The sequence below is a fragment of the Procambarus clarkii genome, chromosome 75 (assembly GCF_040958095.1).
Source record: "Procambarus clarkii isolate CNS0578487 chromosome 75, FALCON_Pclarkii_2.0, whole genome shotgun sequence".
In the NCBI taxonomy this organism is placed as follows: Eukaryota; Metazoa; Arthropoda; class Malacostraca; order Decapoda; family Cambaridae; genus Procambarus; species Procambarus clarkii.
Genome location: NC_091224.1, coordinates 25,945,153 through 26,017,241, shown reverse-complemented (window position 1 = coordinate 26,017,241; position 72,089 = coordinate 25,945,153). Strand labels below are relative to the sequence as shown.

General features: G+C 45.2%; 1 protein-coding gene across 2 annotated transcripts; it reads left to right on the top strand.

The window, feature by feature from the left end:
• Positions 1–13,535: 13,535 nt before the first annotated feature.
• Positions 13,536–47,104, top strand: Utx (Utx histone demethylase). 2 transcript variants are annotated; one of them, XM_045764261.2, is made up of 10 exons: positions 13,536–14,145; positions 31,357–31,532; positions 32,173–32,527; positions 33,071–35,237; positions 37,548–37,684; positions 38,825–38,943; positions 39,264–39,474; positions 40,606–40,738; positions 42,192–42,353; positions 44,377–47,104. In XM_045764261.2, the coding sequence occupies exons 2-10, from the start codon at positions 31,439–31,441 to the stop codon at positions 44,449–44,451; spliced, it is 3,453 nt and encodes a 1,150-aa protein (XP_045620217.2). In that variant the 5' UTR covers positions 13,536–14,145; positions 31,357–31,438; the 3' UTR covers positions 44,452–47,104. The 2 variants fall into 2 exon arrangements, with proteins under 2 accessions (XP_045620217.2, XP_045620219.2); XM_045764263.2 differs by lacking the exon at positions 13,536–14,145 and adding an exon at positions 17,364–17,502.
• Positions 47,105–72,089: the final 24,985 nt, after the last annotated feature.

Sequence of the window (72,089 nt, the reverse complement as noted above, 5' to 3'; positions counted from 1 at the left end):
GGGCCGCTCCAAGTAACAGCCTGGTGGACCAAACTCCCACAAGTCAAGCCTGGCCTCGGGCCGGGCTTGGGGAGTAGAAGAACTCCCAGAACCCCATCAACCAGGTATCAACTAGGATATCCAAACCCCTGATAATATAACCGACACTTAACACGAACACAGAAGATTTTGAAGTAAAAGTTGACAGCATGCACTCAACCCTGGATCCCGACTCCTAGAATTGATTATTCATAAAGAAATGTAAAAAAATAATAGCACAAGCAAGGTAAGGTAAGGTAAGCACTCAATATAAAACGAATAAAAAGCTTGGATACAGGTTAGATACCAGAACTTAAATCCGCACATACAGCTCCAGAACACAAGGGAGGTAGTAAAGCTTTGGCTAAAAACTGTTGACCAGTCGTACTAATGTCACGCATGGTTTAAGTTTTAAAAGAGTGATTACGCTGACCACAACTCAGGTCAGTATGGATTCCCAGCGGGAAGATCCTGGTTGTCACTGTTACTCAACCACTATGACAAAATCACGGATGCATCGTTAGAAAAACAAAATGTAGACGTTGTATACACAGACTTTGCGAAGGCATTTAATAAATGTGACTATAGACCATGGTGGCCTGACGGCCGAGTGGACAGCGCTTCGGATTCGTTGTCCTGAGGTTCCTGGTTCGATCCCCGGTGGAGGCGATAACAAATGAGCAGAGTTTCTTTCACCCTGATGCTCCAGTTACCTAGCAGTAAATAGGTACCTGGGAGTTAGACAGCTGCTACGGGCTGCTTCCTGTGTAAAAAAGAGGAGGCCTGGTCAAGGACCGGGCCGCGGGGACACTAAAGCCCCGAAATCATCTCAAGATAACCTCAAGAATCTCAAGATAACCTCAAGGTAGAAACCTGTAGCTGGAGAAAGTCTCAAAATGCACCTGAGACTAAGACTAGAGGTGAGTCGTGTGAGCTACAAGGAGAGACTAAACGACTTAAACATCACGTCTGAGAGATAGAGAGGAAACAAGGAAGAAATGATAATGGGAACAGACAGACAGGGGCAGACAATGATAGATTGCCTATTACGGGTAGGAAGCAAACAAGAGGACACAGGTAGAAACGCAAGTTCCCCTAAAAATACGGGCTCACCATAGCCCGTGCTACTTGGAACTTTTTGTGCCAGGTAGCGAATCTTAAACAACAACAACAACAACAAGCAAAGTTCCCGAACACGACAGAGATGTATATAATTTTGTTAGTGTGGTAGTGGGGGGGGGGACCGCACTGAGAAACCTTGCGATGATTTCGGGGCTTAGCGTCTCCGCGGCCCGGTCCTCGACCAGGGCTCCTTGGAAACAAGCACCACACACATCTTGAGAAGCAAGCAGGTTGAGGAGGAAGGAGTACGAGGGACAGGAGTCGCCCCATTCAAGTTCAAGTATGTTTATTGAGATAAGAAAGAAATACATCTCAAAGGGATAGAGTAGCTTAGGCTATTTCTATTTCGCCTCATTAACACACGATACCTGGACATGGGCGGAGGAACACAAGAGTGATTGATTGATAAAGATTAAGCCACCCAAGAGGTGGCACGGGCATGAATAGCCCGTAAGTGGTGGCCCTTTTGAGCCATTACCAGTATCAAGAGCTGATACTGGAGATCTGTGGAGGTGCGACTGCACCCTGCGTGACGGGAGATGGTGGTGTGGCGTGGCGTGGTGTGGTGGTGGGTGTGGTGTGGCGTGGTGTGGTGTGGTGTGGTGTGGTGTGGTGGTGGGTGGTGTGGCGTGGTGTGGCGTGGTGTGGTGGTGGGTGGTGTGGTGTGGTGGTGGGCGTGGTGTGGTGGTGGGTGTGGCGTGGTGTGGTGGTGGTGGTAATATTGGTGATGATATCTTGATAAACAAGATATCATCCGCAGCATAACGGGAAACTGACAAACAATTGAGCCCAAATGAGCACACTTGCAAGACACACTATAGAGCTCATTTGAGCCCTGTACAAGAATACGCAGCACCGGCATGGAATCCGCACCACGTGAAGCACAAAGCCAAACTTGTAGAGGTTTGCAATAAAACTTGTGCCTGAATTAAGGGACTTGACCAACGAGAAGTTAAACAAACCCAATATCACAACCTCAGAGAAGAAAAGGAACAAAGGGAGATGTGATCACCACATACAAGATAATGAGTAAAATAGACAATGTGGACAACGGCAGCCTCTTTAAGATAAAATATGACAAAAGGGCGTCATGAAATTGAAATTGAAATAAGTTTATTGAGGTAAAATACACACAAAGGGATGAGGTAGCTCAAGCTATTCTCACCCCGTTCAGTACATCGTGTTAATACATACATAGACACACATCACAAACAATAAACATATTACCAAACATTCTGAGAGATAAACATCTACATTTCCTAAGGACGTTATTGGAAGTTGGAAATTACAATACGTCGAAGAACTGTAAGGCAATACTGGTACCCTGTACCGGTGGTCAACAAGTGGAGTGCACTTAAAGACCAAGTTATAGAAGCCACCTCCATCCACAACTTGAGAGAGTAGATGCTACATAGAACCCGAACGTTACTCAAGTTAGAAAACTATTAGGGGAGAAGAGGTAGGTAAACACCTGTTGACATCTCGCTCGCAATATATGATGTCTTCCCCACCCCCTCCTCCTCCTCTCCCACTTGCTCTATCCCCCTCTCCTCTGTCCCATCCCCTCCCTCTCCCTCCCCTCCCTCTCCCTCCTCCCCCTCCCTCCCAACCCTATCTCATAATTTTTTGTAGCGTGGATATTTTTGGAGGGTGTGAGTGTTTTGGCCAGGCGGCCTCCAAGGATGATGGCCTCCAAGGCTGATGGCCTCCAAGGCTGATGGCCTCCGACACGTTTGACAGACACCGGGGACATCGTGTGTGTGTGTGTGTGTGTGTGTGTGTGTGTGTGTGTGTGTGTGTGTGTGTGTGTGTGTGTGTGTGTGTGTGTGTGTGTGTGTGTGTACACACCTAGCTGTGTTTGCGGGGGTTGAGCTCTGGCTCTTTGGTCCCGCCTCTCAACCGTCAATCAACTGATGTGTGTGTGCGTGTGTGTGCACGTTGCAGATGCAAGCTTGTGTGGATGATTCATGTGGAATGTATACATGAAGTGACAGGCTGACAGAGACATGCAGTGGCTGGTAGGTTCATCGAGAAGCCTTGGGAGATTTATACGTCAAAATACGATGTACTATTCGAGAGGACGGGTTGATCAGGTAGTGGGAGTCAGAGGTGGCATCAGGCAGTGGTGTAGTGGCAGGGTAGGAGGCAGACGGTGACAGACAGCTTGGGGTGGGGGGGAGGGAGGATCATGAGTTACATATGGCAGGCAGCTCCTCCCAGAGGGCACCCAGCTGGCGTGGAACTACATGTTATGTCTGGAGACAGCTGTTTTTGTCACCGTGGCTGGGCGCTGGCACTCTGATACACCTTACCCGCAGCCGCTCTGAGGGGCCAGATTCACGAAAGCACTTAGGCAAGCACTTACGAACGTGTACATCTTTCCTCAATCTTTGACGGCTTTGGTTACATTTATTAAACAGTTTACAAGCATGAAAACTTGCCATTAAACTGTTTTTATTGTTATAAACAGCCTCCTGGTGCTTCGGAGCTCATTAACTGTTTAATAATTGGAAACAAAGCCCCGAAAGATTGAGAAAAGTTGTACAGGTTCGTAAGTGCTTGCGTAAGTGCTTTCATGAATCTGGTCCCCTGGCCCTCAATGATCTCCACCTAATATTACTAGCTAGTCTCTCGTTCCTCTCAGTGTTTGCTGATGATGCTAAAATTATGAGAAAGATAAAGACAGGAAGATAGAGAGGGACTACAAGTCGACCTGGACAAACTGGAGGAATTGTCCGGGATATGCCAAAAGCAGTTGAGCCTGAGAGGATCTCACCGTGGATACTAAAAGAGGGTGCAGAAACACTGTGTGTGTCACGTTACACACTATGGTGTACCATTTGGGCTGGATGGTAGAGTGACGGTCTCACTTCATGCAGGCCGGCGTTCAATCCCCGACCGTCTAAGTGGTTGAGCACCGTTCCTTTCGCCTGTCCCATCCCAAATCTTTATCCTCACCCCTTCCAAGTGCTATATAGTCGTAATGGCTTCGCGTTTTCCCCTGATATTCCCTCCCCCTCTCTGGTGTATAACAGGTCACAGGAAACAGGAGACCTACTGGAAATTTGGAAGACGGCTAATGTAGTTAAACACAAGACAAGGTTAGAGAAGATTCAGAGGTATGCCACCAGACTAGTCCCAGAGCTGAGAACTATGAGTTACGAGGAAATGCTACGGGAACTAAACCTCACGTCCATGGAAAACACAAGAGTTAGGGGAGACATGAACACCACCTACAAAGTTCTCAGAGCAATTGACAGGGTGGATAATTGACTCATCTCCTGTTTCCTATGTATGTCGAGCTTGCTTTTAAAGGTGGCTACATCATTTGCCTCAATGATGCTGCTCGAGCGCCTCTTCCATATATCTACCACCCTCTTCCCAAACCAGAATTTGCCCAAACCCTTCCTGAATCTGAAATTCTCCAGCAAACGTCTCTTGAAAATAATAACCCACTATTTTGAAAACACGAGGAAAAATATAGACTGCATATTTCCTCATAGGGAGCCGGTCGGCCAAGCGGACAGCACGCTGGACTTGTGATCCTGTGGTCCTGGGTTCGATCCCAGGCGCCGGCGAGAAACAATGGGCAGAGTTTCTTTCACCCTATGTCCCTGTTACCTAGCAGTAAAATAGGTACCTGGGTGTTAGTCAGCTGTCACGGGCTGCTTCCTGGGGGACAGTAAAAACAAAAAAAAACAAAAAAACAAAAAAACGAAATCATCTCAAGATAACCTCAAGAATGTTTTCAAAATAGTGGGTTATTATTGTCATTGATTAGTGCGCTATTGCACTTCATTCTCCCCTCATATGTTGTTGATACCGTTCATCCACACGAAGACCACGATCATGTCTCCCCTCATCCTCCGCCTCTCCAGGGGAATGCAGGGAATGTCCCCTTGACGTCTCGTATGGCAAGTCCACAACACAAGGAATCAAACAGGTTATCCTGCGTTGGGTTTTTTATTTCGAGGGAATCGATGTCCACTCTGTAGACGGTGGCCAGACTAGAACAGTGTGGTCGTAAGTGGGTATCTCAGGTTAGGTTAGGTTATATTAAGTTAGGTTAGATTAGGTGTGTTTAAAGAGTTGCGACGAACTAAAAGGGTGCATACTTCTGCCATACCAATGATAATATTTTGTAAGACACTGTTACTCTCTAGTGGGGAATAGTGTTGCACACTAACAGCTCCATTCAAAGATGGAGAAATTGATGACTTCGAAAACTTGCAGAGATCTTTTTCTGTCCGAATTCAATAAAACACATTAAACATTTGGACTGTTTAACATTCTCTCTAGAGCACAGGTCAGAGAGACAGATAATAATTTACACGGGGAAAATATTAAGAGGGGACTAGTTCCAAATCTCCACCCAGAAATAATGCCTCAGGGGACTAGGAGACATAGCAGGAAGTACAGAATAGCCCCCGTTGAAAACATAGGTGCAACAGGTACGCTGAGAGAGAATTATATCAATATTAAGGGCCCAGGACTGTTCAACATTCTCCCTCTGAACATTTTGGGCGTAACTGGCCGACCTCTCATGATGTTCAGAAAAAAAATAAAAGAACTTGATAAACACCTCTAAAGGATACCTGATTAACCAGGCTGTTGAAGGGAAGGGAACTATCAGGGGAAAGCGCCAAGCTGTTGAGCAGCTGCGTCTATCAGACTGGTGGAGCAGCTGCGTCTATCAGACTGGTGGAGCAGCTGCGTCTATCAGACTGGTGGAGCAGCTGCGTCTATCAGACTGGTGGAGCAGCTGCGTCTATCAGACTGGTGGAGCAGCTGCGTCTATCAGACTGGTGGAGCAGCTGCATCTATTAGACTGGTGGAGCAGCTGCGTCTATCAGACTGGTGGAGCAGCTGCGTCTATCAGACTGGTGGAACAGACTACCAACTAGAAGGCCTGGTCAGAGACCGGGACGTTGATCCCCGGAACCACCACGAGGTATTGTTAAGAAGTGCAAAGATACGGCGACGAAGACATCCCCGCTAGCATCGGTGACACATGTACCGGACCCGTCCATGCTGGTGTGTAAGCAGATATGTGAGGACAGCATATACTGCTTGGTAGAGCAGTATATGCTGCTTCGTGACCATTTACAATGTCGCATGTTGATGGTGGCAGATGGTACCAGTGTAGCTGATAATGGTGTTGCAGATGGTGCTGCTTGTGGTGGTGTGTTGGTGGTTATCAGTGTTGGTGGTGGCGAAGCTGTGCATGTGTGTGCTGTGGTTGCAAGCGTGGAGAGGGGGATGGCGTGTGTGTGTTGTGACTGATGGAGAGGCAGGCAGGGAGGGAGGTGGTGGCCACAATACCCACCGACGACTGAGCGCTACTGCGCCACAAAGGAACCAACGCCAACAAAGGTGAGAAGTACGGAGCGGACTGCGGTGTTGTGCTTGTGTATAGTGGAGGTCGCGTGCCATCTGGGGGTTACTATTGTGAGGGGATGCACCATCACCAGCAACCCCTCGCTTTGTTGGTGATGCCGGTGGGAGGGGTTGACGACGGCTTCTGGATGGGTTGCACATATGGGGACGGGGAGGGGTGGGGTGGGGTGGGGGGGGGAAGTGGGCATTATGCATAGGGCGCATTGTATGGTATCTGCGACGGTGGGTGCATTAACTCTTGAGTGATGAGGCTTGCTGGGCTGACTTTACCTTCCTCCTCCCCTCCCTCCCTCCCTCCCTCCCTCCCTTACAGATTCCCGCCTTTTTGTCTACCTGTCTTTTCTCCTGGCCTCTCCTCAGGCCCGCCTGTCTCAGTTCCACTAGGGCCCACTCCTCAGGCCCGCCTGTCTCAGTACCACTGGGGCCCACTCCTCAGGCCCGTCTGCCTCAGTCCCACTGGGGCCCACTCCTCAGGCCCGCCTGTCTCAGTACCACTGGGGCCCACTCCTCAGGCCCGCCTGCCTCAGTCCCACTGGGGCCCACTCCTCAGGCCCGCCTGCCTCAGTACCACTGGGGCCCACTCCTCAGGCCCGCCTGTCTCAGTCCCACTGGGGCCCACTCCTCAGGCCCGCCTGTCTCAGTCCCACTGGGGCCCACTCCTCAGGCCCGCCTGTCTCAGTCCCACTGTGGCCCACTCCTCAGGCCCGCCTGTCTCAGTCCCACTGGGGCCCACTCCTCAGGCCCGCCTGCCTCAGTCCCACTCCTCAGGCCCGCCTGCCTCAGTCCCACTGGGGCCCACTCCTCAGGCCCGCCTGTCTCAGTCCCACTGGGGCCCACTCCTCAGGCCCGCCTGCCTCGGTCCCACCCCTTCCTTCCTTTCCCCCGAGAGAGCGCCCACTTGCGTCAAAAGGAAGCGGAGGAAAGGTGGCCAGTCAACTTTACAGTAATGTCGCAATGTTTGCCATTCACGTCACTGGGAAATGGATGCAAAAAAACCGTTGCCACTCATGCCAATGTGGACGTTTAGCATTCTAGCCAATGTTGACCACTAACGGCAGTAATTAATGAGACAACGTTGACCACTCACGACAGTAATGCCCTAGACAATGTTGCCAAATTAGGGGGGCGTTTTAATGATTGTATTGGCCGGTAGATGTTCTTGGGCAAATGATGCTGTCACCTAAACTGCAGGCGAGACGTGTCCATTAATGCTGGAAGGTCAAGCGTGTCTGGTGGCAGGGGGAGGTGTTGGCAGGGTAGGTGTTGGCAGGGGGAGGTGTTGGCAGGGTAGGTGTTGACAGGGAAGGTGTTGACAGGGAGAGAGGTGTTGGCAGGGAAAGTGTTGCAACAGACATGGTGGGAGAAAGCCACACCTCCCGGTCGGTGACATAATTATACTGTAAATTACGCTTGACATTATTAGTAATGATAAAACTATTTGTTGGACTTTGGTTGTTCTTCTACTTGCACCATCGGGGATCGAACTCTCACCTTGTAAGATACAGGGCCGATGCTGCACTCTCCCAAGCCAGGATTGATCAAGCATTTAAATTTTTAAATTTTGCCCCGAGGGGCGAGTTTATTGGGCAGCGCCACTCATCTTGTGAGGGGACACACCGCCATAGCAGCATGTACAACACTCCCCAATAGGAAGAAAACCCGCTGTTAAGCACACACTACTCTAGCCACAGTGTGTCACTACTCTAGCCACAGTGTGTCACTACTCTAGCCACAGTGTGTCACTACTCTAGCCACAGTGTGTCACTAGCCACAGTGTGTCACTACTCTAGCCACAGAGTGTCACTACTCTAGCCACAGTGTGTCACTACTCTAGCCACAGTGTGTCACTACTCTAGCCACAGTGTGTCACTAGCCACAGTGTGTCACTACTCTAGCCACAGAGTGTCACTACTCTAGCCACAGAGTATCACTACTCTAGCCACAGAGTATCACTACTCTAGCCACAGTGTGTCACTACTCTAGCCACAGTGTGTCACTACTCTAGCCACAGTGTGTCACTACTCTAGCCACAGTGTGACACTACTCTAGCCACAGTGTGACACTACTCTAGCCACAGTGTGTCACTAGCCACAGTGTGTCACTACTCTAGCCACAGAGTGTCACTACTCTAGCCACAGAGTATCACTACTCTAGCCACAGTGTGTCACTACTCTAGCCACAGTGTGTCACTAGCCACAGAGTGTCACTACTCTAGCCACAGTATCACTACTCTAGCCACAGAGTGTCACTACTCTAGCCACAGAGTATCACTACTCTAGCCACAGTATCACTACTCTAGCCACAGTATCACTACTCTAGCCACAGAGTGTCACTACTCTAGCCACAGTATCACTATTCTAGCCACAGTATCACTACTCTAGCCACAGAGTGTCACTACTCTAGCCACAGAGTGTCACTACTCTAGCCACAGAGTGTCACTACTCTAGCCACAGAGTGTCACTACTCTAGCCACAGTGTGTCACTACTCTAGCCACAGTGTGTCACTACTCTAGCCACAGTGTGTCACTACTCTAGCCACAGTGTGTCACTACTCTAGCCACAGTGTGTCACTACTCTAGCCACAGTGTGTCACTACTCTAGCCACAGTGTGTCACTACTCTAGCCACAGAGTGTCACTACTCTAGCCACAGAGTATCACTACTCTAGCCAGTGTCACACTACTCTAGCCACAGAGTGTCACTGCTCTAGCCACAGAGTATCACTACTCTAGCCACAGTGTCACACTACTCTAGCCACAGAGTATCACTACTCTAGCCACAGAGTGTCACTACTCTAGCCACACAGTATCACTACTCTAGCCACAGAGTGTCACTACTCTAGCCACACAGTATCACTACTCTAGCCACAGAGTGTCACTACTCTAGCCACAGTGTGTCACTACTCTAGCCACAGTGTATCACTACTCTAGCCACAGTGTGTCACTACTCTAGCCACAGAGTGTCACTACTCTAGCCACAGTGTGTCACTACTCTAGCCACAGTGTATCACTACTCTAGCCACAGAGTGTCACTACTCTAGCCACACAGTATCACTACTCTAGCCACAGAGTGTCACTACTCTAGCCACAGAGTGTCACTACTCTAGCCACATAGTATCACTACTCTAGCCACAGAGTATCACTACTCTAGCCACACAGTATCACTACTCTAGCCGCAGTGTGTCACTACTCTAGCCACAGTGTGTCACTACTCTAGCCACAGAGTGTCACTACTCTAGCCACAGTGTGTCACTACTCTAGCCACAGAGTATCACTACTCTAGCCACAGTGTGTCACTACTCTAGCCACAGTGTGTCACTACTCTAGCCACAGTGTGTCACTACTCTAGCCACAGAGTATCACTACTCTAGCCACAGAGTGTCACACTACTCTAGCCACAGAGTATCACTACTCTAGCCACAGTGTGTCACTACTCTAGCCACAGAGTATCACTACTCTAGCCACAGAGTGTCACACTACTCTAGCCACAGTGTATCACTACTCTAGCCACAGAGTATCACTACTCTAGCCACAGTGTCACACTACTCTAGCCACAGTGTCACACTACTCTAGCCACAGTGTCACACTACTCTAGCCACAGTGTCACACTACTCTAGCCACAGTGTCACACTACTCTAGCCACAGTGTCACACTACTCTAGCGACACAGTATCACTACTCTAGCCACAGTGTCACACTACTCTAGCCACAGTGTCACACTACTCTAGCCACAGTGTCACACTACTCTAGCCACAGTGTCACACTACTCTAGCCAGTGTCAAACTACTCTAGCCACTGTGTCACACTACTCTAGCCACAGTGTCACACTACTCTAGCCACAGTGTCACACTACTCTAGCCACAGTGTATCACTACTCTAGCCACAGTGTCACTACTCTAGCCACACAGTATCACTACTCTAGCCACAGTGTCACACTACTCTAGCCACAGTGTCACACTACTGTAGCCACAGTGTCACACTACTGTAGCCACAGTGTCACACTACTCTAGCCACAGAGTATCACTACTCTAGCCACAGTGTATCACTACTCTAGCCACAGTGTATCACTACTCTAGCCACAGTGTGTCACTACTCTAGCCACAGTGTCACACTACTCTAGCCACAGTGTGTCACTACTCTAGCCACAGTGTATCACTACTCTAGCCACAGTGTCACACTACTCTAGCCACAGTGTCACACTACTCTAGCCACAGTGTCACACTACTCTAGCCACAGTGTCACACTACTCTAGCCACAGTGTCACACTACTCTAGCCACAGTGTCACACTACTCTAGCCACAGTGTCACACTACTCTAGCCACAGAGTGTCACTGCTCTAGCCACACAGTGTCACACTACTCTAGCCACAGTGTCACACTACTCTAGCCACAGTGTCACACTACTCTAGCCACAGTGTCACTGCTCTAGCCACACAGTATCACTACTCTAGCCACAGTGTCACACTACTCTAGCCACAGTGTCACACTACTCTAGCCACAGTGTCACACTACTCTAGCCAATATTGCAGGTTCTTCGCACCTGTACAGAAATGCTGTATCATAAAACACATGATTAAATAAACATGACCAATATGCGGGGTGGAGAGGTTGATCAATAGTCAGTAAACATTGGCATACATTTGTGTCAATCGAGCCTGGCCTCAGGCCGGGCTCGGTGAGTGGAAGAACTCTGGAAACCCTCCCCAGGTATGTTCCAGGTATAGTTATGGTGAAAATGAGATGGGAATGAATGAGAGAAGCGCTGAGTGAGCCCCCTGGAAGTGTAGCAGAGTTCTTATCCCATTAAAGTGCTTGCTGGGGAGAGTGCTTGAACGCTACTCTCATTTTCCCCTGACTTTCTCGCATCTTCTTCTAGAGGTGTAAGACAGTGGATAGTGTGAGAGGTGGAGTGGTTGTATGATGTAGCAGTGTCTGCGGGGCAAGGTGTAGAGGGGTGGGAGTGAGGGAGGTAGATGTAGCGTGGGTAGGGTGAGGGAGGACGAGTGGGGGAGGGGGGGGGTGCAGGTAGTTGTGTGTGTGTGTTCCAGAAATGTTTTTGCTGGCCGGCAACCTCTTGTCTCGCTGCATTCCAGCACTTCCGCTCCTGGGTCGGTCCTCCGCCCTCACTTCCCCTTCCCCCCCATCACATCCCCCTCCCCCAACACCTCCCCCCTCCCCAAACACCCCCTCTCCCCCCAAAACACCCTCTCCCCCCAAAACACCCTCTCCTCAAACACTACCCCTCCCCCAGCACAAACTTCCCCAACACCTCCCTTCCAACAACCTCTCCCCAACCCCCAACTTTTCCTCCTCATCCACCAGGGCTGCAGGTCTTCGTCAACCTCTCCCCTCCTCCCCCCTCCCCCCCCTGTATTCTCCATTGATAGCTTTAGTTTTGCTTTATACAAGGATTGAGCATTGCGCTCTGTGTCTTACGATTGTTTGTGGGTCACCTGTCTTGCAGCTATGTGATTGTTACTCTTGGAGGGCTTGCAGGGGGAGTAGAACTCCCAGAACCCACTGCAGGTATGCTCCAGGTATACGCCAAGTATTATCGCTTTACCCTGCCCGCATCTCCGTTTATATTATGTTCTCTGGATATTTGTTTATGCCTTATGTATACTTTAACATTACTAACAGGCACAGATAACATTATTAAGAGACGAGGGGTCACAATAGCGTAGCAGAAATATGTTGACCAGACCACACACTAGAAAGTGAAGGGACGGACCGAAACGTCGTCGTCCCTTCATTTTCTAGTGTGTGGTCTAGTCAACATTAGCAGAGGTAACATTTATCAAGAGGCAGATACGCGTGTTCTTGTGTACTCGACTAGAAGTCATTCGTTGAGGTGTATTACCTCAGTTTCCTTATCTCAGGTACTGGACTCTGTATGTATGCGTGCGTGCGTGCATGCATGTGCATATTTATGTGTCCGTCCGCCCACGTGCGTGCGCGTGCTTGAATGACAGCGCGTGTTTGTGTCTGCATAAAGAGGAAGGATTCAAACACACAAAAAACGGAGCATCGCCCCAGATCGAGTTGAGTGTTGCTAGGTAATAAGGCACCACGGCGACTATTTACATCACAGGGGCACGTGCCTAACTACCATGTGTGCACACCGCTGGGGTTTGACTAAAGGCTTAAGCATTTCGAACGCACCGGGCGGTAATGAGTGATGAATGGGCGAGTGTGTGTGACGCAACACTGCGTAATATAGGGCAGTAATGACACAAGCTTTTAACCTATATTGCTAGGTGTGGGGGGAGGGGGGGGATGAGCCAGCCAGGGCTGAGCTCCGTCACAAACGTCACTTGTGTGACGTAATGCTGACAACAGCATATTAATGTGTATGGTAACTTGCTTCATGGCGTCAGTCAATCTTGGGAGACGGATGTTGATTGTGTTTACATTCGTGTGGTTGAGTAGTATGTCCCTGATGTATGCTAGTTCGTACTTTGTTTATTGAAGCCTAACATACTTCCTAAATGTGGCCGCAAAGCTTAAGGACGTGAAGCAGTGTAAACAATTCACTGTAGTCGATGTATCTCTTTGTTACTCCCGCTTGTATTCTTCAGGAGAAAGGAGGGGGAGGGGGGTATGTGCTGGTTTGTTATTTTTGAGTCTCTTGGGGATGTTTGTTTGGTAACTTTATTTATGTTCGATGCCCCATGGTACAAAGTTGTGGCGTGGGGCAGGGTGTTGGGGGAGGCGTTCCCCCCTGGGGAGGAAGGGAGAGAGGGCCCAGGGGAGAGCCGCCTCACCTGGGGATCAATACGCCCCACCACCCGCACACGCCTGCCAGACGCACAACCACCATAACCTCTTACTTCTAACTCCTCGTCGCTACCGTCTTTGTTTGTCTTTGTGAGGGAATGCTGGACATGGCGGTGGTCGTGGTCCAAGGCTGGTCAAGTATGCCGAGTGCATGCCGGAATAAAGAATGTGGATGGCCGGGGCGTACGAAATTGTTGTTATTTAAACGGCAGCGTGTGTTGAATATGTTCAGTGTGGCTGGCGGAAGGATAAGAGGAGGATCGGGTCGGTGAGGACCGCGGGGACGGGACAAGGACCCTGTTCTTGCACGTGTGCAGACGCGTGTAATCACTGCCAAACAGCGAGTGCTTAGCCCACCCTCGTGTGTCCTAGAGACTGATAACGGTGGTGTCGGTGATGGTTTAGGGAGAGAAGAGACGACGGAGAGGTTGTTAACGGGGAGTTGAGTGACCGTGTGAGGTGTTGGCCCCTGCCCGTTACAGGACAAAGACCCAATACTGTGTACACTAAACCTGCCACCATTCTCTCCACAACTCTCCCGGCCTATAAGTGTGACGCCGATCCCCCTCTCTCATGTGATCTATCCCAAGAACTGTCCCCAGACTAGCCACAAGCTATCCGAACACTGCCTCTTATAAATGATCTCCTGTTAAATGCTCAAGTCCAAGACTACGTAACTCCTAGTATATTACAAGTGAAACCTAAGTTAATATCACTGCCATTGTGTTAGAAAGTCTTCAGGGAGAAGTGTGAGAAGAGCCGTCAGTAACAGTACTGGACGCAACAGTTCCGCCAGACCAAGTGTTGATGGGTGAAGGAGTCCGCTCTGACGCTGGTAAGTGCAGTGGGTGGGTGAGGGCGGGTGTGTGGGTGCGTGTGTGTGTGTGGGTGTAGATGTGTGTGTGTGTAGCAGGTCACGTTAGCCTGGCGTACTGGGTATATATAAGAGACGCTGAGCGACCCCCGCCTGGCAAGGGTAATCCTGCTGTTGGGAACACGCGGCAACGCCGCCTTATCTCCCTCACTAGTCCCCCCCCTCCCCCTCCTCCTCCCCACCTACGCTTATCTTAAGTCGATATTTTTCTATTTATTTACTTGTGAATAGTTGAAACTCAATGGTGGCAGGGAGCCAAGATGAATGTCACGAGACGTATGACGCACTAAGGGTTAATTTGGAATGATAATAGGAGGCGAGGTGGCTGGAGGTGTCGCACGGTGCATCTGGGGCAGGAGACGTGGCACCGCCGCGCGCCATACACAAGCCCATCTTCTCCCATCGAATTTTGTTAACATGGGAGGAAAAAGAATAGGTTTTTGTTTTGGGGTGTTGTTGTGCGTGTTAGTAATGTTTATGTCTTGAGACTCGCCGGGGGGAGTAGTGCACAGCGGTGCTGCTTGCCTTTGCAGCGTGTTTATTAAGGGATTTTCCCGGGGTGGTATTTAAATGGCAGGATTTTAAGCGCGTAAAGACTGCTGGTGTAAGAAGCGACGCGCGTGGGGGTCTTGGGTACATTATTTCCAGACCTTTTCTCGCCCTAATATTCCTTCTCTCATCATTCCTGGCTGGTATCTTATTTGTTCATATTCCGCCATGGCTGCTTCTTTGTGTTACTTCATAGTCACGAGGAAATGTAGATATATATATTTATATATAGGGAAATAAAGGGATGGTTTGCGCGCGCGGAAATGTCTTAGGGTATGTCTAACGGCCGTTTTGAGCGTTTCCCTAGAGGGTAGGGTAGGCCTATGGGCCGGCTCCTCCTGGCCTCATCCTGGTGCGTGTCGCCACATCCCTCACACCCAGCTGCTAGCCTGCCCCGAGCACACACTGCGACACCCTCTTGTATGACCAGTGAGTCCACTGATTCATTACAGTTATCTTGAATGTTATGATAAGATTATTGTGATAGTTGGCATTGACCTTTTTTTATATTTGAAGGCGATACACGAATTCAAATTTAAAAGTTAAAGCTTCGTTTACAAATTCATAATGCAGGTGTTGTGTGTGGCTGTTGACGAATGATTGGCATGTGTTAGCAATATTAGGCCTAATGCTGCTAATTTATTAGGATATGTCTGATCATATTTATATTGAATTTCAATTTAGGGAGGCCTTTTTGTGTTTTTTTCGACCCGAAATGTAAAGTCTCTTGCTTTTTATTTACGTGATCAGCAAAGGAGAAATCATTCGGTTAAAGGGTTACATGAGGCTTTCTCAGAATGGTATAACGAAACCTGGAATCTGCTTTTTAATTCGTTTTTAATGTTATGTGTTGACCGAGTGATTGTATGCTATTATCTAAATATAAATAATCATCACTGTATACATATTAATGAACAGGAAAATCAGTGCATATTTGTGTTTTTAAACAATATTTATATTAGTAATGATTGTTGCTCAGTTATTTACACGAACGTGTGATCAAAAGTAGCATTATTATACCAGATGATATTATTTTAAGACTAATGAATTTTGATTAGGTTACCTGGAAATTATAAGCGCTCTATTAATCCAAGGCTAAATTTAGTTCCTGTGATCATTTAATTGAAACTAAATTTGTAAATAAGTTTTGAGGTATGAATATTGTCAGAGTATTGTTTATGTATTGTACTGGTTTTCAATTATGACAGTTGACTTGTGACCAGAAGAACTACATAATAGGGAATACAGGTCACTTTGTACTCTGAATAACACGTAATTTGTTATTTTATTGTTATTGCTACCGTGTTAATTTTATTACTTTTGTTAGATGGCATCACTAAATTTAACCTATAAAGGAACGACTCCGTCGTTGCTTTATAGGTTAAAAGTCACAAAATTTCCCCCTTTCGGTAGACCAATACAGGCTACACTTAAAGTATTAATGAATATCATCCAGTATCCAGGGGCCAGATTCACGAAAGCACTTACGCAAACACTTACAAACCTGTTCATCTTTTCTGAATCTTTGGCGGCTTTGTTTACAATTATTAAACAGTTCCGAAGCACCAGGAGGCTGTTTATAACAATACCAACAGTTGAATGGGAAGTTTTCATTCTTGTAAACTGTTTAATAAATGTAAACAAAGCCGTCAAAGATTGAGGAAAGATGTACACGTTCGTAAGTGCTTGCGTAAGTGCTTTCGTGAATCTGGCCCCTGATGTGTTGCTGGTGAACGTGAGAAATGACACATACAGTTCAGAGAGGTTCAGTGATGCACGATTTCCTCTCGTACCTTGAGTTGGATGACATCTATTTAGACCTTACGGTCTCGTCTGCAGGTTATATTACAATCGAGTCACGGTGCTTAATGTCACCACCGTATCCATGTGGTAATTTAAGATTTAGAACCAAGCACTTCGGAATAAAGTATTTGAGTTAGGTTTATGCAATCTTTTTTCATTCTCCGTTAAGTGCCTCCTTTTGTCATGGCTTATATTCAATTGCATGCATGATTAACGAGGATTTATATTTAAACGTTCATTCGTGCTTTTTTTTTTTGTTATACTGTCTGGGGAAATTGCTAGGCTACCATGCAGTGATGAGTGATTTGCTCATCTATCATCGTTTTTGTTCCTGCAGACGCAGTCTATTCATAAATAACGTTCGTGTGTGTGTTAAGTTGGTAAGCAATTGCGTGAGGAGTTAGGTGTTACCACCACCGCCTGCCCAGGGTCACTGACTCTTGGTTCCTGGCTAGACTGGTACACCCGCACGCACAATTGCCCTCGCTGCACTCCTCGGCGCGTCTTGTCACATCTAATGATCTCTCTGCCAGATTTGCATACTTGTTCTTTTTTTGTATCCCACTGCTAGTTTGTATAATATTTTTATTATTTGGTAAATTATAAAAAATACAATATCAGTATAAAGTGACTAATGTTGATGTCGAAGAATGGCGTGTTCTGGCAAGATTGGTTGGAGGGTGATCCACCGGTTTCTATAGTTGGCTCACCAGTGAATCATGCAGGTGGTAGACCGGCTTGTAAGTGGTTCATGAGCTCGGCCTTGTGACAGACGGACCTCGCACCAGAGTAACAACAAATAGAGCTCAAACAGTCCTCACCCGTCGCCTCCCCCCAACCCCACCTCAGACTGGCTACAGCTCCCTCCCACTCATCGATCTCCACGTTTTTATAAACGATAAATAATGCCCAGAGGAATAACACGAACGGACCCGCCGGAGAACTTTACATAATTTACCCCTGAAGGTAGGACAGTGGCACACATTAATATTGTAAAACCATTGCGATTACAATGACTTTACATGTTAAGTAATAAGCATGGCAGGCCCGTGCTAGTTTAAATGTATAGGCAGCAATTTGCTGCCTTGCCTAAACTTTGATGAGGACATTTCAATGATAATCTTGTTAAAAGGCGATGAAATGTGATGGATATTACTCATGAACAGTAATATTGGTTGGGTGTTAATTGCTTTGTGGACAGCGGTGTTGATTTGTCGACTGGACATAGCCTAGTCAAGCTGGTTGTCCAACGATTGGCGGATAGAGTTCAGTGGGAACCATGACGCTGAATAATTTTAATGGACCTAGTACCTAATTGACCTTTAATTGACCTAGTACCTAGCCTAGAGACTTAAATCCCAATCAAACATTTCGGTAATAAAGCATTTTCATGTTCAAATTCAATTAGTCCTCGCGTGTTGAACATAGGAATGCTTTTTATATTTATATTTGAAAACTTTAATGTGTGTTACGTAATAATTTAGGTGGATTATACTGAAGGCATGGGAGTAGCATGGGGGGAAAATGAGAGAAGTGATAGTCGACGGTCGGACAATGGTTCGGGAGGAAGACCTGCTTGGGTTACAAAACAGTGAATTACCCCTAATATGGATTTCCGGCGTATGTTGAAAGCTTAGATAGCGGTTTATTCCAGGCATATTGATTATTTAAGTGTCTAACCCGTTTTCTTTACATTAGGCTACGTTCTCATATTATATGGTCATACTGTCAGTGTACTGAGTTGTGTTACAACCTACAAATAGTTTGCTTGATTTGTATTAAGTCATCTTGAATGTTTGTGTATTTTTATAATCTTTTAAGAAAATCTTAAATGACATCTAGTAGTTTCTGCAGCTTTCAACATTTTTCCCCACTTAATAATTTAGTGTAATGGCTATTGCTCACTGTGAACAGGTCTGTGTTATTAGAAAGCAGAATGATCCCCATAAACTAATGTCAAGTAAAGTTACCGTGAGTGTAAACTGAAGAAGCTTTAAAAGGGCAAACAAACAAGCCCATTAGGTGTTGTACAGCGTGCTGACGCATTCTACCTGGACCACCAGGACCACCCCACAAAAACTAGTAACAAGGTACTCAATGCTAAGGTAAACACATGCGCGCGCAATGGGAGATAAAAAACAGATTTAACTCGGAAATTGCAGTACAGTATATTTTAGTTCACCAGCAAAATGGGAAGTAGGTTAGTAGCCTCAACATTGGCGCGCTAGGAATCGATAAGAATTAGGGAATTCGTTTTCAGGTTACTGGTGTTTGTAGCGCAAATGGGTTTAATTTTTGTATGTGGGTGAGGGAGCACTATCTGCAAAATTTATTCGCTCTCCAGTGTGTAGAAATATTAAACAAATTGTTGAATAATTATGTATAGTTGATGGCTGGCATCTTGCCTTGGCCAAGAAGTGTCATTGGCAATGTTTTATTAATAAAGGATACAGTTGCCAGCTAGAGCAACCTTGTTAGAAAATAATAAGAACAGCCCTAATACTTAAGTTGTTGCTTACCTTGTCCTATACAGGCATTGTATTTACTAAGAGCGTTCATGGTAATGACACTTTATGGACGGCATTACTACCTGTTACAACAACGGGTAAATACCTAGATGAGAACACTGTCAACAGCGGACATAACAGGACTAGTCTATACATTTAAATATCTGCACGTCTAAGTGTAAGCTCACTACAAAGAATACTAATTTTATACAGTGAACATGACCGGTAGGAACGTGGGAAACTCACCTCGGACACGCCAAACGTTTTTCAGTAATGTATTCCATATCCTCGATTATGATCAATATGAGCGGTAAAAGCGGTTTGGGACCCATGTGATGACGGTCCGGATTCCCCCCTCAGTATTATCATATGAAGCGTGGCATGTGGTACGAGGGAGGTCTGGGGGTTAGGTGGGACAGGTAGATTGTGGATCCGGTAGTGAGATAGGTGTCAGGTAAAAACCAGGTGGGTGGGAAGGTCTGTGCTGGCAGGTAGGACCCGGAGGGATGAGGGTGGTGGGGTTAGGAGAGGAGTCAGCTGGGTAGACAAGAGCCCCGTATCGTCGCTGAACCTCTCGGGCTCTTTACAAGGTGATTGTGTGAATACTCTTGGACACCAGTTTTCGCCTGACATTATTCTTAACGTATCCTTATTTTGCCATTACTAGCCGCCTGTCGTAATAGGTATAATTTCTGCGCTAAGAATTGGCATCTTTGGGAGTCTCGTTTCAAAATAAATAACATGCGCAGGTTTTCTTTTATGCGTTGTCTCTAAAACTGCAAAATTTTGATTCTTGGACACTGGTGCGCGGGCCTTAAACCTATGGCTGGCCCGGTCACTGCTAGTCGAGTACATCATTACTGTTATTATGCATGAACATTATTATAAAACACTATAAATGTTAATCTTTTGCATTTGTTGGGACTCTGTCCATTTTTTGACAGTGTCCGAGTATAGTGCACAACAATTGCAGTCTAGTACAAATTGCCTATTTTTAGTACTAATAAGATGAATTTCACAACAGCTATTAAGTAGATGACACTCTGAACAGTGAAGTTTGGTGGGGAAAAGTTATGATGTGCACTTGCCTAGTTTTGCTTGTGAGGATTGAACTTAGCTGACCTGACTCAATTTTTCACTTAACGGGTCTATAGGTATCCAATTATATTGGGTTATCAAATATATTTTAGAAACAATGGATAATGCCTCCAACGCATGTACATTTTAATGCTTTCTGTTTACCTGCCTACGATTAAGTTGAACTCCTGCAGCCTGTGGCAATTGCCTAGTGTCTTCACAGCTAGAAGACATACCCTCACAAACAGGCTGATCAGATAACTAGCGGAAACTTGTCCAGTTCTCTATTGAAATCTTCCATTGTTGTTCCAGCTACATTTCTCATATTTGTTGGCAGAAGATTTAAGTCTCAGGCTTTTGATGTTTACACCGTGTTCTCTAATTATGACTTTTAATTAAGTTTATTTTGCACTTCCTACCATATCTATGACTCAGGTATGTTGTAATTTTAATGCTCAGGTTTAGCACCTGACCTTCCGTTAGTTTCATGTATATTATGAGATATACCTCGTCTTCGTTCCAAGGAATATTCGCTCACTAATAACACACAAAAAAAATCTGGCTCATTTGGGTATTCGGTTTCCACCAGTATTTCCTAATTCACGGTAACCCATTACAAATAAACTCTCATTACTATCAACTTGCCTGAAAATATTGGACGTGGTAATTTTTCAATCCCCCGCCCTAATCTTTCGGTCTTCCAGTGACGTGATATTTAGTTCTCTAATTTCCTCCTCCCACAGTTTCCTAATATAATGACTCCTGAACTATTTTTCAATAATATCTACATTTGAAGTTATGAATAAAGTATGTTTCAATAACTTGTTGATTTAGTTTATTTCATTTTCCTACTAATATTACGATAAAAACTGCCCGAAACGCTGCGCGTACTAGTGGCTTTACAAGAGTGCAATTACTGTACTATGCTATGTGTTCTCACAAACCCAATGTACCTTCTTGTATATAAATAAATAAATAAATAAATAATATAAATAAAAAAATCTCTTAACATACGTTTGGTTTATCCATTTCTCAATGTGCGTGATATTCTTCCTCTCTCTCTCCACTCTGGGAATTCTTCTTAAGGATTTTGTCTACCGTGTCTCCTGTCTGTACTCACCTAGTTGTACTTAGAGAGACGAGCTCAACACTCGGCCCTGCCTTCCAAACGTTCTTAACTTAGTTTTCAGGTTTTAATCAAATTTAGATTTTTTTTATTCAGTTAGCTTCCATTTTTTTTTAGAATATTCCACTAAACTGGTTGGATGTCAGAAAAGGAATTTCAATGTCTCTTCAGCTGCCATAAAAAATGCCTCGTTCTGCTAAGCAATGCTGATTTGTTGGCTACTTGGCCAATTATTCGTAGGAGCTCGTATTTCGTTATGTCCTCCCCTCTCTTGCAGTTTGAGGCAGGGTGCGCAGGCCTTAAAAGGAGAGAGGGGGGAGATAGATAATAACTTTTTCAGTGTAAGTATATACGGAATGCATTAGACAATGATATGGTGGAGACTGACTGCATACAGTTTCAAATGTAGATATGAGCTCACTTAAGCTCAAGAACCTGAACACCAGTAGATTGATCGTTGAGAGGCGGGACCAAAGAGCAGGAGCTCAACCCCCTGCAAGCACAATTAGGCGAATACACACACGTACAATACATACATAATATAAAAGAGAACTGACCCGACTAAGATTAAACCTTCATTAACAGGGCTCGCCCCTCTGACATACACAGTACCGATACCACTTCACCAGTGATTGCCTATAAGGGTTTGTTGGTCATGGAGCTCGTGTATTGAGCTCCATGACCAACCATTCCCCTGCAACACTCGTGGTGCGATTTGAGCACAGTTTTTCATCAAATGTTGGTGCATGTGCTTGTGCCATGTTGAGCCTACAAGTGTGAGAGAAAACTTGAATGATCCCAATTTACTAAGAACTCTATAACCTGACCAGGATTCAATCCTGCATTGTGGGGCGAGTCCTGATAAGGTAGGTTCAAATCCTGGGCGGATCATAGTTCTTAGTGATTTATGGCCTGAGGACCAGTCAAGCTCTCTTGCTCTCTCTTCCTCGCCCAACCACTTGGGCTGGATGATAGAGCGACAGTCTTGCTTCATGCAGGACGTTCAATCCCCGACCGTCTAAGTGATTGCGCACCATTCCCTCCTCCCGTCCCACCCTTAATCCATATCCTGACCCCTTCCAAGTGCTATATAGTCGTAATGGTTTGGAGCTTTCTCCTGATAATTCCCTCTCCTCTCCCTCCTCCCTTGCCCTCGCGCTCCCTATTTCTCGCGTGCATTCAGAAGGTTTAATAAGTAACATGGACATACAAGACTTTTTTCCTTTAAGGAGCAGCAGGCATGTAGATGGCAATACAATAGTAGGGAGCCGGTCGGCCGAGCGGACAGCACACTGGGCTTGTGATCCTGTGGTCCCGGGTTCGATCCCGGGCGCCGGCGAGAAACAATGGGCAGAGTTTCTTTCACCCTATGCCCCTGATACCTAGCAGTAAAATAGGTACCTGGGAGTTAGTCAGCTGTCACGGGCTGCTTCCTGGGGGTGGAGGCCTGGTCGAGGACCGGGCCGCGGGGACACTAAAGCCCCGAAATAATATCAAGATAACACTGGCTGGTGGTGTGTGGAGTTATAAGGGAGGAGCCTAGCCTGACACGGTCAACGGTCAACCTGCTGTGGTCCGGTTTACCCGCGTGGGATATTGTACCCACTCCATTCCTCCCTCTACCACCCGCAGTTTGTGGCTTATATGCCGGAAAGTTAGGAACCACAAGTTTACAGGGTGGTTTCTGAGGCCACCGTTCCCTCATTCCACCCTGGGAAACTGATCCATCGCCCTCTCGCCCTACCTGACCCCCATCACGGTGACCAATTACCATTAGGACACGTAAACAAAGAGAGACCTTAAATCCGGTATAGGATAAAAGAAGTAATCATCTTTTCATATATAGGCCTCGTGAGGCAGCGTGTGTAATAACGGCCCGTTCTCACGAGCGTTCCCAACGTCAAGAAACTGTCGTATTGAAGTGCTCTCTCCTAACCTAACAGAGAATCAACGAACAGAAAACAGGACGCTGTCAGTTTCGCGAGCCACTACCAGTTTCTAGTACGACAGTTTTTGGTGCTAGATAAAGTACACGTCAAAATGCAACCTAGTGTTAGGAGGCCGGGTTGGTAACACTGCACGTGTGGCTTCACCAACATCTAACCCGTGGTTGATGGCTTGGAACACAAAATACCAAGTCATCCACTCCGTAATTTGTATTGTTTTTGTTTTTATCTCTTGGTCATAAATTGCTATGCAATTTGTTAAATATATAGAAGTAATAATATTAGATAACCAGTCATGGGACGCAAATAAATCACGGCTAGAAAATCAAAATCTTTTACTTAAACCCCCCCCCCCCTCTATGCTACGCCTCCACCCCCCCCCCTCCCTCTATGCTACGCCTCCACCCCCCCCCCCCCCCCCCCACCCTTCAACAACCGCGACACCCCTGCCTTCCCCAACGAGATCTCCACCCCTTCTTGGAAACTTGGAATTGTTCTGTTACCATGTACGTGGACCTGGAGAGGGTTCCGGGAGTTCTACTCTTGTGATAACTTGGTCCAACAGGCCAAGAGCTTGGAGTGGCTCGCAGGCCCACATATCCACTGCAGCCCGCTTGGTCCAGCACTTCTTGCAGGAACTAGTCTAACTGCTTCTTGAAGTCCACCTTTATTCGGTAATATTTCTTATGCTTGCTGGGAGAGTATCAAACAGCCGTGGACCTCTGATGTTCATACAGTGTTTCTAGTTGTGCATATGGCACCTCTGCTCCTCACTTGTTCGATTCTGTATTTCCTTCCGTATCTTTCCCGCCAATATGTAATTTTATTGTGCAAATTTACACACCCTTTGCGATGCCTCCACCTCTTTCCACAACCTCTATGACGCCTCACCCCTTCCAGTCTTAACTTTTAACTTTACAATTTCTACAATATCCACCGTTACTATTCTACCTCACTTTCGCGGACCCGGAAAGACATTCTTCACAAATTAATGCCCGTGTACATTCATTCCAGCCAGGCTTTCCCACTAGAGTGATCCAGGTGCTAGGAGAAAACCTCCCTGTGTCGTGGAATACAGAGCATGGGTTGTACCTATAAATTAATTGCTGTTGTTGTTGTTGTTATAGATTCAGCTACTCGGAACAAGCTCCAAGTAGCACGGGCTATGGTGAGCCCGTAATTTACCTGGCACAGGAGCGGGGCAAGTAGAACGGGCTATGGTGGCCCGTAGTGGACTTACCTGGCACGATTAATTGCTTATTGCAGCTGAGTACCGATGACGTACAGCAGCCTCGTCTGGAGCATTGTGCAGTTTTCCATATTCCTTGTGGGTTAACAAGTCAGCTGAACCCCATTGGCGAGGATGTTGAGTGAGCCATCGGGTTGGACGGCGAGGATGATGGATGTGAGACAAAGTTGTGGTGATGGGTGAGAGCCAGCAGGATGTGTGGTCGAGGGTGATGGGCGGGTGAACCGTGGGCTTGTCGAGTGAGAGGACATGCACCTTGCGCCTGACTGGTGGTTGTCTTGAAGATAATGGTGGTGCCCGGAGGGGTTGCTTGGAGGTGATGCAGCCTGCTCATGTGATTAGGCTAGGATAGACAGACCAGGTATTCTCTTGCAAACTAAACTTTTTTGTTCTGAATCATGTCTGTTAGGTTAGAGGATTTTTCGACAAGTTTAGAATAAATTTACACTATTAATCTCTGATGTTTATCTTGGGTAGGCTAGGCTAGGTTATTCAAACCACAAGTTTGCCGCATTTCCCTATACATGCTATGGGAACCCTGTTATGGGTATTTAAACATCTCGTAACCTATTTTTGTGTGCACACCAGTCTTGACAGTGTAATTACTGTGCTAAAGTCACTCTTCCTGCGTGGCTGCTGCTTTTTGAATTGTTGTAAACAACCTTCAACAAATACATCAAACAACAAAATATCATGGGTAATGCTACTTGTAATAGTCTATGTTTTGTCTTGCAGTAGATTTATTTGAGTCTTACAAACTTTTCATTAGTGATCCTCGAGTGTGTGGGCGTCTGTGATGTATAACCTGGCCTTGGTTGCCGCTTACTAAGATGTGAGGCTGCTGTTGCTGGCCAGCATTATTTGCAGGGATGCTTCACTTGTCTCGGAAGTGATAAGTTATGATTACATGCTGTGTTGACTAGTTTTTAACCATGAAGTTATTCCTTGGTACTGAATGGCATATTTACATTTAATTATTGTCCAGTAGCATGGAAGATGTCCGGGATTATTGGTAGTTGGGCTAATAGTGAAATGAGCTTATGCATTCAGATTTGCTCATTTTCAAGTATTTACAGGAAAAAAACAAAAGTCATCCAGGCACCATTGCATGTGTTTTACAGCAGAAAAATTAATGTTTTATTTGGTGTGCGGGAGAGAGAAGGAACATACTTGACCTTACATCCGGTTGCTTTCTCGCAAGACTTGTCCGGTGTCGCAGTTTCCGCTGGCCGCAGCACACTTCCGCCACCCACACCTAACAGTTCTCACATTCCCCATCCTCCTGCTAAATCCTCATCCCCCACGCCAAGCCCTTTCATTTATGCTCTTTTCTTAGCCGCTATGTTAATACGTGTGAAAGTTTCTATCATGCGTATTGTCTACGGCTTAGTGTAGTGGAAGTTTATTGGGTAGTTATAGAATTGTGCAGTGGAAGTTTGGCTGCCAGAATTAAATTTTTGATGTATGAGTTTTAATTAACTAATACCTCGCACACCATTAATTAGGTGACTGAATTAATACCTGTCTTTTGTGTTTCTCTCTCTCCCACCATCGCTCTCCCTAGTACACGCACACATCAAACAACGCACTTACAACGATATTTTAACTATCGTTACTTTAATGCAAGATTGTAACAACATTGTGTCTGATGACCAGATGAAATATCTCTTGAAATATCCGTGGAAAACAAAACCACCATTTCATATGTTAAAGGTGTCTTTGATTGTCGCAGTAGCAGCCAATTCTTATTGAAAGGGAATGGTGAAGGGTCCAACAGACCGCAGAATGGCTCTTCATATGATCACAAATCACAATGGGAAGCAAATAAGTTGACATAAATATGACCTGCTCCATATGGCTGGCTAATTATAGCCTACTGTAGCGTTCCTTTGATTTTAATATTAATTATTTGTTTTCCCGAATGGCACTTTGCTTTGTATCGGTTTGTTAGTTGCTCTATTGTAACTTGTACGACATTCAGAATGGGCCAACGTGTGAAGTTTTGCGTTGTTGTTGTTGTTGTAGATTCGCTACCTGGAACAAAAAGTTCCAAGTAGCACGGGCTATGGTGAGCCCGAGAAGTTTTGCATTAGGTAGCAACATACTTTACCTGGGCCAGCACAGGATATCCTGTGGCCGTGGTGCCACCTGCTGGCAGATAGTGCATCCTGTCTACCCAGAATTTCGGTGAAAACTCGGCCAGCTTTCAAATTTGTCCACATTCTTAACCGTTGCGTGTTCATTGTTTTTATGAATTAGGCAAGTATTGAGTGAATAAACATTTAATTGTGTTGTTAATGATCCCGATGCTTTGATGACGAGACCTTACCCTGAGGTTACTTTGAGGTTACCTTGATTTCGGGGCTCAGTAACGAGGCGGCCCGGTCGTCGACCAGGCCTTCTCGTTGCTGAACTGGTCAACCAGGCTGTTGGACGCGGCTGCTCGCAGCCTATGTATGAGTCACGTGATCATAGGCTAGTAGTTAAATACACAACTGCATAATTTTATTTCGAAAGATGTTCCTAATATTGTATAAATTTTTAATAATTCAGAAAATACGTAAGATGTGTATTTTTATATTTGAATTAACGAAGAGTGCATCTTTAAGTTACCTTGGCAGAAGGGTGCGTATCTGCGCTAAGATCTAATTGAGAACGCGTTCATAATAGGCACGTCGTTATTTGGTGAATATAAAATAATACCGTATAAAACAACGATTAAATGTGCCAACGCGAGTTGAGTAATAAAAATTAGTCTTTTAAACGTTGGTTTAGTTAGAGGTTGACTGTGGTGTAGCGAGCGGCCGCTTACCGGGAAGCGAGGTGGCCTAGTAGGAAGCAGTTTGGGGGTGGGGCAACCCGCCGGAACCACCTGGCAGGTGAATCACCCCCCTCTTCCACAACCAGCATCTCTCTTCTCCCACCACCGCTTACTACTACCATCTCGCCACTCGTGCCTGTTGCTTCGCTCTCCCGCTGCCCCAGTAAGTCCGTAATTTGTTATTGTCTTTAATTCATTCCCGGTGTACGCCCTGTCCATCCTGCGAATAGTAGTACAAAAGTTTAGAGGCGCATAATGGGGTCAAGACCCAAACTACCGTATTCGTTTATCTAAGCAGGTTAGGGAATTGATGAAATAGTTAAGTAGTTTAACATAATAATAGGTCAGTGCACGTAGGCCAGTAGTTGAGCTAAGGAATACTATTTATCTACAGTACAAACCAGAGCGCTGTCCACTCTGCTGTGAGCACCTGTATTGTGTCACTTAGTGTTGAGATTTGTCGACATCAGCAGCGGACCTCCCAAAATGTAATGCCAACAGCATTTGGTGTTCCTAGGCGATCCCCCATCCAAATACTAACCAAACCCAACGTTGCTTAACTTCCCTGATTGGATGAGAAGCTGTGTTCTGATTGGATGAGAAGCTGTGTTCTCAATGTGCTCACCTAGTTATGCTCGCGGGTGTTGAGCTTCGGCTCTTTGGTCCTACCTCTCGACTGTTAGTCAATTGGTGTACAGGTTCCTGATTCTATTGGGCTCTTATCATATCTACATTTGAAACTGGGATTGGAGTCTGTCTCCACCACATCACTTCCTAATCCATTCTATTTGTTTACCCTGACACTGAAAAAAATTCTTTCTGTCTCTGTGGCTCATTTGAGTACTAAGTTTCCACTTCTGTGCCCTTGTTCCTGTTCTAAAATAGTTTGTCTATGTCCATACTGTTAATTCCTCTGAGAATTTTATAAGGGGTGATCATGTCTCCACTAACTCTTCTGTTTTCCAGGGACATGAGGTTTAATTCACGTAGCCTTTCCTTATAACTCGTTCCTCTTGGTTTGGGGACTGTTCAGGTGGCATACATCTAAACCTTCTCCCAAATTGTACCTCTGATTCTTCTTTGAATCTTCCAACTTTGCTGTGTGTTTAACTAGGTATCGACTCCAGACTGGAGCTGCACACTCCAGGATTGGTCTAACATACAGTATGTGGTATACACGGTTCTGAATGATTCCATACACAGGTTTCTAAAGGCAGTTCTTATGTTGGCCAATTTGCATACGCTACTGACAATATCCCATTGATGTGGGCTTCTGGGGACAGGTTTGATGTGTCTAATGTTTGGTGTTTTTCTCTACTTCACTCTTGAAGGATTTCACCTCCCAAATGGTATCCTGTGCTTGTCCTCCCTTCACTTAATTTCATTACTTTACACTTGAGTTAAATTTTAGTAGCCATTTTGTAGACCATTCCTCCAGTTTGTCCAGGTTGTCTAGTAGTCTCTGTATTTTCCTTTGTCTTGATGCTTCTCCTAATTTTCGCATCATCAGCGAACATGAAACTCGTTTACAAATGAGAAGAATGAGTCTGTACCTCTGAAATATCATATAAAAAAAGATATGAAATGGGATGGGTCCAAGTACGGAGTTCTTTGGAATTCCAGTGATGATATTCCATCCCATCATCATCATATCTGCACCCCTGTGGTTATCCATTCTTCCAGTCTCTTTCCGTAGTTGAAGTTGCCCATGATTAAAAAGTCTGGGTCCATTCCTGCAGGCAACTGAAGCTGTTGTCTCATTATATTAATGGTTACCTAATGGTAATGGTTACCTAATGTAACGATGGAACCAAGAATAGAAAATGGGGCATTGTCAATTTTGCTAGCCACTATGATTTTTAGTATGCAAGTTTTTTTTTTGGCCTTAGGGCATTTATACATCATACAATGTATTGTTAAAGAGTACAGGTTGTACAGTGTTTGTTTTTGTGCATGTGTGTTTGTGTGTGTGTGTGTGTGTGTGTATGTGTGGGGGGGGGGGGGTCTGCCATCTGCCTATCCAGGAGGCCTGGTCGACGACCGGGCCGCGGGGACGCTGAGCCCCGGAAGCACCTCAAGGTAGCCATCCATCCAACCATCTCAACCACTTCAAACCAAACCTACTCCTGCACTCACCAATCCTATTCCCTCCATCCAATCATGCCACTAAACCCAACATTGGTCACATATCCCCTCCCCCTTTTCCCCCACACTCATCTAGTGCCCCCCTGCATGACACCTGCCTAATTGGGCATGTAAAAGTTGTATGTATGCTCTTTGGTGTTGCCTTGCTACCATAGTCTTCCTGAATTGGCTCCTTCTTTTGGTAATTACTTTGGTCTTGCCTCGCAACCTATGTTTTAAATACAATATGCTGTTTATATATCTTATGTATGTTGTAATATTTTGTACTATGCAGGGAGGTATTCATTTCTCCTAAAGTGCACACATGGTACTGTTCTAAGTTTTTTCAACCTGAACATGGTTGACATTTTGAGAATGTAAGACATCGTGACCTGAAATACTCTAAAGACTGGGTTGTTGCATAAAATACTTTGATTTTCTTTGTTTTAAGTTGGTGATTTTCTTTAGGGAGTTCATTTATGCTGCTTGGCACAGGCATGGAATCCACACCTTGTGAAGTACACACACAAATTAAAAAGGTGCATAGGTACGCATAAAGGCAAGTTGTAACACCACTATAAAATGTAAACTATATAATACAGTATATGTACTACTTATACTGAGCAACACTTCCTATCGGTTGCACTTGGTAACACTGTTATTGAACACCGTAATATGAGCTGACATATGATGGTTACACCGGAACCAAAAGGTACACTTCCAACAAGGAAATGCTACACAGGATTAAAAACGCTGCCACCATCTGCCTTGTTCATTAACTATAATCAAGCAACGAGGCAAGAAACATTGCTAGACTTGGAGAGTCCTCTTTCTTTAACTGTCAATAATTATGGGACGGTTGTTAGCAAATTATATCAGAAGGTATGGGGATTCAACAATTGATACAGATGGGAAGTTTAACATGAGTTTATTGAGAACAAATTATGCTTTTCACCACTATAAAATCCTACTTTAACACTGGCAAAACTGGCAATTGTTACGGGATCCAGACATGGAAAACGTATCAAAGATCACACACATTACCTTAATTAAGACCACTCTCTGCCTCTCAGTCGGGTGGATTCAATCTGTTTCCTGAGGCTTGCCTGATGACCTGCAGCCTCACACTCCTCCGACTCCTTCAGCACTCTCTCTTTCTCCTAACTATCATACAGGGGTATATATACAACTGAATCAGAAGGGGGGGGCATTTTACACTGTTGTGGGAAAGTCTGGTGTGGACCTGTTCTCAGCTGATTCAGCCAACTCAAAAAATGTTGGTCAGCACATCAGGGCATCAGCTTCCCATGATGTACAAAAAAGCAATCAAGATGTATCATTAAGTTGTTTGCTAAGACTATCAGGATTACTCATAAACAGGAACAAGCTGACTAGGGTGGAGCCAGAAAATATTTCAGTTAACTCTAGCTGAATCTGAGGTCACAGTCTGATCTTACCAGGACGTTCCTATGGTGAGTCATGGGTGTACTCTCCAGGCGTTACAAAGTGCTGCACATGTAATTGAAGTAAAATGACTCTACTATAATGAAAGATTAAAGACATTTAATATAAGATAGGAGTAGAGGGAATATGTTGACAATGTACAGGATATTAAGAGAAATTGAGAGACTAGACAAAGGAACTAATCATACTTTGTATGTACACTTCAATAAGTGGAATGTACTAAAAGATGAGGGTATGGCAGCCATCTTCATCCACAAGTTCAAAAGCAGACAACACACAGAAGTAAAAGTCATTGTCTGCATTTAAAATTGGACTGGGTACAAATAGGTAAGTGGGTTGTAAAATGGTAGAGCTTCACGACAGGTAGTCCTCATGGGTAACCACAACACCTGGACACTTTACATCGGTTCCTTTGCATCCAGAAATATACCACAATGTCTTGTTTTGGTGTAGCATTATGTATTGCCTCAAGTTTCATTACTAAAATTTGTTGTCTTTATTTTCAGGGCTATCAAAGCATTTCAACAAGTATTGTACATTGAACCTGGATTTGGCCGAGCCAATGAAGTTCATCTCCGCTTGGGGTTAATGTTCAAAGTCCAGAGTGACTATGAATCATCACTTAAACACTTCCAGTCAGCATTAATTGATGTTGGTCCAGCATCATTTTCTAAACTTGAAAGTAAGTGTTTAGAAGGCATTTTTAAAATATTTGTCTGTGGTGGAAGTACAGTATATTGCACACACTATGTATATAAATTAGCTCTGTAAATAGTGTAATGTAAAGTTTGTCATCTGTGTTGGGGTTGTTGAGCCTGCAATTTTATAGTTTTGGACATTTTTGCTTATTTCTTTGTAGAGAAAAAAACCATTGTGCTACAGTATTAGTCTATAAGTTCAGTATTCAGGAGAACCAAACTCTGGATAAACAAAATTTTAAACGGTATATATATTTGTAGGCTGCTTAAAAATATAGTATGAAATTGTTCCGAGATATTCTGTTAGTTTTGTAATATTGCATACACACTGTGCAGTACTGTGCATGTACTTTTGCCTAAATTCTAAGTACATATCAAGACTGAATTGCTCATAAAACATGTTTTGGTAAATTTTTTCACATTGATAAGCCTGTGCAAATGGGTACTGCATACACACAACATATGTATTGAAATGTAAAAATGTGTTACATGTAATTACAGTACATAAATTTCATAAGTACTCTTTAAATTAATTTTGCACCAAACATGTTATTTAAACTCCATTCAGTTTGTATCACAATGAAAATTCATTATTGTATTCTCAGTTTTTTTTTTTATTTACAGTCCAGTTCCATGTAGCTCATTTGTACGAGCTTCAAAACAAACACAGAGCTGCTCGAGAAGCATACGAGAACCTGCTAAAAGAGACGGACCTTCCTAACCACCTTCGTGCCGACATTCAGCGCCAGCTGGGATGGATGTACCATACTGTTGAAAGTTTGGGAGAGAAGTCATACCGGGAACTGACCGCTGTACAGTATTTACAAAAGTCTATTGAGGCTGACCCTAAGAGTGGGCAAAGCTTGTACCTGCTTGGTCGCTGTTACTCTGCCCTTGGAAAAGTGCACGATGCATTTATAGCTTATAGAAACTCTGTTGACAAGTGTGAGGGTAATGCTGATACTTGGTGTTCTATAGGGTAAGTTTATTAAATACATTTATAGCCATGCATGGAAAATTTAGCTAATGACTAAAGGCCTTACAAGTCAATATGATGACTAGTAGTTTTGAAGATCCATATCTGGGAGTCCAGTTCCTATCATTGCTCATTTTAATTTAAAATTGTTTTGGTTCACTTGTAACTTTCTGGGGGAGGACTTCCTCAGTGTTAGGTCAATCTTCAATCACTATGCTCCTTACCTCTGTGAAAGGGCTAGTCTGGCCCTGACTCAGAAGGTCTGTGTAAGGGTCAGGCCTGGTATGGGTTGGTAAGCTCCATGGTACTAGTGCTTAAGCTTTGGGTAATTATTGAGGAACCACCCAGAAAGGGGGAATTTAATTACATTCAGTTCTTATAGTATGTGAGTTACAGCAATTTTGGTCAGTAAATTAAAATAGTTTTCCACAAAAATGCTTCTCTTATTTGACAGCAATAATTTTCTGAGTCCACCATGGTTTGATTGATAAAGATTGATATGTTTGAAATGCAGTGAATAAATGTGTGTAATTTTTTTCATTTCAGTGTGTTGTATCAGCAACAGAATCAGCCAATTGATGCACTTCAAGCTTATATTTGTGCAGTGCAATATGACAAAGGGCACACTGCAGCTTGGACTAATCTAGGTATTCTGTATGAAACTTGCAATCAACCTCGTGATGCTCTAGCTTGCTATATGAATGCAACACGTGGTAGTAATAAACCTGTGAACCCCAACCTTGCGCCACGCATAAAATTTCTCCAACAGCAACTAGCAAATGCTCCCATGCCGAGTGCAATTAACAAGCCTCGGCAGCTGCTGAGCATTGAGGAGGCCTGGAATCTTCCTGTTACAACAGACATGTCAAACAGGCAACAGGGCCAGAGCCAGGGCCAGCAAGTGTCTGGTCAGCAAAGGTCATTAGCAGCTGGGACCAGTAATTTCCAAAAGTATGGCCAGCAGTTTGGACCTGCTGGGTCAACAGGACCGCCACCACCTTACCCAGCTCCAGGTAATGATGCCAAACGGTTCAAGCCTGATTTGGCTGGAGACCAGCAGCGACCACACTTCTACCTCAATCAACAACAGATGCAGATTTTGCATTATCAACAGCAGAACCAAGCCAGTTTAACTCCACAGCAGCAGCAACAACTCCAACAGCTGCAACAAAATTATCGACTCATGCAGCAACATCAGATGAAAATGCATCAGCAACAGCAGATACAGCAGCAACAGCAGCAGCAGCAGCAGCAGCAATCTGTGCAAGGTCCACAAGTATCCCCCAACCTTGGCCAACCTCCTAGTTTTGTTCAAGGTGGACAGATAGCTCGTCCAGTGCAATCTGCTGGTGTTGCAACCTATACACAACCAGCAACAAATGGGGTAAACAGAGGATTTATTACCCAGAGACCTCAGACACCAACAACAAATTATAACCAAACTAATCAGGCTTATTCTCAACCTTCTTCAACTGGTGGATATATTACCCAAAATACATCTTACACCAATGGAGGAGTTCCAACAACTTCTGCTAGTTATGGTTTTAATAATGGCTACAATAGCAGCAACATGAATGAGGCATTACCCAAAGACCTAAGTGGCATTACACCAGAAACAACAGTCAGTGATCAAGAACTCCAAGAACTTAAAGAACTCATCAGCCAAAGGGAATTCACCACATCTCTTGCAGAAGATTTGTTAAATCGTTTAGCTCAAGGGGAAGATGTAATTGATGAATTGGCAAAGGCTGGTGATGTTGGACCAGAAGTAGCCTTACCTAATACCCAATTCTCCACATCAGCCACCTCTCCATCGACAACTTCTGTCCCAACTACTGCATCTACTTCTGCCACATTACAGTCAGGAGTCACATATATCAAGCAAGAAGTTCCTGACAGTAAGGTTTCATCTCTGAATATTTTACCTGAAACAAAGCCTCGTTTGACCAATGTGCGACTTTGTGAAATTAAAGTCGAGCCTATAGCTGAACCTGTTTTCTCAATTAACATGAGCAGTGCTGAAATCATATCCGGATGTAAGGGTCGTGGAGCTAGTGCCCGTAATACTAGCATGGTTTCAGATAAGCAGCTACCCCCATCTTTGCCAGAGCCTCCCAAAGTAAAACTAAATAAGGAACAGCTTCTACCTAATACACCTTCAGTACTTTTAGACAATAAAAAACTAGCATTTTCACCACAGTTGCAAGAATTCTGTCTACAACATCCAATAGCTGTTGTGAGAGGTTTAGCTTCTGCACTTAAATTAGATTTGGGGCTCTTCTCTACAAAAACTTTAGTTGAAGTAAATCCTGAGCACACAGTTGAGGTTCGAACTCAAATGAAGCAAGATGCCGATGAAAATATTGACGCAGCAACTGAACTTAAAATATGGCCATGTGCAAGTCATCGTTCCCACACTACGGTTGCCAAATACGCCCAGTACCAAGCATCCAGCTTCCAAGAGAGTTTGAAAGAAGAACAAGATCGGATTGCAGCAGGTGCACCAAAGACTGATGACAGTAAAAAGAAAAAAACTCAAAAGATGATCAAGTTTGGCACAAATGTCGACTTATCCGATGAAAAGAAGTGGCGTACACAACTTACGGAGCTAATGAAGCTGCCGGCGTTTGCAAGAGTTGTGTCTGCAGGGAACATGCTCTCTCATGTTGGGCATGCCATTCTTGGAATGAATACTGTACAGCTTTATATGAAGGTAAATTTGATAATCATAGCAGTATGGGATATTGATACTATGCATAAAGTTTTTGGCAGAATCATGTATACATTTCAAGATTTGGTACATAAAATGTTCAGTTTTATACTGTTAGTATTCTAGTCATAACTAACTTTGACGGAATGACTAACTTGTTAAAACGTGGTTTTAACTTTTGAAACATTGTTATAATAACAAAATAGGTGGTTTAGTGTTCAGCTAGTTTGATTTATGATTAGTAACCTAAAAAATGCAGTCTTTAACATAAGGATTCTTAAGCTGGAATATGAATGTCTTTGGTGCTTGTCTGTGTAATTAAGTGTAGTTACAGGGTAAGAGCTATGCTCGTGGTGTCTCGTTTTCCCAGCAGTCATATAATGCATTGAAACTACATCAATGGCATCCACTGCCTCACTCTTTCCACCCATCCACCACTTTGCAAAAACCATTTTAATATTTTTGTGGCACCTTTGTTTCCTTAGCTTTAATCTGTGACCTTGATCTTGAGGTTGTCAATTTCAGGAATTCCTCTTGTTAATTTTTAAATTCCTGTTATTATTTTATTAGTGGTGATTATATCACCCATCTTCTACCCACTAGTTTAGCCATATTTAATGCCTCCAGGTTCTCTTCGTGACTTATGTTTTTCAGTTCCGGAAGCCATTTTGTAGCATGCCTTTGCACCTTTTTCAGTTTATTAATGTGCTTGAGATATGGTCACCATACAACTACTGCATATTTCAGTTTTGGGCTCACAGAAGTCATGAACAGTTTCTTTAGTATTTCACTATCCATGTACAGGTAATTAAGTGATTCTGAAGTTGGAAAGTGCAGCATGTGCTCGCACAGTATCCTGTGTGTTCCTCTGGTGACAGTCTACTATCCTAGATCGTTTTCTTTTAATTCCTTTCCACATAATTTGTAGGTTGTCTCATTTACCCTGTTGAAGTGGAATCCTTAGCTTGGTTGCACATTCTCCCAGAACCCAAGGTTAAACTCCACCTGATCCAACTGCTTTATTTTTTCTTAGCTCCCCGAGTAATTTTTCTACTTTATTTCATGACACCTCTATATGGTGTTCTCTAGAATTGACATTGTCTGGTTGTCTGAAAACCTCATTTTGCACAAACACCCTTAGGAATCTCTCTTGAAATAGTTTCTCAACTATTTAAATTTCCCCATTCTCTTCTAGATTATATCACATTGCATATTTAATTTCCAACAGGACTTGGTCACCCTTTCCCAAGGGAGGAATGTACTGAATGTCAAATATCTCCTCCTCTTTCCTAGTGAATATTAAATCCAATATTGACAGAACATCCTCTTCCATCATTCTTGTGGCCTGCTTAATGTGTTGATAGGTGAATGTCTCCAGGATGTTTACAAATCTGTCTGTCCCACATGTCCCCTGTTTTTGCTTCGTAGGCCTCTGTAGGCTTCGTAGGTAGCTGAAGTTCCTCAGTACCATCAATTGTGATTTTATGTTTATATGCTCTTACTATAATCTCTTTCATGATCATTATGAGGCCCTGTCATTTGCCATTTAGTTCCTCTTTTTGTCCACATGTTGCTTGCTGGTGGATTGTAGGCATTTACGATTATCATTTTATCATCCTGATTCCAAACCTGCAATGCCATTATGTCAAATAATCATGGGTTGTGGATAATTAACTCTTACCTTAATTGATAATCAATTATGTTGATAACTCTTTCACCAGCACATCCTTACCTCCACCCTTCCTAATTTTTGTCATGTCTCCGAATTGAGTAGCCCCTTGGGAATACGACCTCATTTAAAATATTTTCTTCGTTTTGTCTCTGTTATTGCAACAATATCTGGGATCTTAAGCTGAATTATACATTTTAGCTCCAATATTTTTTTCTCGCTCCATCTGTTGGTATATACAATTTTCAGGTACATGAAAATGTTCCCTCTCCATTTGACCTTTATTCTCCCTTCCTCTAATGATTTTAGTTTGTTTTTATGTACCTTTTCACAGGCTTTCCAGTCCCTATCACCTTGCTAAAAAAAAAATCATTTTCTTTTTCCATTTAGACATTTTGCTTCGAGGTTTAGTTTTAGCTTTGTCTTCCTTTGAGAGGTCTCATCTTAATGACCAAAGTTTTCCATCCTCATCATTCTGCAGTGCGTGTGTGTGTGTGTGTGTGTCCCCGTCTTTTTAAAGGTTCTAGTGGATATGTATACACAAGTTTGAGAACCCCTGCTTAGCAAATGCCTTTGCACAGGTTAACATATAGTGGCAGTAGAGAATATGCATCTTTTGTTAATTCCTTAATTTTAATTTCCAGGTCCCAGGTTCAAGAACACCTGGTCATCAAGAAAATAATAATTTTTGCTCTATCAATATAAATATTGGACCAGGAGACTGCGAATGGTTTGGTGTTCCTGATGCATATTGGGGAGTTATTGCAAACCTTTGTGAGAAGTAAGTTATAAATAAGACATTACATTTTTATGTTTAAGAATTTGTTCTTTCTCAATATTGAGAATACAACTCAAGATTTTCCTTGAATGCTTCCAGTGCCTTGATTGTGAATGATTGTTGAAATGTTGTTTATCCCATGCAATGAATGATCAGGCTTCTGTAGGTTTTTCATGCTGCCAACTTTTGCTGGCATTTCATAATTTCATATTGGTAAGATTTGTGTGATATTAATGCAGTTAATTCCTGAGGATAAGAATATCAATTTTTCTTATGCAAGCTTATGCAGCATCCAAGTCTGTTTGTCTTTCACTAAAATTTATATAAACATTTTGAGGATGTACTGTACATTAAAAGTAATTTTTAAATTGATGACACAGTATTTATTTCTAAAAGGTAGTTAGTAGAAAGGAAGTACAGTACAAGGAACTTTCAATTATTACTCTGTGTTTGGGGGTAGTAGGAAATTTGCTATCAATTTATTATTTTTGCTGCTTATTTACAACTAAAAATAAGGGTATTTACTACTAGGTGTATCTTGGTTCATGAGGAAGCAGTCTCTTCCAGTGAGTTGTGGAGTCTGAGTGTGTGTTGAGTGACTAGAACAGTGGCATGTGCACGTGGCAATCTATTAAACTTGGTTTCTGAGACCTATAAATATGCACAAAGTTTGGTAAGACATTTATTAAAATATATTAAATTAATAAATGTTTACAAATGATTGGTTACTGTTAGTGGCCATTCTGGTTCGGCAATGATAGACAAATTGAACCAATATATAGATACAAGGAAAGTTTTTTTGTTATAAAAAATTAAACTCGATAATGCTATGTATTCCAATCCTTTGAAAGCTTTGAAATAAATTATACTGAAATATTCACCACAGTGGTATTTAGTAGTAATCCAGCCCTCATCCAGGATAGCATATTTTTATTTACCTTATTGATTATGCACCCCATATCCTTTTGTGAATAGCTGTGGAAAAGGTTACACAAGTTCATAATGGGCTCAGGCACTGAACCCCATGACATGCAAGCTGCACTCGACACACATGTGGGAAAATACATTTGATTAGGGTGTTATTACCCATGATAGAGATGGTGAGTGACCGACCATGTGTGATTGTTATTTTTTTCCCGACAGAAATGGAACCAACTATCTACATGGTTCATGGTGGCCAGATTTACAAGAGTTGTACGATGAAAATGTTCCTGTTTATCGTTTTCATCAGAAACCAGGCGACATGGTCTGGGTTAATTCAGGTGAGATCAAGTTTACAATAATTATTGACATTGTAGTTAATTTTATTTCATACAAGACCAATTATTTGAAATTCTAAACAGAGTAATTTTAATGCTAGTTTAAATTACTGTATAGGAGTGTAAATATGTGCACCTGAAGATTTTTGTTTCTCTCATCATTTAAATTTGTAATTTCGTTATTTTTATTGACTTCATTAATTTGTTGCCAATATTTGAAGTAATAATTTCTTAGAGACCAGCAGTAACCTACGGATTACCTGAAAATTATGTTCAACAACTTGTGTCGAATTTTCTTAAAGTAGTTTCATTGTTCTTTGTAGGGTGTGTGCACTGGGTCCAGGCTGTTGGTTGGTGTAATAACATTGCCTGGAATGTGGGACCTCTCACTGCACGTCAGTATATTTTGGCTTTGGAGCGGTATGAGTGGAATAAACTGCAGAGCTTCAAGTCCATTGTGCCTCTCATTCATCTATCATGGAATTTGGCTAGAAATATAAAAGTATCTGACCCCAAGCTCTTTGAAGCTATCAAGTAAGTTGAATTTTCTTTCATTTTTAGCAGTGTTTTTGGCCATTTGATGCCTGTGTTTTATGCAGCTTCACAAAATTGTTGCATGGCAATTCTTAGTGGTAGACAGGCTTTCAAATTGTAAAGATTTATTTAAAATAGGGTTATGTACACAAGTAATTTTTTCTCTCCAATATAACATGGTGTTCAGTAGAGGACAGCATATAATTCCTATGCAAATCTGCCGCAATTTTTTTTTTTTTTTTTTACTTGTACTGTATACTTTGCGTACACCTGGAGAGGACTCTGGGAATTCTACTCCCAAAATCCAGCCTGAGGCCAGGCATGACATGTGATGACTTGGTCCAGTGGAATTGCTTAGAGCGATATGAAGATAAGGAATAGAAAAATCACCCAGTATTGTTCCTTGATACTTCTTTCTGACTGCCACTGTAATAATTACTGTTTTCATCCTATCAGGTAGTTTCAAATGCAATCTAGTGCTTTTGTCATGCCAGATTTTTTCCTTCATATAGATGCAGTTCACCCATGCTCCTCTATTTGATTTTAGGCTTCAGTATTCATTGTGCTTCCTTTAGTAGCCAAGGGTAAATTTTATCTGGACCTTTAAATTATCATTGTGAAACAAATGGCCCTTATACACATACAAATGTGTACAAATATATACTTGTATACAAATGACCCTCCCTTATGGGGAGCCGGTCGGCCGAGCGGACAGCACACTGGACTTGTGATCCTGTGGTCCTGGGTTCGATCCCAGGCGCCGGCGAGAAACAATGGGCAGAGTTTCTTTCACTCTATGCCCCTGTTACCTAGCAGTAAAATAGGTACCTGGGTGTTAGTCAGCTGTCACGGGCTGCTTCCTGGGGGTGGAGGCCTGGTCGAGGACCGGGCCGCGGGGACACTAAAAAAAAAAAAAAAAAAGCCCCGAAATCATCTCGAGATAACCTCAAGATATACAGTGATAATTTATTAAAAGAATGCTTATATTTTAATATACATTGGTATTTTTCCGAAGCTGTGTATTATGTACTGCACACTCCGGATATAGATAAACAGTATCTGGCGCAGTCCACTAATAACATGTTCTTTATCATCATGTTATAAATTTTGTAATATATTTCATCTTTTCAGGGGCTGTCTTATGCGATCGCTTCGTCAAGTTTACTTATCTTTAGATTACGTTAAAATGTGTGGCATGGATACCAAATTTCATGGTCGAACTCGAAATGATGCATCCCACTACTGTGGAGTTTGTGAGATTGAGGTCAGTAAACATAACATTTGTATATTGTATATTCCCATAGCATAAAATATTATATACATAAATTTTCCATAATTTAATATTTTAATTGAAAAAATTCTTTATTCAATGTCTATATGGTGTATGTGTAACAAAAACAAACTAGCACTGTACAAGGGCCAGTGCTAGTTTGGCCCTTGTACAGTGCCAAAGGTTAGGCACTGTACAAGGGATAGTTTAGTCCAACTATCTACCACTCTGCAAAAGAAAACTTTCTAATATTTTTTGGGCACTTTTGTTTCCTTAGTTTGAATCTGTCCTGTGTGTGAAGTTGCTGGTTTCAGGAATTCCTCTTTGTCAATTTGATAAATTCCTGTTAGTATTTTGTAAGTGGTGATCATATCAAGTCTTTTTCTTCTATCTTCTAGTTTTGGCGTGTTTAATGCCAAATTTATTTAATATTGGAGGTCTCTCCTCGTAACTCTTCTTTTTCAGTTCTGGAAGCCATTTTGTAGTATGCCATTGCACCTTTTCCAGTTTATTTATGTTCTTGAGATTTGAGCACCATACAACTGCTGCATATTCCAGTTTTGGTCTCACAAAAGTCATGAACAGTTTCTTTAGTATTTCACCATCCACATAATTAAAAGCAAGTTTGAAGTTGGAAAGCAACGTACATGCTCCTATCACAATGTTCTTTGTGTTCCTCTGGCGACAGCTTGCTATCTGAAACCACCTCTAGGTCTCATTCTTTATTGGAGTTCTGTAATTCCTTTGTACATAATTTATAAGTTGTGTGTGTGGTCTATTTTCTCATTCCACATTCCATAACATGACATTTATTCACATTGAATGGCATTTGGCACTTGACGCTCCAAGCACTTATTTTATCCAGATCAATTTGAAGGGCATTACAATTGTCTGCGGCTCCTATCTTCCCCAGTATCATAGCATCATCTGCAGTGGCACATGTGGAATTTGGGAATAAAAATGAATGAAAGCACTGCTATCCAGTATGAGTGGTAAGCAGTTGTGCATTTGCTGGGACCAGAGGTCCAAAGAGCCACCTCCATTCACAGCTTGAGGAGCTAGTTCAGTGGATTACTAGAGTATCAGGAGGTGTAAATGTGCTAATTAATTTACAGTATGATGCTGCTTCCAGTAGGCACAGTTAGATTAATTAATACCAAAATTTATTTAGACAAACTTTCAGAAATTTATTATTTATACATCCATTGCATTTTTATTGAAAGCCTTTGGACATTACTGGTACAGACGAATTGCATTGCCACTGACTGATTCTACACTAGTTGATGGCTACATAGATGTGATTAATGTACTATATTTTTACCTCTTTTGGCATCAGTGTGTTGAATCTAGTGAAATTGGGTTTTGACTGTACTTTAGGGTCTGTCCATTGTAAAAACTATGAAAATAACAAATCACAGAATATATATATATATTTATTATTTTTCAGGTATTTAATGTGTTGTTTGTGAAGGAACAAGAAAGACGGCATGTAGTGCACTGTATTGACTGTGCAAGACGGCAAGCTCCGCGGCTTGAAGGCTTTGTTGTTTTAGAAGAATATCATCTTAGTGATCTATGCCAAGTTTATGATCACTTCATTTTACAGCCAGTAAGTAAGATGGTGAAAATTATAGATGGGAATTTATATATATTGGCAAGCTATGTTTTTAGTCTACTAGAATTGCGAAAAGGTCAAGCTTTAATTTTTTATTGGTAAGCTTTTTAATGGTGGTATAAGTAACCTTCACAATATTGACATGCAGTTAACAAATCTTTTTCATATACAGCATTGTAAAATATTTTCCATTTGTACTTAACACTTTCGCTCGGGGATGACGCAGCATTGCGTCATCCGTTTACTGGCGGTAATGCCGGGGATGACGCAGCATTGCGTCATCCACTTTAAAAATTCGCCAAAAATCAGGTTTGTATCCGATTTTTTGGGGACTGGTTTTAAAATGTGCGCCGATGTCTTCCCATTTCCTTTGTTGAGCCTCGTGGCCCTCAGGCGGCTTGGCACACGCCGTGGGCCCATTGTCTTTGCTCCACTGTTGTGACCAATGTCGTCTCCCCTCGCATCTCAAACGTGTGAACATTTCGGCTATTTTCCGTGGCTATATTTCTTACTGCGGCTTTAGAAACTATCTACGCTTACTCCACGATGGATAGTAATCATGAACAAGGCCCTTCCAGGAAGAAAATTGCGAAAGAAAGGCTTGAAAAGGGTGGGAATTGGGAGTGTAGTAGGAAGGCCTCTGAGCGCTCACTCACGGCTAACGCGTGGCCCGTCTTCAACTCGTCGGCGGTTGGAGCGTGACCAGGTGTTTTTTTTTATATGCTAATGTTCCTCTAGAGAATTTTATTACGAACCCATTGAGACCAAAATGAAAGACCTAGGACAAAAATTGAGGTGACCAGAGTGAAAATAGTGAAAACATTTTATCCCGTTTGCGCGCTCCCGGGTAACTCGTTCGCACTTTCTCTGTTTGCTGCGGGTAATTAGCCGGGCTTTTGGAGTTTATATGCATTTAGTGCTGTAGAGAATTTTATTGCGAACACAATGATACCAAATTTATTCTCGTAGAAGGAGAATTGAGGTGACAAAGTTGAAGAGAGTAGACACTTTTCGGAATTAACGCGCGCTTCCGTGACACGCTGGGGCCCATATCGCCCTGTCGAGGGGTGGCGCGCGGGGTGAGCGAAAGTGTTAATGGGTTCATGTAAAACAAATATGGATGCACTGCACATATAACAACAAAGTGTATGCAAAGGGTGAATAAATTTAGTTAAAACAAATTCATGGAAAAAAGTAAGCGAGGAACATGTCCTGAGGTGAAATGGTGTGTAATTGGGTTGTTGGGAGTGGCAGGACTTGTATCTCATCTGCGCAAACAGCTCTAATATGGTTCTTGCTAGGGGGTTATGTTGCTTGTGAGTGGTCTTATTGCAACTAAAGGATTATATATATATATATACATAGATGCTATAGTTTTATTGATGCTATAGCTGCAATATTGCTGGTTATCTTTTTCTGTGCATCTCAAACCTGCTTCAGTATACTACTTTATAAACTCGTAAATGCTTATTTAGTACTGTACATCCATTAGGAAAGCTTTCAGAAATATCTGTGTACAGTTGAAATCACCAGGATACATTGAAACATGATTGACAGATATTCCACGAATTAATGTATGGTACATATTTCCATCCAGACAACTTGTCTACACTTTAATGTACATTATTCATTTTGGAAGTGGAAACTAGGAAGCACATATGGTAAACAGGATACAGTACATAAATTTATATTATCCCATTATTCATAAATAACTGTAGTATTGGTAAAGTTAATTACAGCAATGTTATCTTGATAAAAACCTTGAAATAATCAGCCCAGTAATGTTAGACTGTACCATTACACAGTATATGGTAAGATACAGCAATTTGATTTCCTAATTCCCAATTTATATTCTTAGCATACAGTATGCACATTGTTATTTCTACAGATACTGTATTGGTCCAGTTATAATAGATATCAAGCTTAATGTTGGTTTGTATAACTTTTGTTAAGCTTTTTGCCCATTAAATGTGAGAAACATTTTCTTGCCATGAGTACATTGGATAATGAATTTCAGGTTGAGGGAGAGACGTTACCAGGCCAAGCACCAACCCCGCCTCCTACCTCCTCAACTCCAGCTCCCCTCACGTGACCTAACCCAGTCCTAGCGGCCACCTCGATGTGTTCATTGTGACATGGGGTGGTTTCTAGCCAGATGGTTCTTATTTCTTGTAAAGAATAAGAAAGACTCCCTGCTTTTATACACAAATGGAAAAAACTGCATCTACAAGAGACAGCAAGTGTTAGTGGGCAGCAGTGTGTTGTTGTGGAAAGACAAAGTGATTTGCTGCAAGTAGCATTAAGTTATAAATAAGAATTTACGTCACTGCCAGTGCACCTTCCAGAGGCCTTTTCTATTATTGACTCATTGTAGTCACGGTGGCCGTATTTTTCACATCCAGATTCTTGGAAGCTATTGCAGTGAAAAATGGGCATTATGAAAAAATGCTGCCGAGACACTACGAATGAATGAAGAAAGTGATTTAGCCGTGTGATTGTTGCAATGAAGCATCTAGAAATTCTGCTTCCAATTCTGCCACTCTCCAAGGCATAATGATAATGATCTCATAGAACTCAAGGACACAGTAAAAAGCAACACTGGCATTTGGAGAGTGTGAAAGTAAGTGTGAGTGAATGAATGTGTGAGTGTGTGTGTTTTGGAAGTGGTTCACTGTGATGGGCTTGCAATTGTGCCAGAAATAGAGCTGTTGCAGGACCCACCATGTAATTTCCTCATGGTGATAATAGTGGTTGCCAAGACAGTTAACAGCTAGTGCTGAATTAGCTGTAGTCGGGGGTAGTAGAAATTGCGTGTGGTTGATGGTATGGTACTACCCAGTCTTAATTTATTAGCCTTGCCTACGCATTATGTTCTCCTTCCAAGTTACCAGCCAAAGGGACTGGCCTTAGTTGTAGTTACAGGTGTGTGTGCATTAAAAGGTTTCAAATCACTGCCACAAGAAGTGTGTTTTATATCTTGTGATAATCTTGACTGCCACAAAATCTACCACTTTGCAAAAGTCTCAGAGCTTACCCATCTTAACTCTTTCCACATGCATTGTTCTGGATGTTCTGTGATCAGCAGTTTTGTTTTGTACAGATACATATATTTTTATTGAATTATTTGGTTACGTTGAATAACTCGTTTATAAAAGCTCCTACCGAGGATCCCAAGTCAACATGTCCATCCATCCCAGTGCATCTGGAAAGAATGACAGGGATGTAAGGACAAAATTATATTAATTTTCCTCCTATTTTGGGAAGGTTGTCTCCTCTCTGCCCTTACAGTATTTTACAAATTGATACATATTTGTGGTCCAGAATTACTAATCCCACATTTTGGGATTATATGAATGAATGTGCAACTCCAAAATGTTGGGCAGTATGATATTTTTAGTTATTTTACTTCTATAGTTGCTGTTTGTTATTTTTTTTTAATTGTTGATTTTTTTTTGTTATCAGTTCTAAAGTAACATTTTAGTTTGAGAATTGCTGTGCATTTTAAATTGCATTCAGATGTGTTTGTTTCCAATTAAAGTTCATGTCAGGTGAAGATGGTGAGCAGTAGGACTTCAGACAATATTTTTGGAAATTCTGGAGGAACATAAGGTATGGCAAACTAAGTGCTCAACAAATTGTACCTGAAATGGGCATGCCTAAGGAAATAAGTTCCACTAAAATATATATTATTTTATTTTTTATTTTTTTTTTGTCAAATGCTGTTGACCGCAAGTCCTTACGATGCCCTCGCATTGTGGACAAATAATGTGAGCTCTGAGCTGAGAACTCTTAAACAATATCCATACCAGAAGGCTGTGCACCAAGGGCTGAGTGCTTAAACTCCACTTGAGAATTAGCAAGACCAATAAATTAAATTAGTATTGACTGTATAGCATATGTAGAAGTCAGTAAATAGGCTACACAGTACAAGGCAGCTTGCTATTGATCATGTGCTGGTTAAGAACTTAGTTCACAACTTCCTCTCCACTCCTCCCTATTGATTCGCCCAAACTTCTTTATTCTGATCTTTATATCATGTATAGTTTTTCATGCGACACATTCTAGTTTGTCCTCAGTATTACACATTGAACATATTTGTGCTTTTATAATAATTCATCTGTCCTTTGTAAGAAAAGTAAATATTTAAAAAAATCTTAAAAAAAAAAGTGTCGGTCTCATCAAATGTTCAGCAATGCAGTAGTAAATAATTATGAACTGTATGTTGCTGTAATAAGGGTTTTTTTCATTAGCAGTTTCGTAAATTCAGTACTGTATTGCCTACAGTTAAGTTTTATTTATGTTATTTAAAACATACTGAGTTCTATCTGTATGTAATGTATAAAACTAAAGTCTATTCTTTCTCATTGTGTAAGTAAAGTGTTGTCACGCTCACTTAACTAGATGAGCTCGTATACATTTGTACAATTTTTGGGAGTAGGGATTTTGGCAAAACAGTGGATGTAGTTAATGAGGTGTGGGTGGAGTGGAAACTATTTTAAGCAATTATTGAGTAGGAGCACTATAATGCTATTACAAAGTGTTTCGAATTAAGCTCCTTAGCAATGTAAATCATATCATCCTTTCATTGAAAATTCTCATTATGTCACAACTTAATAAATTATTAGTGATGCAAGCTAATTGGTTGACAAGAGCTTCTCCGCTCACACCTGTTTCAGGGATCTGTGTTGACCTTGTGTCCAATACTGTACAGAGTAAGTCTGCTAATAAAGCCTAACTCACTGGAATATTGAACTTTGATTCTCATAATATAGGGGCAATTTGAGGACCTACATTTTACAAGTATGTTACTTTGATGTCCATATTTTATGGTGATAAAATATATTGTTAAATGACATATTTCACAATAACTTTTATGACTAATCCCCAAGGTTTTGGGGATTGATTAAAAAAAAATGCATTTAGTAATCCATGGAAAGTGCTGTGAAGCAAATGAAGTAATTGTTATAAGAAGGCTTATATAGGGGCCTGACAGCCGAGTGGACAGCGCTTCGGATCCATAGTCCTGAGGTTCCGGGTTTGATCCCCGGTGGAGGCAAACAAAATTTCTTTTGACCTGATGCTCCTGTTCACCTAGCAGTAAATAGGTACCTTGGAGTTAGACAGCTGCTACGGGCTGCTTCCTGGGGTAACAAAAGCTTCCTCCTGGTAACAAATAGGAGGCCTGGTCGAGGACTGGGCCATGGGGATGCTAAGCCTTGAAATCCTCTCAAGATAACTTCAAGATATGGCACCAAGCCTTGGTGCTAGGAAGACTTGGCACAATCAAAGTTGCAAAATGTTCAAAGGGCACTAAATATCACCAAAGATGCCAATACGAGAACAAACATGCTTAAGGCAAGCAATATCAAATTATCGGATTCAAATCTAGGGACGGTCAGGAAACAAGACACAAATGTCCTGTAAATCACGACATTCGACAAGGGGGAAACTGCAAGCGGGACAATGCCATTTCAGACAAGAAGTAGGGCAGTACTCCATTAAATGCCGGTGAGTTAAACATATGTGGCCAATATGTAACCTCGCCAGACCTATTTCCCACTGCTGCTTGCAGTGGGGAAAATGAGCCCGTCCCCTTGGCCTTCCTCATCCTCTCAAGAGCATGCAGTTTGTTACCAGTAACAAGATCAATGAACCTCCCAATGGGCATGGATAGAAATCAGAATATGGAATGCCTTTTTGGGAAATGGGACAAGTGCAGATAATCTCTTTGGCAGCAGTATCCACACAAACTTGATTAAGGAAATACCAACCCGTTCTCACACAAGACAGCACATATACGACTTAATGCTTAAAGTCAATATGTTGAATGTGATATAGTACATATGTGATAAAATTTCCAGTTACCTATTTTACCAAGGCCCAAACTCTTCCTCGCGTACCAATTTACGTCTCACAGTACCCGTCCATCAACGTATGTTGCAGAATAGTCGTGATTGGTTCAATTATAATGAAAATTGTAGTTTTCAGGTCCCACATGGGTTGTGAAATTTACCTACTATTGTCCATGCTCTTAGAATATTACAGATCAGCTACATCCTATTGAAGGCTCGTAGTTTTGTTTTGAGAAATATTAGTTGTTCTTAGTAAATTATAATAAGCACTATAAATTATTACATAGAATAACAGTGCTTCACCAATCAATATTATATACCATAGTTTGCGCTTTAAAAATCTTTAAAGAATGTTTTGTAGGAACGCTAACAGAAAACGATGTTATGTTGGAATGTTTATGGGGTAAACTACTGCAAACTTGGGGATCACTTCCACCCACAGGAAGGGTATGGGGTCCAATATATACCATCCACTGGATGTGTATGGCGTCCACTACCACCGACAGGATGGGAATGAGGCTCACAACCACCCACAGGATGGGTATGGGGTCCAATACCATCCACAGGATGAGTATGGCGTCCACTATCACCCACAGGATGGGTATGGGGCTCCAACCACCCACAGAATTAGTATGGGGTCTAATAACACCCACTGGATGTGTATGGCGTCTATTGCCGCCTACAGGATGAGTATAGGGTCCAGTATCGCTCACAGGATTAGTATATAGGGTCCACTGCCGCCCGCAGGGTCGGTAAAGGGTCCACTACCGCCCACAGGGTTGGTATGGGGTCCACTCCCACCCACAGGGTCGGTAGGGGTCCACTGCCGCCCACAGGGTCGGTATGGGGTCCACTACCGCCCACAGGGTCGGTAGGGGTCCACTACCGCCCACAGGGTCGGTAGGGGTCCACTGCCGCCCACAGGGCTGGTAGGGGGTCCACTGCCGCCCACAGGGCTGGTAGGGGGTCCACTGCCGCCCACAGGGTCGGTAGGGGTCCACTACCGCGCACTTGGGTCGCTATGAAGTCCACTACTGCCAATAGTGTTTGTATAGTGTCCACTACCGCCCGTAGTGTTATTATGGGGTCCATTACCCCTCATAGTGTCGGTATGGGGGTCCATTACTACCCACAGGGTGTGTCTGGGGTCTATGTTTTTTCTGTATAGCAGATGTGGCAATATTCGAACCCCAGTTGGAAACAGACCCAACTATAGGATGGGTTAACCCAAGTATCGCGCTTCCAAAAGGGTCGCCCAAGTTGGAAAAGACGAACGCTGAAAGAATATTGTTGAAAACATCTTGATAACTGATTAAACCAAAATTATTTATTAGTCAGAAGAAAGACAGAAACGCGATCTATATGTAAAACCTCTACCAGACAAATATTTTAAGTAAAACCGAAGATATTTGTAGTTGTATAAAAGTGGCAGTTTTCATCGCTCGTCAAACTCGAAAACCGCAGCATTCATCTCAGAACCATGCCTATTTCACGCAGATTCCTTAATAAACGTAAGAGTTTTATATGTCACAAGAAAGACAGATATATAAGCTTCGTTCTAAATACCTTACCATGGGCATATTTAAATTTAAAGCGAAGATACGTGTACTTTTATAATAGCCGAGCTCCGACTCCGGACAGATCGATCGACGGAGCAACTCTCTCTCAGAACAATGCTTATTTCACGTAAATTTGTAAATAATCGTAAATTTTTTATATGCCTCAAGAAAGATAGAAATATAAGGCTCATTTTAAACACTTTATCATAGACATAATTAAAGTTCTAATGAAGATTCATGTATTTTAATAATCGCCGAGCTCCGACCCCCGCATAGACTGAGCGACAGAGCAACTCTCTCAGAAGAATGTTTATTTTACGTAAATTCGTTAATAAACACAAATGTTTTACACGTCTTAAGAAAGATAGAAATATAAGCTTTATTTTAAATACATTACATTAGACATATTTAAAGCTCAAGTGAAGATATATATGTTTTTATAGTGGCGTTCAGTAGCTTTTCGGTCATGGAGTGCAGACGCCTACGCACTTGAGATTTTTTTTTTTTTTTTGAGATATATACAAGAGTTGTTACATTCTTGTACAGCCACTAGTACGCGTAGCGTTTCGGGCAAGTCCTTAATCCTATGGTCCCTGGAATACGATCCCCTGCCGCGAAGAATCGTTTTTTCATCCAAGTACACATTTTACTGTTGTGTTAAACAGAGGCTACAGTTAAGGAATTGCGCCCAGTAAATCCTCCCCGGCCAGGATACGAACCCATGACATAGCGCTCGCGGAATGCCAGGCGAGTGTCTTACCACTACACCACGGAGACTGCAATATGCAATATAACACTTGCCAATATGTTGTGTAATTAACAAAGATACGCTAATAAAGCCTAAAATATTACATGCCTCCAGAAAGACAGAGCTATAATCGTTATTGTGAGTGCATCAAAGGAAATATATCATGTTGGAGACCAATGATATAGCAATTTTAATTTAAGTTTCGAGTCCCGCCCGGTCGAGAGAGATGGGGCGACTCTCGCCCCATCTATTGGAGATTCTGTCCACTAAAGACCCAAAGCTACTCAAACCTTCTTAGCATTACGTAAGCAATGAAGTAATATGGTATATTTACTCACTATAATGTGGATGCTGGATGCAGAAAATGAGAAAACATAATTTTACTCTGAAAAAATATCATTTCATAACAAAATAAGATGTAAATATGTAATATCAAAGGAAGTCGATGGTCCAAGCAACAATATCGTGGAGCGACTTATCCAAGATATATTGCTCTCTGGAAAGTGTTTGCTGGCATATCAACCTTCTGTACACAGTGAACCAGTCGTCGAACTTCTCTGCTCAAATTATCGCAAATTTAATTTATGATGTTAACAAGTAGAATGCGTATTTTTAATCAAATCTAACGATATTAACAAGTAGAATGCGTATTTTTAATCAAATCTAACATAACTAGCCAGAAAACGTTAAAGATTATTTAAAAATACATGGTTGGAAGTTAAATCAACTCCATAGAACAATATTTTTGTTATAGATACTAATCGTTATTTGTTGGTATGCGTTCGCTACTTAAACTATCATGTACTGTATTTATGTAAAATCTCCCTGTTTCTTCGGACATGGAACACGGAAGGTAGGAACACACACGCTCTCTGATTTACTGTTTAATATAGATTCACAAATAAGCTTATGATTGTATACGTTATCAAAAAGGCAGTGACAAAGTCAATTTTGCATTTTAATCACAGAGATTAGATCTTAGTGAGATAGGAAAGATATTCATATTTTAAAGAAGGATTTTTGAACCATCGCTCTCCCTATCGATAGAAACTAACTTTTTTTTATTATTATTAACAAGCTTAGGTATACACAGTAATGTGCTGCTACCCTATTCTATATGAAAGATTACACAGTGTATATCAAAAACTAGCTATAAGTTCATTAAATATTCCCATCTCACAGGATGGTTAGTTATACATGGAATCAGGGGATAAAATACCAGCCTCAATAAAAAAAAAAATCAACTGTGACTAACAAGAACACCACTTACGGGCTATTCATGCCCGTGCTACCTTTTGGGTGGCTTAATCCTCATCAATCAATCACAAGAAACAAGGGATACATCTCCCGTCACGCAGGGTCCAGTCGCACCTCCACAGATCTCCAGTATCATCTATTGATACTGTTAATGGTTCAAGAGGACTACCACTTACGGGCCTACCTCAAGGTAACAATCAGGTGAGAACATAAGGCTGATCTATTAGCCTCCGTTAGCAAAATCCGGGTACAGCATAAAAATATCTTCCAATATTCCTAAGTGTATGAAGTAATTACAGAGTTCAAAGTACCTTATACCATTTGGTCTGAAGTCACTTATAACAGGGCAATCACAGATATAGTGTTGGTGAGTATGTCCCAGCTCTTGTTCACATAGTTTACAATTGGAATATTCATCATTGGGGGCTATTCATTACCTGCAGCCACCTGCGATACATATCGATATCCTAGCCTAATTCTGGCAATTACAATGTCACACTGTCATTGTGACACTAGTGGAAGTTTTATGCTGTCCGTTCATATAATTCTCGATTCTAAACATGTTTACTTAGTTTAGTTCATTAATTATGCACCCCATATATCATCTTGTGGGCGGTAGTGGAAAAGGTTACAGAGGCACATAAACATGTCATAGCTCTTTATACTCTTGCTTTCTGGCTTTTGTGTGTCAGTGACTGCTCTTCTGTCTTCCCTAATTTCCTAAAATATTGCGGCTTTGACAGAAGAGATTGGAATGCCCATATCCCACTCAACTTCAGGCTTATCACATTCAGTTTTAGCTGCCTTGTTTGTGTCATCATGCTGGACAACACCTATATGAGAAGGTATCCATACAAATGAGACTTTGAAACTCCTACTGTTTGCAATAATAATGTTTATAATGGAAGTTACAACTACAACCTTTTGAAGATCAATGCTAATTTTTATATAACATTCGTAGCACGGACTCCCACTCCCTTTCCACAGCATGCCAAAGCCTTCAGAGGTTGTAATCTCTTCCGACATTGACCCAACAGTCTGTTCATCTCAGCTTCCAAACTCTCATGGGTATATCCAACATATATGCCTAAATATTTATATATATTAATTCTCTCTATATTTTTATCGTTTATTTTCAAAACAATGGGGCTCCGACTTCTACATTCAAACTTAGTTTTGTTTTCATTAACCACCAGCCCCATATGGTGACACAGGTTTCCGAAATTGTCCAACACTGTTTGAACCTTTGAAATATCTTTGCCCTGAAACAAAATATCATCGGCATATATGATCGGAGTTACCCCATTTGAGTATCTCTCAGATGCTATCTTATTCATTAGTACATTAAACAGGGTGGGACTCAACACTCCTCCCTGAGGTGTGCCGAGTTCAAAAGACCTCACACCTGACATACAACCTTGATACCACACCTGAGCCTTCTTTTCGTAAAGTAAGTAAGTAATTATCAAAAGAAGGCACCAAACCGGGAAGGCTATGTAGCACCATCAAAGACGCAAAATAATCAGAGGGCGCTAAATATCACCAAGGATGCCAATACGAGAACAAAAACGCATAAGGCGAACGATATCAAAAGTATCCGAGTCACCAAGAATTCTATCGAGGGACAGGTGACCGCGAGGGGCGGTCGGAAAGCAAGACACACGCTCGTCCTGGAAGTCAGGACATTCAAGAAGGACATGCACGACCGTAAGAGGGACAATGCAACTAGGACAATAAGGAGCAGGGCGGCGCTCCATCAAGTGACCATGGGTTAAGCGAGTATGGCCAATACGCAACCTCGCTAGAGCTGTTTCCCACCGCCGGTTACGGTGGAAGGAGGACGGCCACGAGGAAACACAACATTTAAGAGTACGTAGCTTGTTACCAGTAACAGACAACCAAGAAGCCTGCCAACGGGTAAGGACTGAGGAATGGATAACCGGGTAAAAGTCGGAATACGGAATGCCTTTACGAGAGATGGGACAAGAGCGGACAGCTTCCTTAGCGGCAGCATCCGCACGCTCATTTAAAGACACGCCAATATGGCTGGGAACCCAACAAAACTCAACCGACTTAAATTTACTGTGAACGAGAAACAGCCAATGCTGGATCTCGACAACTACCGGATGAACTGGATTAAAGCACCCGAGAGCCATGAGGGCACTACGAGAGTCAACAACAACCACAAAGGAAGACTGACAACGAGAAAGCAGGAGACGAAGAGCATAGAGAATAGCATAAAGTTCCGCTGTAAAGATGCTAGTCTCCGGAGGCAAGCGACACATATAAGTGCGATCAGGAAAAACAACAGAGTAGCCAACACCGTCCGCTGACTTAGACCCATCGGTGAAGACAGAAACGGAGCGGGAGTGAGAAGAAAAGTGCTCGAGGAAAAGGCGTTTTAGAACTGTAGGAGGGGTAAAAGCTTTAGTGATACGAGTCAAGGATGTACAAAACCGCGGAAGAGGGACCCTCCACGGGGGCAAAGAAGGAACAACACGAGGAGAAACACCAGAAATACGAACGGAAAGAGAATCCTGCAGGCGAGATAACCGGACAGAAAGAGGGAGGTGGTGAAGAGGAACAGGAACCGCAGGAGGGGTAAAAGTTAAAGCACGACAGAGACGAGAGGAAGGATGTTGCAAGGACCGCGCAAGATAGCGAAGACAGTAGCGATCACGGCGGTCCTGGAGAGACAGGAAGCCAGTGTCAACATACAAGCTAAGGACGGGAGTTGAACGAAAGGCACCAGAACTGAGGCGCAACCCAGTATGGTGCAAAGCATCAAGACGGCGAAGAGTAGAAGGAGAAGCAGACGAGTAAGCAGGGCAACCATAATCGAGCTTAGACAGGACGAGAGAGGAATGTAAAGCAAGGAGAGTGCGCCTATCTGCCCCCCAAGAAGTATGGGACAAGACCCGAAGGAGGGTAAGGGACTTAGAGCACTCAACACGGAGGTAAGAGATATGGGGAGACCAAGACAAACGAGTGTCAAGGAATAACCCCAAAAGCTTCGCGGAATCTTTGTATTCAAGGGGATGACCATAAAGTGACAAAGAGGGACGAAGAACAACCCGTTTCCGCGTAAAAGTCATGGCACAAGTCTTAGAAGTAGAGAACTTGAAGCCATGACCTGTGGCCCAAGACGACACGGCATCAATCGCAAGTTGAAGCCGGCGTTGAAGGAGAGGCGAATCATCACCCTGACAACAAAGGGTAAGATCATCGACATAGAGAGCGGAGAAGACACCAGAAGGAAGAGAGGAAAGAAGACCATTGAGGGCAACCAGAAAAAGAGTAGTGCTCAGAACACTACCCTGGGGCACACCTTCGTATTGCTGAAAAGAGGGAGAGAGAGCGGTACCAAGGCGCACCCGAAAGGAACGACGAGAGAGGAAGCTGCGGAGAAAGAGAGGGAGATGACCACGAAGGCCAAAAGAATGAAGTTGAGATAGGATATGATAACGCCAAGTGGTGTCGTAAGCCTTTTCTAGGTCAAAAAGGACGGCAACAACGGAGGTCTTCGCAGCAAAAGCAGTACGTATATAGACCTCCAAGTTCACCAGGACATCTGTCGTGCTGCGGCACTTGCGGAAACCAAATTGAGAAGGGGAGAGGAGGTGATGGTGTTCCAGGAACCACATCAGACGAACGTTAACCATACGTTCAAAGAGTTTGCAGACACAACTTGTGAGAGCAATAGGGCGAAAGTCCTTAGGGGAAGTACCCAGAGACCCCGGTTTGCGAACAGGGAGGACAACGGCATCGAGCCAGTCCTCAGGGACTGACGACGACTCCCAGATCCGATTATACAGACTCAGTAAATACTGAGACGTGCTCGGAGGGAGATGGCGAAGCATCTCATAATGAATACCATCGGAGCCCGCCGCCGTAGAACCGCAGAGGGCCAGGGCAGAACGAAGTTCAGAGAGAGAGAAGGGATCATTATAGGGAAGCTGAAGATGAGTGCAGAAATCTAAAGGACGAGACTCAAGGACAGGTTTACGAAGAAGGAAAGATTGGGGAAGATGAAGACCAGAGCTAACAGAAGAAAAGTGGGAACCCAGTTCGGAAGCGACCTGCAACGGGTCCGCCACAAGAGTATCATGGAGGTGAAGGACCAGTGAAACATCGGGAACGAACTTACCCGCTATCTTGCGGATACGCTTCCAGATCTGGGCCAGAGGGGTTTCGGACGTAATTGTCGAGACATAAGATGCCCAACATTCACGTTTAGCCGTACGGATGGCCCTACGGGCCACCGCACTCGCTTTCCGAAAGAAAAGAAAAGAATCGGTCGTCTGCCTACGGCGGTGCTTCTTCCAGGCTGCACGCTTACAGCGGACAGCCCGAGCACAGTCCGCATTCCACCAGGGAACGCACTTCCGTGGACCCCGAGAGGAAGAGCGAGGAATAGAGCGGAGGGCAGCGTCGAAGACAGTGTCATGAAAAAGGAGGAGAGCGCGAGAGAGGGGCAGAAGGGAGAGGTCAGAGAGAGTAGCACTGAGGGAAAATAGGGTCCAGTCCGCCTTAGCAAACTGCCACCTAGGGAAAGAGAGGGAAGGGCGAAAAGAGAAAAAGGAAACAAGGATGGGGAAATGATCACTTCCATGGAGGTCATCAAGAACCTGCCATGTGAAATCTAAGTAAAGAGAAGAAGAGCAGAGAGAAAGATCAAGACAAGAAAGGGTGCGAGTTCGAGAGTCCAAATGAGTGGGCTCACCAGAATTCAGAAGAGACAGGGAAGAAGAGAGGAGAAACGGCTCAAGGAGGCGACCCCGGGTATTCGTCAGAACGTCACCCCAAAGAGAATGACGACAATTGAAGTCACCCAGCAGGAGCACAGGCTCCGGCAAGGAGTCTAGGAGGTGTTTCAAATCAGGAAGAGAGAGCGGGACACTCGGGGGGAGATAAATGGAACAAACTGTGTACCATTTCCCCACAAAGATACGAGCAGCAGAACAATGGAGAGGCGAAGGAAAAAGTAAAGGAACAAAGGGAACATCAGCCCGAATCAAGAGAGCAGAAGAATTAGAAGCCCCAGCAATGGCCGGGGGGGGGGGGAGAGAAAGGAATAGCCACGAAAACGACCAGGACGAGCACCAAGCATCGGCTCCTGGAGACAGACACAAAGGGGCGAAAACCGCGAAACCAGAAGTTGGAGTTCGAGGAAATTGGCGTAATAACCTCGAACGTTCCATTGAAGAATGGACAACGACGAGAAGAGAAAGGACAAAAACAGAGAACAAGGAAGAAACAAAGGCGAAAGACCAACAGAGCACGTTAAAGAATATCAGGGTCGGGATCAGGGTCAGCAAAGTCAGGGTTAGGGGGCATGGGTAAACTGAGCAAAGACGGAGGGAAGGAAACGGGAGAACAGATCAGAGGTGGGCGGGCAGGGTCCGGAGGAGGAGGAGGAGGAGGAGACAACGGAGAGGAGCAGTCAAGGACAGCAGCAGGAAGAGGGGGAGTAGAAAGAGAGGAGCGCACCCCAGCAAGAGCAGCAACCGAAAGGGAAGCAGGGGCCAAAGAAACCTCCATAGCAGGAACAGGGGGCGCAAGCACTGAAACGGGAGTGGAAGGAGCAACAGAGCCAGAAGGAGGAGCTGAGGAAGAAAGCGAAGCCTTCTTACCCGCCGGGGAAGAGGAAGGAGAGGAGCCAGGCTTACGCTTCTGACTTAAAGAGACCGGTGTCCCAGCAACTACGTACCGGGCAACGGATTCCAGTGTCTCAACAGGAGAAGCCGAACGAGAGCACACACGACGGCCGTTAGGAGAGCGATGGACATCCGCCCGCACCGACAGGCGGCGGGGAGAGCCGATAGATAGAGGAAGAGGATGGGAAGGAGGATCGGAGGGGGACGAGGAAGGAGACACAGAAGACACGACAGACCGGGTAGAAGGAAGGGGAACCCCAGACAGAGGACCAGGAGGAGGATCCTTCGGGAGAGAACCCAAAGGGACAGAGGAGGGGGCAGTGGGCGCATCAGGGTCCAAGGCCTGGAAACGGTTGTGAGTCTGAGGAAGGCGGGAAGGACGAGGAGAGGAAGAGCGCAACACGCGAGCATAAGAGATATTAGCATAAGGCGGGAGCCGGCGAACCTGGCGCCTCGCCTCAGGAAAAGATAAACGCTCCCGGTGCTTCAAGTTGAGGACGGCTGCCTCAAGCTTGTAATGGACACACGCACGGGAGAAGGTAGGATGGGCCTCACCGCAGTTGAGGCAACGAGCCTGGGGAGAAGCGCACTCCGACTTAGAGTGACCTTCGCCACCACACAAAGGACAGAGAGAGACAGTCCTGGAGCAGCGGAGGGCACCATGCCCAAACCTCCAGCACTTGTTGCAGAGCCGAGGAGAAGGAATGTACTCCTGGACAGAGCACCTGGCACCAGCAAGAATGACAGAGGGTGGAAGGGTCCTACCATCAAAGGTAATCTTCACAACCCGGAGGGGTTGACGGCGACTACCACGAGGGGGACGAGTAAACGTGTCCACCTGGAGAATAGAATGGCCCTGGGCAGCGAGGATATGTCGAATATCGTCGTGGCAGTCGCGTAGGTCCCGAACACCGGTCGCAACATGGGGCGGGAGCAAAATAGTGCCAACACTGGCATTCAACTGAACGTTCTTCGAGACCCGAACGGGGGTCTCGCCAAGGCAGGATAAGGCAGCCAAGCGGGAAGCAGCATCCTGAGAAGGAGCAGCAACGACACGCGTACCGAGACGAGTGGGGTTAAAAGTAATGGAGGCATCCACGGAATCAATGAGATGTCGATGAAGGGAGAAATCGTCAGGAGGCGCAGAATCAAGAGGGAGGAGATCAAAATATTTGGCCCACGAAGCGGGACCAAACGAGGCTTGATAGGTAGCAGAACTGGAAGGAATCGAGCGAGGGCGGCCGTGACGAGAACGGCGGTGAGAACCCCCAGAGAGAGAGGGGTTAAAAGGCGCAGTAGTTACAACTAGAGAAGGAGCCGCGCCAGGGGACGAGGTAGTCACCACTGGGGGCTTGGGGCTCGACCCAACCACAGAGGAGGGAGGGGAGCCAGGGGAAGGAGTCAGAGAGGCCAAAGGAGGAGCAAGGTCGGGGCCCAATGCAGCGGAGGCTACAGAGCCCGGTCTTCCAATACGGACCGACTCGGGGGCTTGGTCGCCCACCCCACGAGCCTGAAAAGGTAAGCCAGAAGCAGCCGAAACAGGGGTTATCATCTTGACGAAATTACGAATTCACTCACGAATGTGCCCCCACACCCACCATGGAGCCACAATTAGAGGCAGGACACCCAACAAGAAGCTATCGCCGATCTTGTCGGGGCCTCCTAGGGGTGCGTCGTGAGTATACGCCCCACAAACGCCACCTTAAGAAACCGACAGTCCGTCGAGATCGGGTTCAGTGACGAAGTGGGGATTGACAATAAAAGGTTCCCCTCGCTCTCGACGTCGGGTACTGCAGTTCTACGGGTGCAAGAGTATGCCTCCTCAAGCACCCGGGCGTCAAAGTAGAAGAAGTCCAAGGGAAGAACCAGAACGAGCAAAAGGTCGGCAGGAAACGGCAAGCAGATAGGAGAAGAGGGGGGAGAAAAACGAAACAGAAGGAAAAGGAAAAGATGCCCAGCAGAATTGGAGAGGACGGCAGCAGGAGCACAAGGCTAGAAAAGGACAGAGGACTGTCCCAAGGAGCATCACACTCCGGCAGCCGCCCACTAAGCCCCCAGACGGCGACAACGAGCTGAGCGGGGAGGGGGGTAGATAGTAGTAGAAGAGTAGATAGTAGAAGACGAAATGCTGCCACCATCCATTCATGATCATTACATACAAGACAAGGAATGGAACTTGCCTGTATCACAAAATTCTCAAAAGATGTTATCATGAGTTCATTATTAGTATGTTCCCTCTGTACCATGTATCAACTCCAAACATGTACTCATTAATATCTTGAATCTAGTAACCACCGAGGCTTTCTCACCTCAACTCAAAGCTCTAGGGAACAAAGACGATTTAAATAATAAGTTCATATATTTCACATACTAAGTATCATAATATAAGCAAACCAATTAAAATGTTAAAGATTAATATTCAAAGTGAGTCATCCTCCAAGAATCTGAGAACACTACAACTGACTGCCCCTGATCATCACACAACATATATAAACCACGACCAAGTCACCTTACTGTTCACTCACCGAGGACTGAGTCTAAGTTGAATAGAGAGGGGGGGGGGGGGTCTGTAGCTTGACAGAGACTGTCTCGCCCCTGCCGGCCGACAGCCTCCCTGCTAGGGACGTCTTCTCTACTGGCTCGTCTGCTGTTCTGTCTGTTAATCCTCAATGCTCGATAGCTCTCCGAGTTATATTGGGGACCCTAGTACTAACTCCGCCCACAAGTAGATAGCCCCCGGCACTACCAAGCCACTCCTTAAACGTCGGCATGTTTGAAAGCTACCAGACTACAATTATAAGCTTAGCGGAAGCAAGGTGAAATTCTCATGATCTGACCTCAGGTCACTTGGGGTCATTAACGGTTAGAGGTGTGAAATCTCCGCCGACAACTTGGCGCCTTTCCAAATCCCTGTCTGTGACTCATATTCTATATATATTTTAAATAAACTAACCCAAACACTTTTACAGTGTTACAGAGTCACCAAGAATTCTATCGAGGGACAGGTGACCGCGAGGGGCGGTCGGAAAGCAAGACATACGCTCGTCCTGGAAGTCAGGACATTCAAGAAGGACATGCACGACCGTAAGAGGGACAATGCAACTAGGACAATAAGGAGCAGGGCGGCGCTCCATCAAGTGACCATGGGTTAAGCGAGTATGGCCAATACGCAACCTCGCCAGAGCTGTTTCCCACTGCCGGTTACGGTGGAAGGAGGACTGCCACGAGGAAACACAACATTTAAGAGTACGTAGCTTGTTACCAGTAACAGACAACCAAGAAGCCTGCCAACGGGTAAGGACTGAGGAATGGATAACCGGGTAAAAGTCGGAATACGGAATGCCCTTACGAGAGATGGGACAAGAGCGGACAGCTTCCTTGGCGGCAGCATCCGCACGCTCATTTAAAGACACACCAATATGGCTGGGAACCCAACAAAACTCAACCGACTTAAATTTACTATGAACGAGAAACAGCCAATGCTGGATCTCGACAACCACTGGATGAACTGGATTAAAGGACCCGAGAGCCATGAGGGCACTACGAGAGTCAACAACAAATACAAAGGAATACTGACAACGAGAAAGCAGGAGACGAAGAGCATAGAGAATAGCATAAAGTTCCGCTGTAAAGATGCTAGTCTCCGGAGGCAAGCGACACATATAAGTGCGATCAGGAAAAACAACAGAGTAGCCAACACCGTCCGCTGACTTAGACCCATCGGTGAAGACAGAAACGGAGCGGGAGTGAGAAGAAAAGTGCTCGAGGAAAAGGCGTTTTAGAACCATAGGAGGGGTAAAAGCTTTAGTGATACGGGTCAAGGAAGTACAAAACCGCGGAAGAGGGACCCTCCACGGGGGCAAAGAAGGAACAACACGAGGAGAAACATCAGAAATACGAACGGAAAGAGAATCCTGCAGGCGAGATAACCGGACAGAAAGAGGGAGGTGGTGAAGAGGAACAGGAACCGCAGGAGGGGTAAAAGTTAAAACACGACAGAGGCGAGAGGAAGGATGTTGCAAGGACCGCGCAAGATAGCGAAGACAGTAGCAATCACGGCGGTCCTGGAGAGACAGGAAGCCAGTGTCAACATGCAAGCTAAGGACGGGAGTCGAACGAAAGGCACCAGAACTGAGGCGCAACCCAGTATGGTGCAAAGCATCAAGACGGCGAAGAGTAGAAGGAGAAGCAGACGAGTAAGCAGGGCAACCATAATCGAGCTTAGACAGGACGACAGAGGAATGTAAAGCAAGGAGAGTGCGCCTATCTGCCCCCCAAGAAGTATGGGACAAGACCCGAAGGAGGGTAAGGGCCTTAGAGCACTCAACACGGAGGTAAGAGATATGGGGAGACCAAGACAAATGAGTGTCAAGGAATAACCCCAAAAGCTTCGCGGAATCTTTGTATTCAAGGGGATGACCATAAAGTGACAAAGAGGGACGAAGAACAACCCGTTTCCGCGTAAATGTCATGGCACAAGTCTTAGAAGTAGAGAACTTGAAGCCATGATCAGTGGCCCAAGACGACACGGCATCAATTGCAAGTTGAAGCCGGCGTTGAAGGCGAGGCGAATCATCACCCTGACAACAAAGGGTAAGATCATCGACATAGAGAGCGGAGAAGACACCAGAAGGAAGAGAGGAAAGAAGACCATTGAGGGCAACCAGAAAAAGAGTAGTGCTCAGAACACTACCCTGGGGCACACCTTTGTATTGCTGAAAAGAGGGAGAGAGAGCGGTACCAAGGCGCACCCGAAAGGAACGACGAGAGAGGAAGCTGCGGAGAAAGAGAGGGAGATGACCACGAAGGCCAAAAGAATGAAGTTGAGATAGGATATGATAACGCCAAGTGGTGTCGTAAGCCTTTTCAAGGTCAAAAAGGACGGCAACAACGGAGGTCTTCGCAGCAAAAGCAGTACGAATATAGACCTCCAAGTTCACCAGGAACATGGTTCTGTCGTGCTGCGGCCCTTGCGGAAACCAAATTGAGAAGGGGAGAGGAGGTGATGGTGTTCCAGGAACCACATCAGACGAACGTTAACCATACGTTCAAAGAGTTTGCAGACACAACTTGTGAGAGCAATAGGGCGAAAGTCCTTAGGGGAAGTACCCAGAGACCCCGGTTTGCGAACAGGGAGGACAACGGCATCGAGCCAGTCCTCAGGGACTGACGACGACTCCCAGATCCGATTATACAGACTCAGTAAATACTGAGACGTGCTCGGAGGGAGATGGCGAAGCATCTCATAATGAATACCATCGGAGCCCGCCGCCGTAGAACCGCAGAGGGCCAGGGCAGAACGAAGTTCAGAGAGAGAGAAGGGATCATTATAGGAAAGCTGAAGATGAGTGCAGAAATCTAAAGGACGAGACTCAAGGACAGGTTTACGAAGAAGGAAAGATTGGGGAAGATGAAGACCAGAGCTAACAGAAGAAAAGTGGGAACCCAGTTCGGAAGCGACCTGCAATGGGTCCGCCACAAGAGTATCATGGAGGTGAAGGACCGGTGAAACATCGGGAACGAACTTACCCGCTATCTTGCGGATACGCTTCCAGATCTGGGCCAGAGGGGTTTCGGACGTAATTGTTGAGACATAAGATGCCCAACATTCACGTTTAGCCGTACGGATGGCCCTACGGGCCACCGCACTCGCTTTCCGAAAGAAAAGAAAAGAATCGGTCGTCTGCCTACAGCGGTGCCTCTTCCAGGCTGCACGCTTACAGCGGACAGCCCGAGCACAGTCCGCATTCCACCAGGGAACGCACTTCCGTGGACCCCGAGAGGAAGAGCGAGGAATAGAGCGGAGGGCAGCGTTGAAGACAGTGTCATGAAAAAGGAGGAGAGCGCGAGAGAGAGGCAGAAGGGAGAGGTCAGAGAGAGCAGCACTGAGGGTAAATAGGGTCCAGTCTGCCTTAGCAAACTGCCACCTAGGGAAAGAGAGGGAAGGGCGAAAAGAGAAAAAGGAAACAAGGAAATGATCACTTCCATGGAGGTCATCAAGAACCTGCCACGTGAAATCTAAGTAAAGAGAAGAAGAGCAGAGAGAAAGATCAAGACAAGAAAGGGTGCGAGTCCGAGAGTCCAAATGAGTGGTCTCACCAGAATTCAGAAGAGACAGGGAAGAAGATAGGAGAAACGGCTCAAGGAGGCGACCCCGGGTATTCGTCAGAACGTCACCCCAAAGAGAATGACGACAATTGAAGTCACCCAGCAGGAGCACAGGCTCCGGCAAGGAGTCTAGGAGGTGTTTCAAATCAGGAAGAGAGAGCGGGACACTCGGGGGGAGATAAATGGAACAAACTGTGTACCATTTCCCCACAAAGATACGAGCAGCAGAACAATGGAGAGGCGAAGGAAAAAGTAAAGGAACAAAGGGAACATCTGCACGAATCAAGAGAGCAGAAGAATTAGAAGCCCCAGCAATGGCTGGGGGGGGGGGGAGAGAAAGGAATAGCCACGAAAACGACCAGGACGAGCACCAAGCATTGGCTCCTGGAGACAGACACAAAGGGGCGAAAACCGCGAAATAAGAAGTTGGAGTTCGAGGAAATTGGTGTAATAACCTCGAACGTTCTAATAACCTCGAACGTTCCATTGAAGAATGGACAACGACGAGAAGAGAAAGGACAAAAACAGAGAACAAGGAAGAAACAAAGGCGAAAGAGCAACAGAGCACGTTAAAGAATATCAGGGTCAACAAAGTCAGGGTTAGGGGGGTTAGGGGGCATGGGTAAACTGAGCAAAGACGGAGGGAAGGAAACGGGAGAACAGATCAGAGGTGGGCGGGCGGGGTCCGGAGGAGGAGGAGGAAGAGGAGGAGACAACGGAGAGGAGCAGTCAAGGACAGCAGTAGGAAGAGGGGGAGTAGAAAGAGGGGAGCGCACCCCAGCAAGAGCAGCAACCGAAAGGGAAGCAGGGGCCAAAGAAACCTCCATAGCAGGAACAGGGGGCGCAACCACTGAAACGGGAGGGGAAGGAGCAACAGAGCCAGAAGTAGGAGCTAAGGAAGAAAGCGAAGCCTTCTTACCCGCCGGGAAAGAGGAAGGAGAGGAGCCAGGCTTACGCTTCTGACTTAAAGAGACAGGTGTCCCAGCAACTACGTACCGGGCAACGGATTCCAGTGTCTCAACAGGAGAAGCCGAACGAGAGCACACACGACGGCCGTTAGGAGAGCGATGGACATCCGCCTGCACCGACAGGCGGCGGGGAGAGCCGATAGATGGAGGAAGAGGATGGGAAGGAGGATCGGAGGGGGACGAGGAAGAAGACACAGGAGACATGACAGACCGGGTTGAAAGAAGGGGAACCCCAGACAGAGGACCAGGAGGGGGACCCCTCGGGAAAGAACTCAAAGGAACAGAGGAGGGGGCAGTGGGCGTATCATTTTCCAAGGCCCGGAAACGGTTGAGAGTCTGAGGAAGGGGGGAAGGACGAGGAGAGGAAGAGCGCAACACGCGAGCATAAGAGATGTTAGTATAAGGCGGGAGCCGGCGAACCTGGCGCCTCGCCTCAGGAAAAGACAAACGCTCCCGGTGCTTCAGGTTAAGGACGGCCGCCTCAAGCTTGTAATGGACACAGGCACGGGAGAATGTAGGATGGGCCTCACCGCAGTTGAGGCAGCGAGCTTGGGGAGAAGTGCACTCCGACTTAGAGTGACCTTCACTCCCACACAAAGGACAGAGAGAGACAGTCCCAGAGCAGCGGAGGGCACCATGCCCAAACCTCCAGCACTTATTACAAAGTCGAGGAGAAGGAATATACTCCTGGACAGAGCACCTAGCACCAGCAAGAATGACAGAGGATGGAAGGGTCCTACCATCAAAGGTGATCTTCACAACGCGAAGGGGTTGACGGCGACGACCACGAGGGGGACGAGTAAACGAGTCAACCTGGAGGTCAGAATGGCCTTGGGCATCAAGGATATGCCGATTATCATCGTGGCAATCCTGCAGATTCCGAACACCGGTTGCAACATGGGGTGGGAGGAGAATAGTGCCAACACTGGAATTCATCTGAACGTTCTTGGAGACCCGAACAGGGATCTCGCCAAGGCAAGATAAGGCAGCCAAGCGGGAAGCCGCATCCTGAGAAGGAGCAGCAACGACACGTGTACCGAGACGAGTGGGGTTGAAAGTAACACACGCATCCACGGAATCTACAAGATGCCGATGGAGGGAGAAATCGTCAGGAGGCGCAGAATCAAGAGGGAGGAGATCAAAGTATTTGGCCCATGAAGCAGGACCAAACAAGGCCTGATACGCATCAGCACGGGAAGGAATCGAGCGAGTGCGGTTGGGGCGCGAACGGCGTTGAGAACCCCTAGAAAGAGAGGGGTCAAAAGGTGCAGTAGTCACAACGAAAGACTTAGCCACACCAGGGGACGAAGTGGTCACCACCGGGGGCTGGAGGCTCGACCCAACCTCAGAGGAGGGAGGGGAGCTGGGGGAAGAAGTCAGGACGGTCAAAGGAGGAGCAAGGTCGGGGCCCAACGCAGCGGGAGCTACAGAGCCTGGTCTTCCAATACAGGCCGACTCGGGGGCTTGGTCGCCCACCCCACGAGCCTGAGAGGGTACAACGGAAACATTCAACGACATAGAGACGAAAAGTGACAAATTCATCCACGAATGTGCCCCCATACCCACCATGGAGCCACAATTAGAGGCAGGACACCCAACAGGAAGCTATCGCCGATCATGCCGGGGCCCCCTAGGGGTGCGTCGTGAGTATACGCCCCACAAACGCCACCTTAAGAACCGTCAGTCCGTCGAGATCGGGTTCAGCGACGAAAGGGGGATTGACAATAAAAGGTTCCCCTCGCTCGAGACGTCGGGTACTACAGTTCTACGGGTGCAAGAGTATGCCTCCTCAAGCACCCGGGCGTCAAAATAGAAGAAGTCCAAAGAAATAATCCAAAACAAGCAAAAGGTCGGCAGGAAACGACAAGCAGATAGGAGAAGAGGGGGGAGAAAAACGAAACATAAGGAAAAGGAAAAGCGATCCGGCACAATTGGAGAAGACAGCAGCAGGAGTGCAAGGCCAGAAAAGGACAGAGGACTGCCCAACGGAGCATCACACTCCGGCAGCCGTCCACCAAGCCCCCTCACGACGCCAACGGGCCGGAAGGGGAGGGGGTTTTTCATATATAGATCCAGTTTCTGCCGTTCTTCTGACATAAAAAGACCTTTGGTTTAATAAGTTATTAAGACGTTTTCAACAATATTACTAGGGCGTTCACCGATTCTAACATGGGCGACCCTTTTGGAAACGCAACACATGGGTTGACCTGATTGATATATGGGTCAGATTCCATTAATTTTCGGAACATAAACATTAGCAATAAAAATGATGGAAAGTTTCTTGTCCTATTCCTAGACAAGTAAGTAAGTAATTATCAAAAGAAGGCACCAAACCGGGAAGGCTATGTAGCACCATCAAATACGCAAAATAATCAGAGGGCGCTAAATATCACCAAGGATGCCAATACGAGAACAAAAACGCATAAGGCGAACGATATCAAAAGTATCCGAGTCACCAAGAATTCTATCGAGGGACAGGTGACCGCGAGGGGCGGTCGGAAAGCAAGACACACGCTCGTCCTGGAAGTCAGGACATTCAAGAAGGACATGCACGACCGTAAGAGGGACAATGCAACTAGGACAATAAGGAGCAGGGCGGCGCTCCATCAAGTGACCATGGGTTAAGCGAGTATGGCCAATACGCAACCTCGCTAGAGCTGTTTCCCACCGCCGGTTACGGTGGAAGGAGGACGGCCACGAGGAAACACAACATTTAAGAGTACGTAGCTTGTTACCAGTAACAGACAACCAAGAAGCCTGCCAACGGGTAAGGACTGAGGAATGGATAACCGGGTAAAAGTCGGAATACGGAATGCCTTTACGAGAGATGGGACAAGAGCGGACAGCTTCCTTAGCGGCAGCATCCGCACGCTCATTTAAAGACACGCCAATATGGCTGGGAACCCAACAAAACTCAACCGACTTAAATTTACTGTGAACGAGAAACAGCCAATGCTGGATCTCGACAACTACCGGATGAACTGGATTAAAGCACCCGAGAGCCATGAGGGCACTACGAGAGTCAACAACAACCACAAAGGAAGACTGACAACGAGAAAGCAGGAGACGAAGAGCATAGAGAATAGCATAAAGTTCCGCTGTAAAGATGCTAGTCTCCGGAGGCAAGCGACACATATAAGTGCGATCAGGAAAAACAACAGAGTAGCCAACACCGTCCGCTGACTTAGACCCATCGGTGAAGACAGAAACGGAGCGGGAGTGAGAAGAAAAGTGCTCGAGGAAAAGGCGTTTTAGAACTGTAGGAGGGGTAAAAGCTTTAGTGATACGAGTCAAGGATGTACAAAACCGCGGAAGAGGGACCCTCCACGGGGGCAAAGAAGGAACAACACGAGGAGAAACATCAGAAATACGAACGGAAAGAGAATCCTGTAGGCGAGATAACCGGACAGAAAGAGGGAGGTGGTGAAGAGGAACAGGAACCGCAGGAGGGGTAAAAGTTAAAGCACGACAGAGACGAGAGGAAGGATGTTGCAAGGACCGCGCAAGATAGCGAAGACAGTAGCGATCACGGCGGTCCTGGAGGGACAGGAAGCCAGTGTCAACATACAAGCTAAGGACGGGAGTCGAACGAAAGGCACCAGAACTGAGGCGCAACCCAGTATGGTGCAAAGCATCAAGACGGCGAAGAGTAGAAGGAGAAGCAGACGAGTAAGCAGGGCAACCATAATCGAGCTTAGACAGGACGAGAGAGGAATGTAAAGCAAGGAGAGTGCGCCTATCTGGCCCCCAAGAAGTATGGGACAAGACCCGAAGGAGGGTAAGGGACTTCAACACGGAGGTAAGAGATATGGGGAGACCAAGACAAACGAGTGTCAAGGAATAACCCCAAAAGCTTCGCGGAATCTTTGTATTCAAGGGGATGACCATAAAGTGACAAAGAGGGACGAAGAACAACCCGTTTCCGCGTAAAAGTCATGGCACAAGTCTTAGAAGTAGAGAACTTGAAGCCATGACCTGTGGCCCAAGACGACACGGCATCAATCGCAAGTTGAAGCCGGCGTTGAAGGAGAGGCGAATCATCACCCTGACAACAAAGGGTAAGATCATCGACATAGAGAGCGGAGAAGACACCAGAAGGAAGAGAGGAAAGAAGACCATTGAGGGCAACCAGAAAAAGAGTAGTGCTCAGAACACTACCCTGGGGCACACCTTCGTATTGCTGAAAAGAGGGAGAGAGAGCGGTACCAAGGCGCACCCGAAAGGAACGACGAGAGAGGAAGCTGCGGAGAAAGAGAGGGAGATGACCACGAAGGCCAAAAGAATGAAGTTGAGATAGGATATGATAACGCCAAGTGGTGTCGTAAGCCTTTTCTAGGTCAAAAAGGACGGCAACAACGGAGGTCTTCGCAGCAAAAGCAGTACGTATATAGACCTCCAAGTTCACCAGGACATCTGTCGTGCTGCGGCACTTGCGGAAACCAAATTGAGAAGGGGAGAGGAGGTGATGGTGTTCCAGGAACCACATCAGACGAACGTTAACCATACGTTCAAAGAGTTTGCAGACACAACTTGTGAGAGCAATAGGGCGAAAGTCCTTAGGGGAAGTACCCAGAGACCCCGGTTTGCGAACAGGGAGGACAACGGCATCGAGCCAGTCCTCAGGGACTGACGACGACTCCCAGATCCGATTATACAGACTCAGTAAATACTGAGACGTGCTCGGAGGGAGATGGCGAAGCATCTCATAATGAATACCATCGGAGCCCGCCGCCGTAGAACCGCAGAGGGCCAGGGCAGAACGAAGTTCAGAGAGAGAGAAGGGATCATTATAGGGAAGCTGAAGATGAGTGCAGAAATCTAAAGGACGAGACTCAAGGACAGGTTTACGAAGAAGGAAAGATTGGGGAAGATGAAGACCAGAGCTAACAGAAGAAAAGTGGGAACCCAGTTCGGAAGCGACCTGCAACGGGTCCGCCACAAGAGTATCATGGAGGTGAAGGACCAGTGAAACATCGGGAACGAACTTACCCGCTATCTTGCGGATACGCTTCCAGATCTGGGCCAGAGGGGTTTCGGACGTAATTGTCGAGACATAAGATGCCCAACATTCACGTTTAGCCGTACGGATGGCCCTACGGGCCACCGCACTCGCTTTCCGAAAGAAAAGAAAAGAATCGGTCGTCTGCCTACAGCGGTGCCTCTTCCAGGCTGCACGCTTACAGCGGACAGCCCGAGCACAGTCCGCATTCCACCAGGGAACGCACTTCCGTGGACCCCGAGAGGAAGAGCGAGGAATAGAGCGGAGGGCAGCGTTGAAGACAGTGTCATGAAAAAGGAGGAGAGCGCGAGAGAGAGGCAGAAGGGAGAGGTCAGAGAGAGCAGCACTGAGGGTAAATAGGGTCCAGTCTGCCTTAGCAAACTGCCACCTAGGGAAAGAGAGGGAAGGGCGAAAAGAGAAAAAGGAAACAAGGAAATGATCACTTCCATGGAGGTCATCAAGAACCTGCCACGTGAAATCTAAGTAAAGAGAAGAAGAGCAGAGAGAAAGATCAAGACAAGAAAGGGTGCGAGTCCGAGAGTCCAAATGAGTGGTCTCACCAGAATTCAGAAGAGACAGGGAAGAAGATAGGAGAAACGGCTCAAGGAGGCGACCCCGGGTATTCGTCAGAACGTCACCCCAAAGAGAATGACGACAATTGAAGTCACCCAGCAGGAGCACAGGCTCCGGCAAGGAGTCTAGGAGGTGTTTCAAATCAGGAAGAGAGAGCGGGACACTCGGGGGGAGATAAATGGAACAAACTGTGTACCATTTCCCCACAAAGATACGAGCAGCAGAACAATGGAGAGGCGAAGGAAAAAGTAAAGGAACAAAGGGAACATCTGCACGAATCAAGAGAGCAGAAGAATTAGAAGCCCCAGCAATGGCTGGGGGGGGGGGAGAGAAAGGAATAGCCACGAAAACGACCAGGACGAGCACCAAGCATTGGCTCCTGGAGACAGACACAAAGGGGCGAAAACCGCGAAATAAGAAGTTGGAGTTCGAGGAAATTGGTGTAATAACCTCGAACGTTCTAATAACCTCGAACGTTCCATTGAAGAATGGACAACGACGAGAAGAGAAAGGACAAAAACAGAGAACAAGGAAGAAACAAAGGCGAAAGAGCAACAGAGCACGTTAAAGAATATCAGGGTCAACAAAGTCAGGGTTAGGGGGCATGGGTAAACTGAGCAAAGACGGAGGGAAGGAAACGGGAGAACAGATCAGAGGTGGGCGGGCGGGGTCCGGAGGAGGAGGAGGAAGAGGAGGAGACAACGGAGAGGAGCAGTCAAGGACAGCAGTAGGAAGAGGGGGAGTAGAAAGAGGGGAGCGCACCCCAGCAAGAGCAGCAACCGAAAGGGAAGCAGGGGCCAAAGAAACCTCCATAGCAGGAACAGGGGGCGCAACCACTGAAACGGGAGGGGAAGGAGCAACAGAGCCAGAAGTAGGAGCTAAGGAAGAAAGCGAAGCCTTCTTACCCGCCGGGAAAGAGGAAGGAGAGGAGCCAGGCTTACGCTTCTGACTTAAAGAGACAGGTGTCCCAGCAACTACGTACCGGGCAACGGATTCCAGTGTCTCAACAGGAGAAGCCGAACGAGAGCACACACGACGGCCGTTAGGAGAGCGATGGACATCCGCCTGCACCGACAGGCGGCGGGGAGAGCCGATAGATGGAGGAAGAGGATGGGAAGGAGGATCGGAGGGGGACGAGGAAGAAGACACAGGAGACATGACAGACCGGGTTGAAAGAAGGGGAACCCCAGACAGAGGACCAGGAGGGGGACCCCTCGGGAAAGAACTCAAAGGAACAGAGGAGGGGGCAGTGGGCGTATCAGGGTCCAAGGCCCGGAAACGGTTGAGAGTCTGAGGAAGGGGGGAAGGACGAGGAGAGGAAGAGCGCAACACGCGAGCATAAGAGATGTTAGTATAAGGCGGGAGCCGGCGAACCTGGCGCCTCGCCTCAGGAAAAGACAAACGCTCCCGGTGCTTCAGGTTAAGGACGGCCGCCTCAAGCTTGTAATGGACACAGGCACGGGAGAATGTAGGATGGGCCTCACCGCAGTTGAGGCAGCGAGCTTGGGGAGAAGTGCACTCCGACTTAGAGTGACCTTCACTCCCACACAAAGGACAGAGAGAGACAGTCCCAGAGCAGCGGAGGGCACCATGCCCAAACCTCCAGCACTTATTACAAAGTCGAGGAGAAGGAATATACTCCTGGACAGAGCACCTAGCACCAGCAAGAATGACAGAGGATGGAAGGGTCCTACCATCAAAGGTGATCTTCACAACGCGAAGGGGTTGACGGCGACGACCACGAGGGGGACGAGTAAACGAGTCAACCTGGAGGTCAGAATGGCCTTGGGCATCAAGGATATGCCGATTATCATCGTGGCAATCCTGCAGATTCCGAACACCGGTTGCAACATGGGGTGGGAGGAGAATAGTGCCAACACTGGAATTCATCTGAACGTTCTTGGAGACCCGAACAGGGATCTCGCCAAGGCAAGATAAGGCAGCCAAGCGGGAAGCCGCATCCTGAGAAGGAGCAGCAACGACACGTGTACCGAGACGAGTGGGGTTGA

Excerpts from the sequence above, each read along its gene's own strand:
- Utx (XM_045764261.2), top strand. The coding sequence starts at position 31,439 with ATGTTCAAAGTCCAGAGTGACTATGAATCATCACTTAAACACTTCCAG. Across the intron at positions 31,533-32,172 it reads ATCATTTTCTAAACTTGAAA|TCCAGTTCCATGTAGCTCAT; the intron begins GTAAGTGTTTAG and ends TTTTATTTACAG. Across the intron at positions 42,354-44,376 it reads ATCACTTCATTTTACAGCCA|GTTGAGGGAGAGACGTTACC; the intron begins GTAAGTAAGATG and ends AATGAATTTCAG.